The 57,527-nt window shown below is 62.4% G+C and overlaps 1 protein-coding gene across 1 annotated transcript; it reads right to left on the bottom strand.

The window, feature by feature from the left end:
- Nucleotides 1-7,843: 7,843 nt before the first annotated feature.
- LOC102157252 lies at nucleotides 7,844-51,451 on the bottom strand. Its single transcript, XM_038579894.1, has 3 exons — nucleotides 50,975-51,451; nucleotides 49,408-49,523; nucleotides 7,844-8,068 (listed from the first exon to the last, which is right to left on the bottom strand). The coding sequence occupies exons 1-3, from the start codon at nucleotides 51,449-51,451 to the stop codon at nucleotides 7,966-7,968; spliced, it is 696 nt and encodes a 231-aa protein (XP_038435822.1). The 3' UTR covers nucleotides 7,844-7,965.
- Nucleotides 51,452-57,527: the final 6,076 nt, after the last annotated feature.

The following is a 57,527-nucleotide window of genomic DNA, read 5'->3' as shown; positions in this document are numbered from 1 at the left end:
TGACGCCAAGTTAACGCCAGAAGCCCTCCCAGAAATCATCCGCTCAGCAAAGCCTCCTCGGAGCCGAAGTCCGCGGACACGCAGACGTCGGGGAGGAGGAGCTGGGCCGAGGACGCCCCGTCTGCCCCCCGAGACTTCCGGGAACTGCCCTGATAGCCCCTCATCAGACCACATCCTCCAGGCACAGGAGGCATGTCCCCCAAACACTTACTCATCACTGACTGCAGCCAGGGCCCAGCCACCCAGAGCACCTGCCCCCCACCCAACAGGCAGATGCACCTCACCTGAGGGGACCACAGCTCTGTCCCCTGCCCCGGGTCCCTGTTCCTGCCAGTGCCTGGGCCAAGCCCCCCAGGGTCCCAACAGCGGCTCTCCAGAGGCTCCCCAGCACTGAGGACCCTAATCCCATCAGAGGAGTCACACTCCCCCCCTCCTCCTGAGGCTCATCCCCAAACCTCCTCACCCCATCTTCACCCTGTGACTCAACAGCCCCAGGAAGCGACTGGAGGAGGGCGAAGGGAGCTCCAGAAGATGGGAGAGGGAAGGGTTGGCAGAGAGAGGGCCGAGGAGGGCAAGACGGTGACCCCAGTACCTGCCCTACGTATACCCCCTTGGCCCCTACCTCATCCACCGACCTGGGCAGCGGCTGCTGACCTCACGGGGACAAGCAGGTGCAGGGGCTCTAAGCAGGACACCTGCAGAGGGACAGTGGGGAAGGGACGAGACAATAGTCGGATGGGGGGGCCTGCAGACCCCCTGCCCGTAGGGCCCGTCCTGCGACCAGCCCCGCCCCGGGCTCTGCCCAAAGCCCTGCAGCAGACGGAGCCCCCGCCCGCACCTACCCACACGCGCCCACGCCCGGGGGGCAGTGCTCTGGCACCGAACCCCACATCCTCCCTCCTGGGACCAAATACCCTCCAGGTCCCCACCTTCACCTCTGACCAGGACTTCGACCTCAGTGGCCCCGACCCCGGGCCCGTCCCACTTTGCTCTGACTTCCCTGAACAGTACCAGCAGGCACACCGGAGTCACCGGACGGCTCACGAAGACACACGTGCCGGGTCCTGCGCCCCCAACCCCCGGAATTTCCCCTTCAGCAGGTCCAGGGTGGGACCTGAGAATGTGCATTCCCAGCAAGCTCCCAGGAGGGGCTGTGCTGCCGTTTGGGATCACGCTTTGAGAACCACCAGTCTAGACGTGTCTGGATTGCAGAGCGCACAGCACACACCCTCAGGGAGGCTCAGGCCCGCTGAGGGGTCTGCACACAGGCACGGCAGCCACAGCGGGAAATGTGGCTTCCGCCCACTTAGGAGATCTGATAAGGGGCGAGCTACGGGCTGGTGCAGTCACGGAGGACTGCCTGCAGGAGGCAAAGGCCTAACGGACAATCTCAGCTACAGTCTTATCATCACACAAACCAGCACGAAGCCTTCAAGTGCAGGCACCCGCAAGCACTCCCAGCCGCGCCTCCTGAGGCCCCGACTGCCATCCCTCTGGGATGAAACTTTCACGGCACACCTGCACACACATGCAGGGACGTACGCACAGAGGGGTTCCACACCCGGGATCAGAGCTCCGTGCTGGTGTAGACTATGCTCCTCGCTTGACGATGGGCCTGGAGGACTTTCCTTGTCCACAGAGAAAGCTAAGAAGAGTCACTGCTTGCCCTCCCGGAGCTCCTGCCGGATGACGCACACCGTGTGCAACACTTCAGGTATCAACCCCCCTACTTTTCATGACAACCCCTGGTGTCAGTTCAGCTCTGCAGAGGAGCAGGCCGGAGCGCACAGTGTGGCTGCTAACGTGGCCAGGAGTGGCTGAGCCAACGATCCGCCAGCGTCCGACGGCCCGACTGCGGCCAGAGTGACACTGAATTCCCCCACCGAGGCCTCCGCGTGGGGCACACCCTCACCATCTAACCGGACCCCCGGGCCCGCTGCTTCCCGGCTTCCGGTTTTCATTTCAAACCTTTGCTAGAAAAAGACCCCCTGCCTCTAGGGGCGCGTGTGCAAGGACTCCTTAAGGGTAGCTCAGAGGACGGACGCGTTTTAAATTTTGAACTCGCTGTCACGCTGTTCTCCAAAAATGTCTATCTCGACGCCGGGCTGCCGCTTCTCCCCAGGTGGACCCTTACTCTGTTCTTACTAAGAACAATTCGCGTTTGCTGAGCACCTACTATGCATCAGATCCAGTGACGTCTCCATCTTGCACAAGTAGAACTTGGGCCCGGAGAGTCTAGGCCACCCGCCCAAGGTCACAAAGCCAGCGAGGGGCATGTGGATGGGCCTCAGTACTGGGAAGGAAGGGAGGGAGGTGGGGAAGCTGCGGGAGGTGGGGGAGGGAGGGGGAGGGAGTGAGGGCCCTTGATCCCACGTACCCTTCGTGTTTCTGCTCCCTTTTATTGCAAAATTCAAGAGGTGTCTCTACTTAGCGGCCCAGCGTCCACAGCCCCGTCCCATTTCGCCCTCCCTCCGTCTGCAGCTGCGCCTCGGTGCCGCCCACTCCACAGAACCGCTCATATCAAGGTTCCCAGAACCCTCAGTCTTGCCAGACCCAGTGGCCGTGCCTGACACGGCTGACGCCGGCCTCCCTTGGGAAACACTATCTCCGGGGCCCCCAGGCCTCAGTTTCTCCTGCTCGTCCTCCCGCGCCTCCCTCGCCTCCAAACACCTGAGGCCCCAGGGCTCCCCAGACCTTCCTATCATCCGGGTTTCAATGGGACCTCCTTTATCCTCCTCCGTCGCCCGAGGACAAATGTCCCCGTGCACCCCAATCTTTCCCATTTCCCATTGCTTTTGTGCCCACCCGCCATTATCCCGCTATTTGCGTGTGTCCTTGTCTCTTAGGCGTCTCCTCACCATGACATAAGGTCTGCAAGGCAGGGGAGGGACCGTGTCCCTCTGATCCGGCTCCACAGCCCCCTCTGTACTATGTGCAGTGCTTGGTGCGTAGTAGATGCTCAGTAAAAGTTTGTCGAATGAATGAATGGGCAGAGCCAGCTCCATCTGGCTCCAAAGCCTGTCCTCTTACTTCCCTGCACAAACTGCCTCTCATATGAGGAAATGGGGAGGCGCCAGAGGGCACACCCTGCGGGACAGGACCCTCCGGGTAAAGGCAGGGCGTGGGCCAAGGCCGAGCCACGGGCGGCAGCAGAGCAGCCTCAGCTCTCCCTGGGGCGCCAGGCCTGGCACCCCCTGCCCCCCGGGGGCCCACAGCCCCGGCACCTGCCAACCTGTCCCGCTCGGGAGGGAGCCTTGGGGGCAGCCGGCGACCGAGCGTGCCTGGCAGGGGGCCAGGGGGCCTGCCAACAGCTGGCGCCGCTGCCAGGCAGCCAAGTAATCGCGTTAGCCGGCGGAAATTGGTCCAGGGAGTTTTTTTCCTCTGCCTCTCGTTTTCTTTCTCTTCCCTCCCCTCCCCCTTGAAGCTGCGAGGCTGGGAAGATTGATCTTTGCCTGAAACAGAGGAGATAACTCGATATAATGAACTTCATCGTCCCTCTTGCTGTTTGGAGCTTTTAAAAAATTTAAAAGGGCTAGGGACAAGAGAGCTCGTCGTCAGGCCTCTCCCTCCCACAGAAGCCCCGGCCCCGGCCCCGCTTCACACTCTTCACCTGCCTCCTTCCCCCTTCTTTTCCCCTCGGGATGTCTTGATGGAACAAAGGTTAAAAATATCCCCTTTCTCTTGCAGGTTTTAAAAATAATTTTGTTGAGGTCAGGGCCGGATCCGCCAATCGCCCTGCCTTCCACGGTCCCCACCCCGTGGCGGCCCCCACTCCTCAGAGTCACCAGCCAGCCAGGGGGTGACAAGTTGGCTCAGTCCACCTGCTCCGGAAGCGCCACCAAAGGGAGCAGGCCAGGCCTGGCCCACCCGCTGAGGGCTGCCAGCGGCGGCCTTTGTTCCAGCAAACAGCTCTTTAAGGAGCCACCTAATGACACACAAAGGGAGCACAGTTCCAGCTGGGGCCCGGGCGTGGCCCCACCTCACGCGGGAGGCCTCCCCGCATCAGCCCAGCTCCTCCGCAGCAGCCCGGCAGCTCTGGCCTGGAGCCCTGGGCTCCGTGCCCCTGCAGGCATTCACATCTTCAAGCGACATTTCCTGAGCACCTGCTCTGGGCCAGGCACTGGGCTGGGGGCTGGACACCCAGGGGACAACCGAGCCCTTCTGATTCCTGCCTTCAGGGGCCTTAAAGAAAGCCTGGTGGGCAACCAGCGCTCACACGGGGCGAGGGCTTGAGAGGAGAGGCCCGGGGACTCTAACACACACAGGGGCCGCGGGACTTCCCCGAGGAAGCATCCTGGAAGGACAAGTAGGAGACCACCAGGCCGGGGCTGTGCGGGGAGGCCTCGCGGCATCACACGGAGGGTCTGCTCTCAGGAACACACCGCCCAGCTGAGGCCTCCCCCTGGTGCTCTCTGGCTAGAGGGAGGTCAGATCACAGACTCCTTATGCGGCATTCAAGGCCCTTCCTAGCCTGAGCTCTGTCCCCAGAAGCTCCTCAACCCCAGGCCCCCGCTGCAAAGTTCAGCTCGAATCTTACTCATGGGCCCAGCACTCCCGTGGGCTCCCACACTGGCACAAGCACGCTGGCCTGGGGCTGGGTATTACAGCCCCCGCCCCGGGCCATACGGAGCAGCCTCTGTGCCCATAGGCAGTCACTGCCCCCCCAGCACCCCCACCCCCAGAACCAGCACCGCGTGGCTAACGGGAGGGGGACAGAGCCTGGAGAAGGAGCCTGAACCCGGGCGGGGGAAGCAAGAACACCTGAAGGAGACGCTGGCTGGACTGGCGGGCCGTGCCGTGGGCACATCCTCGAGCCCAGCAATGCCTCGTGCACATCTGCTTCCTTGGCCCTCGGGGCTTCCGGCCTGGCTGGGCTCCTGGAAACGGGGGTCTACCCCCGAAGCCTGAGCCCTGAAGGAACCAACCTCCTCCCACCCACTCCACTGTCCCCAGAGGCTGGGAAACTCGGGGAACCTGCTCTGGCCAGACTCAGGGTCTCTATCATCTGGTTTTTGGCCCCGAGGACCCACCCCACTCCCAGCCCCCTTGGGCCGAGGACACATCGGAGCCTAAGGGATCTCACCTGCAAGGGCCCCTCACTAACCCTGCCCTGGGTCCTCAGCGGAGGCCCGGCAGGTCCTGGGGAGACCTGGATACAGACTCCGCTGCAGCCAGGCCCTCTCCCCAAGGCCCACCGCTGCCAGGGGAAGCACAAAGACGCAGGCTGACCTTGGGGCTCTATAACGAAGTCGCTTCCCGCCTTGGCCTCCCGGTGCAGCCCACTGAGGCTTCGGGCTCTAGGGCACCAGGGACGGTTGGAGACATAGGAAGCTCAGTGGAACCAGCCCTGCCCTGCCCTGGTCCCCATGCAGCCCAGGGAGGCCTCGCCCAGACGCCAGGCTTCACGAGACCTCGGCTGTACTCGGAGAGGAGGGGGTCCTAGAGGAAATCGGGGTTCAGACATAGGAGGAGTCTGTAGGCCCAGGGAGCACCCCACCCTGGCTTCCCCACCAGGGGTGGCCCCCATCTCTGCATCCTATGCCCCGGGGGGGCAGTCGGGTGGCCAGGGCCTCAAGGAGCCACCCTCTGCACCGCCCGCCTAGCAGCTCACCTACCCTCCCGGCGTTCCCTGAGGGGACAGTGTGCGACCTTGCACAGGGGAAACCGAGGCTGGATAGAAGCCACAGAGAGCATCGTTCCCAGCATAACAAAGAGAAGAGGCCAAACCACCTGAAAAATCCCAACTTCTATTCAGCCCATCAGAGCTGAGGTCACAAGGCAACCAGATGAACCAAACTGCAAAGGGTGACGGGGCTCCGAGGACAGTCTCACCTTTGACAGAGCCCGGAGGAAAGGCTGCTGCCCAGCAGCAGGTAGGCTGGAAGAGATGCAGGTGTAAGAAGCCTCAGGGGTGGAGTGTGGGCTCTCCAGATAGTCCCGAGAGGTGGTGGTGGAGGGGGGCAGGATGGAAAGATGGAGAAAGACAGGCAGGACCCCAGCCCACCACTGACCTCTCTGGCGGCTGGACTGGAAGGGCAGGGAGGGTGGGGGAGCAGCGCTGTCCTGGCCGCTCTGCTGCCTTGGCCCTCCTGACTAGCCCCCCTCCCCCGCCCCTCCAACCCCCCCAAACTCCCCACCAGGAGGGGTCTCCATAAAGGAGGCAGCCCCTTCTCCCCTCTGGGCTCCTACCCCCTCCCCCCATCACTCCTGTCCATCCCTAACATACCTCTAGCCGCAGCCCACAGGGTAGTGCGAAGGGGCTGTGGGGAGCCCTGGGGTGGGGAGGGGGTGGGGGGCAGAGCGTGAGGGCCCTCTCCCCCCTCTGTCAAAGGAGAAGCACGACCTGATCCCACCCAGCGGAGCCGAGGGGCCCAGTGGGTACAGATTCCTGCGCCCACCGGCAGAGGGGGCTTCCTGGCCCCGGGTTTGTGCCCCGTGTCCTGGGTCTAAAGAGGGTCGGCCCCCTTGCCCCTGCACAGAGTCTCCTCTGAGCCTGGATGGGGGGGCGGGTTCTTTGCTCTCTCCTCTAAGAACCTTTAGACAGTCAAATTATAGTTCGGTACAAAAGCAGAGGCAGAGACATCAAGCTCAGGAGTTATTCTCATCTTAACGAGCAAGTGGGGAGGACAGGAAAATGCAAGAGAGGAGCTGAAGATGTGCTGGGACTGGGCGGGGACGGGATGGGGGGGGTGGCGGGAGCAGAACCAGCAGCCTTCAGGCTCCCAGGGAGAAGAGCAGCAAGGTGGGCAGCTGGTAGGTACTGCGAGGGCCAAGGGGGTGCTGCTGGGGCCAGAGGGGGTGTGGGGGCCAAGGGGGTGCTGCTGGGGCCAGAGTGGGGTCAAGGGGGTGCTGCTGGGGCCAGAGTGGGGTCAAGGGGGTGCTGCTGGGGCCAGAGCGGGGGCCAAGGGGGTGCTGCTGGGGCCAGAGTGGGGTCAAGGGGGTGCTGCTGGGGCCAGAGTGGGGTCAAGGGAGTGCTGCTGGGGCCAGAACAAAGGGGGGAGGGGGGAGGGGGTGGGGAACAAGGGGGTGCTGCTGGGGGCCAGAGCGGGGTGTGGGGGCCAAGGGCAACCAAGGGGGGGCCAAACCAGGGGACCCTGCCAATCAGGCACAAAAACTGGAGGTGTGGGGGAGCTGGGGGAGTGAGCACCGGGAGCCCCAGGAGCAGCCGCTGGCCTGCCCTGCCTTGATTTAGCCAGCGAGCCGGCCAAGTAGCAAGCAATTTCTGAGCACCTACTGTGTACCAGGCCCTGGGGTCCTCAGGGAACGAGACGGACAAGGTCCTGCCCACAAGCATCTTGGAAGAGAACACGCTGGGGGCAGAGCCTGGTCCAACGCCTCCTCCACCCCCCAGGGGAGGCCTCCCCGCGGGTCGCACACCGGGCGCCTCCGGCAGACACGAGCAGTGCCCGGAGGAGAGGAAAGAGGAGGGGCTCTGGCCGAGGTCCCGAAGCTCCATCGCAGGCCGTGTCCGTGGGCAAGTCCCTTCCTCTCTCTGAGCCCCAGTAAGAGTAACGACAGCAGCTGACTTCTGTTAAGCAGTTAGGACCGACGTACGCAGCGTTCGTTATCCTAGAACTCACGCGTGCCCTCATTTACCCAACGCAGCGCCATGCGGTAGGTGCTAGCAGCGTCCTCCGTCTCCCAGAGGAAACCAAGACACAGCCAGGTGGGTGCCTTGCCCAGGGTCGCACAGCTGCAAGTGGGGCAGCCGGGATGCACGGAGCAAAGCCTGCGTCCTTCATCGCGACACTGGCCCAGAAGCGGTGCCTCGGCGCGGTCCCAGGCATCCCATTCCGACCTAGAATCATTGCTACCCGACCTGCCTCTGCCCACAGAACTCCCATCTACTCTGGGGCCCGTCACGTACGCTCTCTGCAGTGACACCTGACGATTCTCAGGATTATGGCTCCAAAAGACGACGCGGCTTGTCCAAGGCCACGTAGCTGGCTGGGGGCAAAATCTGCCCTATGCCACATGCCTCTGGCAGGGCTGGACGGGGGGTACTGTGTGGATGAAGGCCATGTGAGGTCCCCTGATGTTTCCTGAGAAGGCTGTAGGGTACCCGAGCCTGAAACAACAGAAGATTACAAGAACTGGGGACGGGATCAGCCAACTGGTCACCAAGCGCGGCCTGGGTGCCCTCCATAAGGAACAGGCACCAGTGAGGGACCTCCTGCACTTGTCCCATGGCCTCCCATCCATCCTTCTCCCAACCCCATGTGACAGCACCTGCTCCTCTTCCTACCTGTCCAATTCCCACTCAGCTATTTTTAAAGGTCTAGAACCGGTACTGCTACCTCCTGCAAGAAGCCAGCCCTGACTGCCCCAGCAGCCCTTCGAGCAGCCTGGACCCGCAGTCCAGGTGGGGGGCTGGAGCAGACTGGAGGGCGGGACTGCCCCATGCCACCTGGGTAAGGGCACTCAGGTACGGGAGCGTGGTAGGGGTGAGGGGAGCCCTGCCTGGAGGAAACCAAGGCACCTGACCTACAGGAGGCTCAGGCCAGAGCCAGCCACGCCCTCGGGCAGCAAAGCTAACATGAAGGATGACCCCACTCGGGAAGAAATAAACCGAGGCTCAGGTGCCAGGTGAGCTGGGTGCGTAGTGAACGTGCCAGCCACAGGGACGGCAGCCCCTACATCTGCCTCCCACCCCCCTCCAGCTCCCCCTCCCTGTGCTCCCAGCCCACCTCCACCCCCAGGGCAGCCCCTGGCCCAGGCTTTCTCAGAATCAGGGACAGGGGTACAAAAGACATCCAGATCAAAACTCCCACTGCACAGATGGGAAAACTGAGGCCCAGAGAGAGCAGGGCCTTACCCAACGTCACACAGGGAGCCAACTTCAGAACGTGGACTAGAACCCAGGCCCCTCACCTCAGATCACGTGGCCCTTCCCTCAAGGCCGCGCACCCTCCAGGGGCCTCTCCAAATCCCCTCTGCCCTCAAGCTCTGCCGAGTCCTCCAAGAAGAGCTCCTAACCCCTCCCATCGCCAGGCCCAGGCCGGGGCTAGAAGCCCGTCTGCCCCTGCGCTCCTGCCGACAGCAGGGCCATGTCACGGCGGGCACCCGGGGCGCAGAGGCATGTCCTGTAGGACGGAGCGGACGAGGAGCCGGGACGAGCCACGGCAGGTGCCAGCAGGCCCCAGGGATCGTGTCAACGGCCCCGTGAGACCCACCCCGGGGCCTCTGCCCAAGGCCCACCCCTCCGGCTTCCCTCCCCTGGGTTCATCGCGGCCCCGCGCCTCTGCCCAGTGGCCACTCACTGCCTAGAAGAGCGGCGCTCGGCCCGGTCTGCGGGCGTCGGGATGCCCACCAATTCCCAGGCCGGCCTCCCAGGGGCTGATGCTCCAGCCGCTCGGACAAGTGCCTCCGCCAGACCGAGGAGCCGCCGGCCTGCCTGTGAGGAGCGCAGCGGGAGCCCCGGGGTGGGGGGGAGAGGGCAGGAGCCGGGCAGGCCCCCGCCCACGCCCCCCACAGCGGCCCCCATGCCTGAAGTGTCCCCGCTACAGGGAAGCATCGTCACGGGCCTGGGTCACGGGCCATGTCCAGAGTCGGCAGAGGAAGCATGCAGGGGAGGGGAGGGCACCGGGCACCTGCTCCAGCCCGCGTGGTGGTGACGCTGCAGCCCAGGAGTCAAGTGCCCGCCGGGACAGAGGTCACTGAGCCTGAGAGTGGCAGAGCCAGGATCCGAACCCGGGTGGCCCGAGGCCAGGTGCTCCCCATCCACCCAATCCAGACGGGCGCTGTGGCTGCCTCCCTGAGCCCCCGGGGCCTCCCCTGGCAGGATGAGCTACTGGCCTCCACCATCAGCCCTGCAGGGCCCCGGGGAGAGCTTCTGGGCCCAGGTGTGCGCAACCAGGAACTGAAGCCCTCCTCCGGCGCTCCCAGCCGTCCTCGTCCTCGTGAGGCAGGATTTTCCCTGTGTCCCCGCCCCTGGACGTGCCACTCCTCACCGCCACCCCGGGACCACTAGGGTTTAGGAGGAAACGGAGCTGGCTTTAGAATCAGGTGACCCCAATTCTAATCATGTCCCTCAACTGTGCGGGCCTCAGCCTCCCCTTCTGTAAAATGGAGAGAGTGGCACCTAGCTTGCCAAGTCGGCGCAGGGATGCCACTGGCGATGCAGAAGGAGCCTGGCACAGAGCCCGGCTCGGGGCCGCCCCCAGGGTAGCCTACTCTGCCTCTGGGTGCAGCCACCCACCTGGACGTCCCGCAGGAGCCCTCAGGGAGGCCCGGAACCCCGAGCTGGCTGCCGTCAGAGGAGGGAGCAGAGCAAGGATAAGAGGGGAGGAAGGCCCTCCCTGGGGGCCTGAGAATCCCCACCTGGCCCCCTCCCGGGCTGCCCCAGGCCCCTGCCCCGGGCGTGACCGCAGGAAGCACTGCCAGGCCACACACACACACCACCCCGCCACCCCGTGAGCATGGCTCCCCCCAATCCCCCAACCCCCCCACTCCCGGCTCAAGGCCTCTCCTCCTCCTCCCACAGCCTGGCCCGAGGCCCAGAGGAGACAGGCTCAGCGGGTGGCTGGCCAGCGTCCCTGCAGCAGAAGCGACACCCGGCCCCGGGGCCTCTAGCTCCTGACCTCGCTCCTCCAAAGCTCTCCTTTAGGGCCCCTCTGCCCAGGCCACCGCCTTGGGGTCCCTCCTGAGAGCCAGCTCTTCCCCTCCCCCTCCCGCAGCCCCTGCAAGGCCTCCTCCCTGCCTCCTGAAGCTGCTCGGCACCTGGGATCCGGCCGGAAGAGCACCCTCAACCCGCCTCAGGCCTCCGGGCCCTCCAACCACCCCCGCCCTGCACCACCACCCCAGGGGTCCTTGGCCACCACCTTCTCTCTGCGAGCGAGCTAGGGGCGGTGTGGGCGAGTCAAGGGAGGCTGAAACCCCGAGAAGCGGCCGGCTTGGTGCGTGGTGCTGGGAGTGAGGAGGGTAGAGGTCCGAGCACGCAGCAGCCTTGCTCTCTCTAATTTAATCCCCCCGACCACCCCGGGGAGGGCTCTACTATGCCCACGGCACGGCACGGGTGGGGAAAAGTGAGCCTCTCTGAGGTTAAGGCACGGGGCGGCGCGTGGACAGGAACCTGCGTCTGCGGGGCTCTCCGCATCGCTTCCCCGCCCCCGCCCCAGGTGCTGGGGGAACACAAGCATGGAAGGAACCAGGGTTGGGCCCATTTCCCAGATTTCCCCTGCGGCAGCCGTGCTGAGATCCGCCCTCCCTGCCCTCAGGGTCAAAAGCTGGCCCGGCCACACCAGGGCTGGGGGGGAGGGGGCAGCCGTCTGCTGCCTTCCTGTGGGACCGTCTCCCTCTCCCTCTCTCCATTCTCACTAGCAAATGAGTAAGAAGAATAGAATCACAGTTTGGCTACACAAGGCACAGAATTAGCAAGATTAAATATAAATAGCTATTAAAAGTGCCTTATAATTAAATTCATTTTCCAGTTATTTGTTTTACACACACACACCCGCCTACACGTGTGCACACACGCACGCGCTCCCATCCTCGGCTCCACACGGAGTGGGTGTCGGGGCCCCAGCTGCTAAGCAGCCTCCTCCCTGCTGTCGTCCTCTTGCGAGTTCCGGCCCCTGCCTGTCCCTGGCTTCTCTCCCCTCCTCGCAGGCCTCGCTTCCGGCCCGGCCACCCAGCCCTCTGCAGAAGAAGGGAGGCCGCCCTGACTGCTGTTCCCGAGTGCGGAGCCTACTGCGGGCCAGACACTCACAGCGTCACCTCCCTCATTCCGCCCAAAGACATTTGTTCATTCAATAAATATTTGTTGAGGGCCAAGTACTTAACATGCACAGTGTGACCCTCCTTCCTCCACTAAGCTGCACGCCGGCGCCTGGTAAGTGCTAGCAGCGCTTCAGCAAGATCGGAGCCTCTGCCCTTGTGGGACCCCCACCCCCAAAGACAGCCCAGAGCCAGGGGCCGAGCCAAGGGGCGGAAAGTCACAGATGCCACCTGAGTCGGAAGAGAAGGAGGTCAAGACGGACAGGAAAAGCCGGGGGCGGGGGGGGGGGGATCATCACCGTGAGCCCCTTGAGGGCCCGAGAGCGTCCCATCATCTCTCCGTGTCCCTAGAGACCGTACGGGATCGTCAGCTGGACATGACCTGAGCCGCGTGTGAGGTCACACACATCTCCGCCACTTCTCCTGTTGTGCCCTCAGAGGCCCCTTCACCTGCTCCAGCCTCACGTTCCTTCTCTGTAAGATGAGAGTAAACTTGACCCCATCTCCCTGCAGTAGAGCAGCGATCGCACGATCGCACGTAGAGAGGTGTGAACTGGGCCCGGCACACGGCAAGCTCGGTAAGAGTTAGCTGCTTTTACCATTACCGTTATTACTGCATTATCGCCGGTACTGTCATCCACCTCACCCAGGAGCCAATGGACCCGGGGAGGAGAGAACTTCTAGAAAGGGCCTCGTTAGAAACGGGAGGGATGGTAGGACCCACAGGACTCGGGGGAGGGACGGCCCTAGGGGGAACACAATGAAAGTCTCGACACAGGGAAGCAAAGCCTCCAGCTGGAGAGGTTTCTGGAGACGGGGCAGGGCTTCAGGCCTCTCCACCCCAGCCCCCCTCATCTGCTCACCTTCCAGCACCTTCCCACAAGGCCCTCGGAAGACCCCAGCCCCAGAGCCTAGACTGTAACGGAAGGAGCATTTCAAGAGCTTTAGCCTTCAAATCCAGGCATTCAATCGGCCTCCACTGCCTCCCGAGCCCCAGGAGAGGCATGAGATGAAGACTTTATCCTTCTAAGGGCTCACGTGGCTGAGAGGTGGGATATATGTGCCCAAGATGGATAAGGTCCGAGACAAGCACCAACTAAGGGCACCACCCCAAGAGGTGAACTATAAGGTGAACCAACAAATCCCGGCTGCGCATCAAGCACGGTGCTCCATTATCTTACTCGACCCAAAGAGCCACCCTCTCACACGGTGGGACTACTGTGGCCCCATTCCTCAGAGGACGCGAAACCCCGAGAGGTCAACTGCAACTTGCCCTAGGTCACAAGGCAGAGCTGGGGACAGCACCCAGATCCCTCTGAGCCAAGGCCCTTCCTTACCCCATGCCGCCCCCTAAGCCGGGAAGCACCTGCTGTGGGGCACAGGGCCGAGGAGACAGCATTCCTGGACAGCTTTGTCTGAGCACCCTGCTTCCCCGGCCCCTCTCGTTTTCCCCTGTTGCCCTCGCGGTGCGTGCTCACCCCCTGGCCCCCTGCAGAGCCCCGCACTCAGCCAGCCCCAGGAACACAGCAGTGAAGACTTTGTCCTCAAAGGAGGCAGCTGAGCTAATTAGCAGAGACTCCATCCTCTCCTCAGCGAGGACATTATTTCATTATCTGAAGCTCAACACAGCCCCACGGTGTCCAGCCAACACGCTCAGGCAGCTGGCAACAGCAGAGCAAATCAATGGGCAGCAAGAGGCCAGCTCTGGCCCGGCCTCCCCACGGGGCCTGGGGCTCCGTCCCATCTTTCTGACAGATGCCGGGGAAGAGAAAAAAGCCAGTGTTGGATGGGAAAGATTACAGGCTGAGCAGCGAGGCACAAAGGGCCCACCGAGAACTCATGCCTATTGTCGCTTCTGGACGAAATCGGCCATCTCCAGGTAAAGGAGGGAAGGCGGGGGGCGGGGCGGGGGGAGCGGTGATTCTGGTGCAGCCGGGCTGGAGAGCCGAGGCGCGATCCCGGGGTGTCCATGGTGATGGGCAGCCTTCCCTTGTGCCCGCAGGACAGAGACCGGCCCCGCGGCACGGCCACTGCCTACCTGCCCACGCTCAGCGCCGCCAGCTGCCGTAAGCCCATCGGATGAGCTTCTCGCCACCCCCACGCACGCAGGTGGCCTCCTGCCAGCCTCCTCTCGGGTGACCATGTTGGTTCCCCCTCCTTTCTGCCTCCCCAGGCTTGGTGCCTCCTCTTTCAAGGGGCCTTCCTGGCTACTCCATTCTGCTCTGCCTCCAGTCTCCGGAGCTCTTCTGGGCCCCACAAAATCAAGCCCGTGGCCCTGTAGTGTCTGCCGTGCCCAGCTTTCCCTGTGGTGGCTCTGGTTCTTGACCTGCAGGTCCTGATGTGGAAGGAAGAGAGATCTGGCCTCCTCGCTGCCTCGCCATCGTGGAGCGTGGTGTAGGGGCACACGGTAGGAGCTTGAGAAGCGGTGCTGACAGGACCCCCAGGAAATCCTTCCAAAGCCTCCATGCACTGCAGTGGAGGATATTGGGGGAGGGGGTGGTCAGAGAGCAGGGCTGCCGGTCAGCCCTAAAGTGAGAGTCTGTGTGCTCTTGGGTCAGTCCTTGGCATCCTCTTGGCCTCAGTGTCCTGGTCTGTCAAGGCAGGGTTTGAGTTGAAATGACCTCTGAGGTTCTGTTCACCTTGCTGGGGCTGTGCTGAGCCGGACGCAGCTCATGGCCCGATAGGCCGCGGGGGCAGGGAGGGAAGGCAGCAGAGGGCTGGCTGGGGCCGGGCACGCCGGGCGGCACGGGGCCTGGTGCCCACGCGAGCGGAGGATGCCCAGCCGCAGCTCGGCCGCTAGGGGACCAGCAGTGTAGCCGGTGAGCCACGCGGAGAACACGGTCTGGCGGAGGAGGGGCTGGGAGCGCACACACGCCACCTGTGCACACGCGAGTACACACACAGCGATGTTATGTCAGCCAGGAGCGGCCAAGCCTCACAGGCGTCGAGCTTCTCAATCCGAGTGCCTTTCCAGGCGCTGCCACGCTTGCCTCGCCGCCCCCCCACCCGAGGAGGAACAGGGAACCCCTCACAGCCCCGTTGGAGATGGGTTCCTGGATCCTTCTCACTTCCAGAGTGTGAGAAGTCATTGCCCGATCCACGTCTTCCCCAAACTGTGCCAGGTGCTTGTCTTCATGAGAGATGAGACAAAGAAGGCATGTGCTATGGAGGAGCGGGCAACGTGCCCGGAGCGGAGAGAAAGTGGGAGCGAGAGGGATGGGAGGAAGGACGGAGAAAGGGAAGGGGGAACAAAGGGAGGAAAAGAGGATGGGAGGAGGGGAAAGAGGTAAGGAGGGAGGGGGAGGGGAGAGGGAAGGAGGGGAGGGGAAGTGGGGGGAAGGGGAGAGGGAAGGAGGGGGGAGAAGGGAGGAGGAGGGAGGAGAGAGGGAAGGAGGGGGAAAGGGAGGAGGGGAGAGGGAAGGAGGGGAGGGGAGTGGGGGGGGAGGGGAGAGGAAGGAGGGGGGAGAAGGGAGGAGGGGAGAGGGAAGGAGGGGAGGGGAAGTGGGGGGAAGGGGAGAGGGATAGAGGGGGAAGGGAGAGGGAAGGATGGGGAGAGGGGAAGAGGGGGGAGGGGGAGGGGAAGGGAGGGGGGAGGAAAGGGGGGAGGGGAGAGGGGAAGGGAGAGGGGGAGGAAGAGGGGGGAGGGGAGAGGGAAGGAGGGGGAGGGGAGGGGAAGAGGGATGGAGGGGGAGGGAAAGGGGGAAGGAGGGGGATGGAGGAGGGAGAGGGATGGAGGGAAAGAGGGAAGAGGGGAAGAAGGGGGAGGGGGAGGGGAAAGAGGGATGGATGGGGAGGGAAAGGGGAGGGGGAGGGAAGGAGGGGAAAGAGGAGGAGGCGACGGGGAGAGAAATGGAGGGGGAGGGAAAGGGGGAAGGGGAAGGAGGGGGAGGGGAGAGGGAGAGGGATGGAGGGAGAGGGAAAGGAGAGAGGAAGGAGGGGAAGGGAAAGAGGGGGAGGGAGAGGGAAAGGGAGGGGAAGGTGGAAGAGGAGAGGGGGGGGGAGGAGGGAGGGAGGAGGGGGCAGCAAGGGGAGGGGGAGGGGAGGCAGGAAGCGGGGGAGAGGAAGGCAGGTTCCACTGCTCGTGAAGAGCAGATCTTGGCAGGGCCCCGTGCTGGCCCAGCACCGTCCGCTTCTGAATAATTTCTCCAGCAGAAACTCCGTAATTATGGGTAATAACAATCACTCTGATTTGCATGTACGGAGCACCTTTCAGCCCCAGATCTCCAAGTGCTTTGCCAACATTAATTAAATCATTAGGCACACCCGCCTCCCTGGGACAGGGCGACATGCTCCGCCCAGGGCTCCGCGGGCTCCCGGGCACCCCGTGGCTGGCAGTCCCGGCCTGGCGCGTGGGGTGTCCCGGGCGGGGAGCTCTGAGGAGCACGGGCCAGCCGAGTGGCCCCTCGGGCTCTGGGGCCGGCGTCTGGCTGCCCCCTCCAGGGGCCAGGGCCGCCCTCTCTGCGTCGGGAGGTGCAGCCTCCCCGCCCCGGCGAGCACCAGGCCAGCACCAGGCCGTGGGCAGTCAGGTGCCCGGAGGTGGCTCGCCCCGGCTCTGTCCCCGTCAGCGCACACCTCGGGAAACTCAGAGGCTTCCAAGAAACGGTTTCTTCAGCCACAGAAAGGGTCTGGAGAGAATCCCAAGGTGGCCGTGAAGCTCGAGGCAGGCAGTGCGGGTGGCAGGGCTTCGATCCCAGCAGGGCTGTGCACGAGGAGGACATCCCCTCGCCTCTGCTGCCAGGCCCGGGGGACGGGGGCCGGAAGGCCACAAAGGCACAAACCGTCCTCAGTCCCCAGCCAGGACCCCCCTGGACCGTTCTCGGTCCCCTTCAGGAGTGCGGAGATGCCCCAACGAGCTCTCAACAGCAGCCCTATTGCCCAGCCTGGGCCAGGGCCCACCCCGGCCTCAATGCCGGCGGCCCTAGGGACCTGACCAGGCGCAGAACCAGGGCTGAGAGGGGACGCTGGGGGCGGCAGGCTCAGCCCCAAGAGGCTCAGGCCCCAAAGCAAGGCGCAGCCCCTATCCTCGGAGAGTGGCCAAACCCAAGGTCATCCCCTCCCAGCCCGGACAACAACGCAGATGGGCAAACCAAGGCCCGGGGGTGGGGGGGGGTGGGGTGGGGGGGGGGAGGAACTCAGGCTTCACATCGAATCCCAGCACTGCCGTTTACTTGTGCCGTCACCTTGAGCGCATCACTGCCTCCCGGAGCCTCCGTTTCCCGATCCGGGAAGGGACGCAGCGACACCCCCGGCTCGCGGTGCTGCCCACACTGTAGGTGCCAACAAACACAACGGTTCCCGTTAGTTACGCTGCAGTCACACTTCCCATCTAACGCCTTCCCTGAGGTCACATTGAAAAGCCCGTAATTAGACCCTCGGTCTCGCGGCACCAGTATTTACTGAGGTTCTAGTAGGCGCCGGGCCTTCTGCTGCCCACCTTGCTGACTCTCCTCTTCCGTGAGGACCCCGGCCCCAGCTGGCCGGCCTCCTCGCTCCTCCGCGCTCTGGCCTCCTTCCCGATGCCAACTGTCTGCTCCTGCTGTTCCTTCCACCCGGATCGCCCTGCGTCCTCCCCTCTGCAAAGCCAAAGCCACATTTCAATCTGCCAAGGCCTGCTCCAGCCCTGTCACCTCCAGGGAGCCTTCTCCGACCGGCTCGGTGTGGTTAAACACTTACCCGCCGCCCAAGTTCCTTCTCCCGTCCCTAGGGTGGGACCAGGGGCCCCTCCAGGGCCAGGACAGGCCTCCTCCTTGTCCTGTCTCCACAACGTGACCGAACGACAGCCAGTAGGAGGGTCTGGGCTGCTCCAGGCCGGGGTTGGGGAGACAGAGCCCCGGGGACAAGGAGCGTGCGTCCCCGTCCAAGGAGAGGGCCAGGGCAGGCCCCGGGCTAGACCCCGCCCGGCCGGGCCCACTTTCTGCTCCGAAGGCTCCTGATCTCCGCGTGGACATCTCTTCGTGTGCTCGGAGCAGATGGCCCCTGCGTGCAGGCATGGAGCACGGTCTCACTGGGGTCCCTGAGGAACACGGGCCCCAAGGTGCTCCGACACTCTGACACCCTCGCTCACAGTCACACTCACAGGACGCTAACACACAACAGTCATGCACACGCATACACACGCGCTTACACAAAACACACAGAGACGCTCGCTCACGGACACACTGACGCACAGTAACAGCCACGCGCCTCCGAGCACATGTGCACGTCGTGCAGGGAAGGCCCACCCGCGGTGGCAGCCCAGGGTCAGCTCCCCCAGTTGAGGCAGCGAACTCACGGCCATTTCCATCCATCTCTCTCTCTCTCTCTGTCTGGCTTTCACCTACTTCTGCACGTTTTTAAGTCCTAAGAACACTTATGTCCAAAAAAATAAAGAAGAACGCTATGTCACACACTAAGTCGAGACAGGACTGCAAAGGTGCCCCTTTAGGGGACCGTGCCCAGGGAATGGCCCTGCACCCACGTCGGCTCAGGCCGGGCCGCCCCGGGAGCCCTCTCCACTTCTGTGCCTGTTTCCTCATCAATGGGGACGTTGTGTAGACCGAGTCAACGTGGTTTTTGACCTCAAAATGCCACATGGGTATTAGAGTCTCGTGGTGTTTCCCTGCGGGGTGTCCTCAGGGAAGTCTCTATTCCCCCCACAACAAGGGTCCTCGGTGGACCTGCAGCAGCAGAGACGTCACGCCGAGTGCCCAGAGGGAAGGACAGAGGGTACGGAGGCAGCGTAAGGAGGAGTCGCCCTAGAGAAGGAGGAAGAGGAGACGGACGGCCACGGGCCTCTCAGCCGCAAGGGCTGCCTCGCACCACCCGGAACCCGGGGCTCAGCCCGCACCCCGGGCACAGACTCCAGGGCGCCCGCCCCTGGTACGGAGCCCAAGCTCCAGCTCATTAGCCAAGACCTGCTTATTAATCACCGGGGGCCGCCTCCCCTGCCGCGGCTGTGTCAGGCCATAGTAATGCAGGAATAACATTCATTTATTCACCAGCTTCCCACTCAGGAAAAGAGATATGGCATTGTAGGACTGGATTTATCCTGACACCCGGTTTTCAGCAAAGGGAGGCTAATTTAAACATTTATGTCAAAGGCTTGCCCCTCCTTTTCTTTTTCTTTTTTTTTTTTTTTTTTACTGTGGGAAGGTGAAGGATGGGAGGAAAGTCGAAGCCGCACAGGCCTGCACGGTGTGAGGGGCAGAGGCGACGGAGGGAGAGGGATCTCGGCTGGGTCTCCCTCTGGCATCACCCTCAGCCTCCACCTGGCCCCGTCCCTGAAGTGGAATCACCACTGGTGGGTGCACAAGCAGGAGTGCGGACCAGGAGGTCCAGCGCCCCCTCTCCAGCCCCGTTCCCTTGTCCAGGGAGCAGGGGCCCGGGCAGACGAGACGCTGTCCAGGTCCCCTGCGGCCGCTGCAGCTGGGTCCTGCTGGCCTCCCCCGGGCATCTCCTCACCCCCCGTCCATCTGCGGGCTCCAGGGAGACAGAAGCCCGCCTGACCTGGGCTCTGCTGCAGACACAGAGCTCGGAGGGAGCTCGGAGCAGCCTGGGGCTGTGAGGGGAACAGCCTAGCCCTGAGCTCCGGGCGGAGACGCCTGGACTCACACCCCCATTTTCCCATCTATTCTGGGGACTTGGTCGATTGCTTATCCTCCCTGTGCCCCCATTTCCTCATCTGAAAAACGATGACATGAGTGCCTACCCCACAGGGTCCTCGGGAGGACCCGATGGGGACACCATCCATGAGAAGCCCTGGCGCGCCCCCTTGGCACAGAGAAGCTGAGCAGTGATCCCAGCATCACCGTCACCAGGGGTGGACAAGCAGGAACGGGGGGGGAAATATCTGGGTGAAGTCACTGTGACCTGAGTCCCCCCGGGGCTCATCCCTACTTCTGCTCCGGCCCGGACCTGTCCAAGGTGTCCCGGGGTGGCATCTGCTCCGCCCAGCCCACAGCCGTCCCCCAGGCCCCTGCCCGAGGCCGCGGGAGTTCTCCCCCGGAGCCCTGGCAAAGCTCTTTGCAGCGGGGTACATGGGAAAACAGCAGGTGGGGTGCGGCCGGAGCGGGTGGGGGGTGCAGCCTATGAAATACGCTGCCCTCGTGCACACACACTCGCACACACCACCTCCCCCACGGCTTCCTCTCCCCTCTGTGGCCTCCGGCCTGAGTTTACAAGCTCCTGGCTACCCCCAGCCCCCCGGGCCCCAGAGTGTGCTGGCACGAAGGGCCCACTTAGCTCGATGACCAGAGGGCAGCTGAGAGGGGGCATAGCGACCCCTCGGGCCTGCTAACCCCGCACTGCCAGGGCCAACCTGCCCGAGTGGGCCTGGGGTCACGGGTCACGGCCAGGTCACCCGCAGAGCCCCCATCACCTCTTCTGGGGTGCCTAGGGGGCTCGGTCGGGTCATGACCTCAGGGTCCTGGGATTGAGCCTGCCCCTCCCGGCCTCAGGTCCTGCTCAGTGGGGGAGTCTGCTTCTCCCTCTCCCTCTGCACCCCCACCCCAAATAAATAAAATCCTAAAAAAAAAAAAAAAAAGGAACCAATGATACCCTACTGCACAAGACGGTTGTAAAGATTAAGTGGGGCCTATGCAGAAGCAGCAAGGGAGAGGCCCGCAGAGGCCCCCCAGCACCCCCGCAGGCCGATGCCCCACCCCTGATCCTATAGTGCAGGGAGGGCTGAAAGCAGCTTCCATCCCATGTCCTGCGGGAACGGGAGACCCCATAAGGCAGTGAGAGATTGCAGGCAGCGTCCGAGGGAAAGGGACCAGCTTCCGTGGGGGCGTCCGCTTGCTGGAAACCCCGCTCTAACTGGGCGTCCTACTGAAGCATGCTGATTGGTTAACTGCCACGTTAACGGAACTCTTGCATTGCTCCTGTGTCATTTATAAAAGTCATAGCTGAACAAACATGCCGAACCCTCTTCCCCGGCCACACCTTCGGGGACCCCAGCATCGGAGCCACACCCCATCACTGAGAGGACCCGGGTGATGGGGACACCCCAGAAAGTGACCCGCAGGCCCTAGAAGCCCCCTCCCTCCGTCCCCAAGCCTGGGTGACAGTTCTGAGGCAGCTGATTTTCCTCTTTTTTCCAAAGAGAGCTCGGCAGTGACTCACGCCTGTCTCCCCGGGGCACCTGCTTCTGTGTGTCACTCAAGCAGGCCCCTCAGGACGGCGTCACCCCGAGGCGGAGGGCCGGGGCCCGCCGGGGGTGAGGAGAGGAACACCCGACAGCCCAGGCTGGGTACGGGGGAGGCAAGGAGCTGGTGGGAGCCTGGCCCCTGAGGGGGTCCCGGGCCCAGCCCCCAGCCCCGCTGGGTCCGTCTGCCACGGCAAACATTCGGCCAACCGTAGGGGTCACAAACCCGCCACCACGCCGGTCACTCGCCTGCTCCGTGGTTTTTGAAAGATTCGGAGCAGTCGCCAATTTTTTGACAAATATCATGGAAATCTGGATTTCCGGCTCCTCTTGGGAAAAACCTGATCTGGCCACACAGGACCTACAGTGGCAACTATCAGCCAGGAGCCGGGACCCTGGTTCCCCACAGTCCCACCCGGCCCGCTTCACTCATTTCCATCCCCAGCCGGGCTTCTGGGGCGTGAGACTGCCAGGCATCTGGAGCTGGGGCTGCAAGTCTCTCCGTCTCTATCAGGCCCCCTGCGCTCAGCCTGGGGCTGGGGAAACCGAGGCACAGGAGAAAGAGGAAGTGAATACATCTGCAGCAGGGTGAGGGGGGCGGGGATGAGGCGCTCGACCCAAGCTAGGAATACAAGCCAGGAACGTACAAACCACAGAATTTATTGTCAAAGGTTTTATTCACAAGTATCCATTTTTAGTTCATGCCATCCCGTGAGACCGAACGCCTGCTCTGGTGCATGGGGTGGGACCGGGCTCAGGCCCAGCACCGCACTGGGAGGGCCGCGGCCAGACTCACGGGCTGTCCCCACGGCCTCGCTGACGCTGCAGGACCCAGGACGGACGCGCTCTGTTCTCATCTTTGGGGACGCGGTGACCGGTCTACAGGCCTGACGTCGTCTCCGTTCAAACACACGTGATGAGCTACAAGCTTTCCTGTGCTACGACTACTCTCTCTGGTTTGATACCGTTCATCGGGTCCAGGTCGGACACAAGACACGGGAGGGAAATGATCCTCCACTGTAATTAAGGGCTGGAAAGCGAGATTCCGACAGGGCACCGGGGGAGTGGCTGGGGGGGCCCAGGCCGCCTCCCGGCCTCAGGGCCCGGAGCCAACCCCTGCCTAGCTGCCCGCAGCCCCTGTGCCCGGGAACCGCCCCCCTCCCGGCCCAGCGGTGCCCGAGGAAGTGCGCCGGGTGCGCTCACTGCCGCCTCTGCTATGCGCCCAGCCCCGAGGGCTTCCATCACGACGCACGACCTCTTTGTGCCTCGGTTGTCCCGTCTGCAAAGTGAGCATAAGTGATGGAGTGAGGCCGGCCGGGCAGGCTTCTGCCTCCACTTCTCTCACTGCCCCCGAGACCCAGTTCTCAGCTAGGCTCTGCGCCCCAGGCCGGGCCCTTCCCCCCGCTGGCTTCGCGCCCTCCATCTGTGAAATGGGGCTTTGTGTCCTCTGGAGTCTCTCGTGCCAGCCCTGAAGTCACCTGGGCATGTTTGGCAGCGGCCGCAACAGCCCGAAGCTTCCTGGTCCCTGGGGTGGAAGAGGACGGGGAGAGGGCGGAGGCAGCACCGGAGGCCTTGCAAGGTGGGGGGAGGCCGAGGGAGGACAGGCCTCCAGGCCCCTGGTGGTGGCCGTTCAGCCCGGGTGGGAGGGGCCGTGACACATCCAAGCGCATCTTACGCCCAAAGACTCAAGTGCGAGGGCAAGACAGAGTCTCGCTCCAGAGGAGCCTCCTCCAGGAGGCCTCCCCTGACCTCCTCCCTCCCTGCACGGGGACCCCTGTCCCCACAAGCCCGCGGGGTAGGTGAGATGGAGCAGACACCTGTGCCTCCGGAGACGGGACTGTGTGCGCAGAAGGGGCAGGAAGGCCTCGGGGCAGGTCCCCGGTAGTCAAGCCGCCAAGCGCAAGGTCTTTGCCCAAAGGAGCCCCCACCCGAAGCCAGGTGTCCGGCCTACCTGGGGGACGCCCACTTCCTGGGCCCCCTCTTCCACGAGGCCCTCTGACCCCTCACCCCAAGAGCCGCACGGCTTCCTCCCCGGGGCCACGCTCAGGCCAGGCAGGCCTGCGCCTACACCTCCTCCCCAGCCCCACGGGCCTCCTGCGCCTTCTGCACACACAGCTGCCACCCCCGGCTGGGAGCCCCCGAGGGAGACCCTCTCGCCGGCCGGCACCCCAGCAGCAGCTTCCAGGACGGCGCCCGGCGCCCAGAGGTGCTGAGCCTGCTCTAAGGGGGGAGTGGGGGACCCAGGGCGCCAAGCACCAGAGAACCGCCCCGAAGGGAGGTGCCAGGGCACCCCCCCCCCCCCGCAGGCGGCACCACCCCACCCCACCCTCCCCCTTGGCACAAGCTACAGAATTAAGCACAAGTTATAATTAAGACGGGATGTTTGAAGAGAAACATAATCTCCGTTTCCGTGGGATCCGCGGGCACAACAGTAATTAACGTCTCATTAACATTCGCCTAATTAAGCAGTTTATGAAAGTGTATAGATTTGCATACCGCCACACCAAGCTGCGCAGGCGGCAAAATTAACCCCTCAGGCCCGGGCGCCAGGAGGCAGCAGGCGGGGCGGCCTGGGGGCACACGCAGGGGGGCGACACCCCGCAGCAGAGGCTGGCAGGGGCTGGCCTCCCCCCACCCCCAGCCCTGCCCATGCCCTCCCCACTCCAGCCCTGTCCATGCCCCCTCACCCCCAGCCCTGCCAGTGGACAGATCATTCCTCCCCTGACACCTTCCCAGGGCCCCACCTCCCCCAGCCCCCACCCCCTCCTCGCCCCTGCCCACACCCCCTCACCCTCACCCCTGCCAGTGGACAGCTCACTCCTCCCTTCTGGCACCTTCCCAGGGCCCCAACTCCCCCCACCCCTGCCCACACCCTCCCCACCGCCCACCCCTGCCAGTGGACAGCTCACTCCTCCCCTCGTATATCTGCCCACTCACTGGGCCAAGGTCAGAGTTTCTCAAAAAGGCCCTTTCATAAGGCAAAGGTCCCACCCAGCACCAGTGGGGCCTGCCCCACGGACCAACCTCTGAGCGTCGACTCCTCCCCACCCCTGACTAGATCCCACTCCCACCCCACGCCCCAGCGTCCACACTCTCCCGCTCCAAGCCAGGAACGGACCTTCCACCTAAAGAAACCTTTCCAGCTTCAGGTACTTTTGCCGTCATCGTCTCTGGGCCCTCCCAGGCACCCGAGGGCTGCGTCAGCCTTGTTCCCGTTCTAACCAGGAAGGGGAGGCTCCGCGAGGCCCACGCCGTGCCCCCATCACACGCTGCTCAGCGGCAGCACCCCAGGCTCCGTGACCCCAGAGCCCCCTCTGCTCGCCCGGACGGCAAGGTTCCGGAGGCACGAACCCTCCACCGCAGCAGCACCACAGGGCCCCGGCCACGGGAGAGGCGGGCTGCTCGTCGGACCTCTCCTGGACGCTGGTGAACCACCCTCCCGGGGCCGCCTCCAAGCCCAGCCCAGTCGCCACCGCTGGAAACGGCCACCTGTGCCAGGAGCACTGCGGCCACCTCCGTTCTCCAACCTCCAACGGAGAAAAAGAAAAGGGCCTTTTAGGACGGTGTCAGGAATCAAGCAAAGCATTTCCATCTAAAGCACTTTGAAGCCTTGAGCAATGCACGCACTTTAGCTGCTCGTTAATTATCCTGCTCCTTGATCCCTGCTCCCCCTGCAGTCCTGCCCACCACTTGCGCACCTATCGACTCCCTGCCCGTTCCAAGAGCAAATTAGGACAACTTTCCTCACTGACGATGTAGCAATATATATCAAAAGCCTGAAAAATGCTCATTCCCAATAAACCGTAAAAAAGCATAAGCCATAAAGGTGAGAAATTTGACTTTGTTACAACTTAAATCATCTGTGTGACAAAAGACATCACAAAGGGGAAAGACAAGCCATCGACGGACCAGAAGAGTACACCTGCAGTACAAGCAGCTGACAAAAATATTTGCTTCCAAGCTACATAAAGAACTCGGCAAATCAATAAAAAGACAAATCGCCCCCTTTTTCTAAAAGGCAAAGAACAGCAACAGGCACTTGGCAGATGAGGAGACCCGGAGGGCCAACAACCATGACAAGACCCGCCTCAGCACGAAAGAGTTTCCAGAACCGCCAAGTGAAACTACACAATCTGTGCCCCGCGGTGGGTGGGGACCAAAAAGGCAGTGCTGAGAGCTTGTGGGGCTGCGGGGCAGCAGGACCCCTCGGGCATCGCCGGGGGCCGAGGACGCCGCTACAGGCATCCGGAGAAATCATCGGGCCTCACCTTGTAGAGCTGAGGATGCACACACCCTGCCACCGAGCAATGCCAGTCCAGGGAAACCCTCCCACAAGCGCACAAGAACACACAATGCCCACAGCCTTGTCGGTGAGAGCGACACGGGGAGATGCTCTGAAGGTCCCCCAGGAGGAGACGGCCAACGGGGGGGACGGCTCACGGCGGCAGACTGGGCACATGCATTCACCCTCACTGCTTTCCAAAACCCCGTTACACCCATAAAGGATCTCTTCTGTACGTAAACCCACAAGGACAGGGGATCCCCTGGGGGCTCGGCGGTTTAGCACCGCCTTCAGCCCGGGGTGTGATCCAGGGGTCCCAGGATCGAGTCCTGTATCGGGCTCCCTGTGCAGACCCTGCTTCTCCCTCTGCCTGTGTCTCTGCCTCTCTCTTTGTGTGTCTCTCATGAATAAATGAATAAAATCTTAAAAAAAAAAAAAAAACCCACAAGGACAAAGAATGGAAGAGAAAACAGCAACATGACTTTGGAAGTCGGCAAAGCAAATGGGTGGATGGTGATTGATTTGGCATAGCTGAGACCGCGGCATCCCAGGTCCCCGTCCTGTTACCTGGCTCAGGAGCTGGTGGCCCCAGGTAAGTAGCAGGTAAACCCCAGGAGCTTCCATCCTTGGCTCCGCCCAGGGAAGGCTGGAAACAGCAGGCCAGGTGGAGGGAGGGGCCCCACAGAACAGAAGGGGCAGGTGAAAGTGCAGATGCTGATTCCAGGCGGCCGGGGCGGGCCAGCCACTGGGAAGCGCGGCTGCGGGGCCACCCACACGCGGGGATGCCAATCAGCCTCTGGTGCCCACTTCTAAAAAGGAGCCACCATCTGACCATCCCCAAACATCGCCAGACCAGCTCAGGGACTTCCGACCATTTTGTTCAAGGCTGCAGAACAGGGCTGGCACACCGCAGGCACTCCATAAATTTCTGCCGAGTGAATTAACTGAGGAGAGCTCTAACAGGAAAGACAGAGTCCCAAACAAGCCAGCCAACAAGGAAACAGGCAGTGCAGACAGAAGGAAGCCTGAACAGAAAAAAAGAGAGAGAGCTATTACTATCTTCGCAGAAATAAAATATAGTATCCCTGAAACAAGAACAGGGTACAGCATGTTTTAAAGAGAACATTCAGCAAATAAAAAGGAATCTCTGAAATTAAAAATTTATGTACCACTCTATGAGAAGGGTGGAATGGTGACACAGGGGAGACCTCCCCGAAACAGCGACAGGAAGATACACAGAGGTGACGAAGGAGGGGAGAGACGAGGAAGTGAGGGGTCCCTCCAGGAAGCGAGACACCTGGCTACCTGGGGTTCCAGAGAGAACAGAGACAGGGGAGGTCAGGAAACCACAGGCTTTCCCGGAGCTGGAAGCCGGAGATACAGCGGGTCCTACGGGCTGCCAGAAAGACAAAGCCCAGGTGGCCTGCACAGAATCGATGCCCCAGCAGCGGTGCAGCCCCCACACCAGCCCTGTAAGCACCAGCAAAGCATCGGCTTTAAAGGGAGGGCGTCCTCAAAAAAAATAAAATAAAATAAAATAAAAATAAAGGGAGGGCGTCCAGCAAAGTTCTGGGGTGCAGAGCTCCAGCTGGAGTTCTATCCCCAGCCCAACTATCACTGGGTGGGGGGAGGGGCGGCACCAGAGTCTCCAGACAGGCGGCTCTCCCAACACCCCTCCCATGCACCTTTTCTGCGAGGTGTTGGAGGGTGGGTTCTGCCAAAGTGAGAGTGGGATCAGGAAGCAAGAGGTCCAGGCCCCGAGAGCTGAGTAACGGACCCCCGGACCCCCGAGCAATGGAGGTGGGCCACCCGCTGTGCCTGCGGCCCGGCCACCCTTCAGGTGCACTGGGTAGGAGAGGTCAGAGGCCTCAGGGGGGATCCTCCAAGGCAAAGCTGACAGAGGACCGCATGTGTTTACTAACATCGAGCACTTTATATTCATTAAACTGAGGGAGAGCATAAAAAACAAGCGCTAAGCCCCCTCCCGTACCCCAAGAAAAATACAATTATCAATGTCAGGGAAAACAGCGAATCAAGAAAGGAAAAGTAGAGGCCTCTGGGTGGCTCAGAACTTGAGCATCTGCCTTCAGCCCAGGGCGTGATCCTGGGGTCCCAGGATCGAGTCCCACATTGGGCTCCCTGCATGGAGCCTGCTCCTCCGTCTGCCTGTGTCTCTGCCTCTCTCTCTCTCTCTCTCTCTCTCTCTCTCATAAATAAATAAAATCTTAAAAGAAAGAAAGAAGGAAAAAAAGAAAGAAAGGAAGGAAAAGTATCAGATATTGTACGTGGCTCGGCTAGGAGGCTCAGCCAATCAAAAACATGGCGGTGGGGGGAGGGGAGGTGGTCAAAGGGACCTAAATCCTCAGCCTCCACGGGAAAAGTCATCCAGTGACACCTGAAACTGGAGAAATCCAAGATCAGCTGTATAAGCCGGTTATTTAGGACGAGGGAAGTAACGCACACAAGCAATCCACGAAAAGAATTGAAAGGGTTTGCTCAGAGGGGTGGCAGGAGGCCAGCGAAGGGCAGGGGACTGTAAGGCGTGTCACAAAGCAGTAAAACTGCCTCCTCCCACCTGAGCGGGGCCGCGTCCCCCCCGAACCTCCCCCTGCCCCATCCTCACCTGTGAACCTTCAGTGTCCTGAGCTCCCCCACCCACCTGCGGCCCAGGCTCCTGGTGGCCCCCACCTCTGCCCCTGCTAGGTCTCAACCCCTGGCACCCGGGCCCCAAAGGGGGACAAAGCAGGTCCCCGAGTCCTTTCAACGGGGAGACCCTCCTCCTCCTCCCCCTCCTCCTCCCCCGCTCCCTGGGTGGGGGTCTGCTTCCTGAGGTCAGGGGCGTGCCCAAGCCAGCAGACTAGCAAAGAGCTGCTGAGCATCTCCTCGGTCCCAGGTACCAGGGACAGGCCCGGGAACAAGGCGGCCGCGCAGGAAGCAAAGCAGGAAACACAAATTGAAGGAAGGGCCACGAGGGAGGAGAACCAGGTCTGTGGAAGGAGACCTCCGGTTCCTTCAGAAACAGTGACGCTGAGGGACCGGCTGGGATGGTGGCAGCGGCACCATGTCTGGGCTTGGAGAGGACAGGAAGGGAACGGGCGGCAAGGAGGGGTGACAGGGAGTCTGCACCCCAGCCTCCCCGCTTTTGCTCCCTACCCACGGCCCCGGCCACGCGCGGTGCCAGGCTTGTCAGAGGGCAGCAGGAGAGAGAAACCACGGCCCGATCCTTTAACAGAAACCCATGACCACCTCTCCAGGGGATCGCCACCCTCCATTCAGTCCGCACTCAGGTCAGATGCGGCCCTGCAGCCACGAGGGGCGAGGGGTGCAGGGTGTGGGTGCAGGACGCCCTCAGGCGTCTTCGTGCCCCGTCCTTCCTCCTGAGCGTGGCTCTCACTCAGGCCTCTCCCGCTCAAGACCCTTGGGCGGCTCCCACTGCTCTCAGGAACAATCTACGGGTCCTGCCTGTGTGGGCCCGGCCAGGCTTCCGGAGGCACGTTGCCGGGTCAGGAGCCGAGGACCACTCAGCGGCGTCCCGATGGGCACAGAGGAGGCCGTCCCAGAGGGAGGCCTCTCCCAGCTGCCACCCGGCCGGCAAGAGCCTCCAGGGGAACCTGCTGCAGCTGGCCTGGGAGGAGCGGGACTCTGCTAAGGGCTCACAGACAGGAAGGGAACCCCCCTGGCCTCTTCCACCCCCAGGCTCCTGCTAAGGGGCCTCCCTCCCCCAGCCCAGTTCACCTGCTGCACGTCCCCCTGAGGTCAGTCCCTCAACCAGCCTCCCATGACCTCACAGTCTCCCCCGTGACTTGGGCCTTTTCCTTTCCTCCTCCCCCCACTTCCCGCACATAATGGGGACTCTGGGAGATCTGCTGGCCAACGGAGAGGGGTACAGTCCTCCCCCCACCCAACTATACCCCAAAATTGGGCTGAACGATGTCAAAACCAGCTAGGGACAAGCATGGAGGCGGAGGGACTGCCGTGGTGACAGGGTGAGTAAGGGAGCCAGCTCCTCATAACCCCCACTGTGGGCAGCGCCCTTGGCCGCCCGAGCTGGGCAGCTCCATCCACTGGCCTTGTGCCCCCCACCCCACCCCCATCAAATATAACCCCGGGTGCTCTCAGCTGGAGAGGAGTCCGTGGCACCTTTCGCCAGGCTCACCCCCAGAGAGGCAGGCCCTGAAACCAATGCCTTCCTCCCAGGGAGAGAACCCACTAAGTGCTGAGTGCTACGTGAATCTTCATGATGCCCGGAGGATCTGCTCACTGCCGCACTTATCGATGGGGAAACTGAGGCTCCGAGGGGCTAAGGGACTCAGTCGGGTAATACACTAGGAAAGGCAGATTCAGACCCAAGCCTGACTCCACACCCAGAGGCCCTTCCCAGGAAGGACACGTCCTCCGCACTCGGCAGGCCCTCGACTTGGCCCGGCGGGCGCAGGGCTTAGCTATCCAGGGCACTCCCAGCCCGGCCCAGAGGGGGCACCCAGACACCCACCACCTTCCCAGCCCAGCCCAGTCAGAGGGATGGACCCCAAAGGACCCCAAAGGAGTGGACTGGTCCCCATCCTCAGGTCCCCGAAGGGATAAACTGCAGCCCTTCCCTGCACTCGGTCACCCAGGAAGCTGACTCCTACCCCAGGCCCTCCCCTCTCCGCCCACAGATACCTGGGTGGGTGAGCCAGGGTCAGAGAGAGGGGAGGACAAGCAGAGGTGGGGCGACAACATCGCAGGCCTGAGGGGATGGGCAAGCCCCCTTCTAGAGCGGGGTTGAGCCAGATTCCCTGATGTTTGCAGACCCCGTACCTCCAGAGGTCCCTGATGCTAACATCCCACGCTTCTGGAAATCTCATGCTTCCGACATGGCACAGCATCCTGTTTACGGCCTCCACACACACCCCAGCAGGAGGCGGGTTTTAACCCACTTTTCTCCTAGAGGACAGGGATCTCAAGGGCCCCAGGGATGAGCGGCGGGCTAGGGTCTCACTGACGCCCCGACTACGGCCGCTGCGCACACGTCCTCATGCTCACAGTGTCCCAGGTGGGCACAAGCGGGTTTGGGGGGCGGGGGCTGTAATAACAGATTCCTCTGATCCAGCTCTGAGAGCCGTTACTTCCCAGTCCCAGGATTCTCCACGGAGAGCTCTGACAGGGCAGGAAAAATCCCCCACTCGGGCCCTGCCTCCAAGACCCTGGCTCTCCAAGCTCGACAGACAAGAGCTCCCAGTTATCCCCCGACACCCCCAAGCAGCAGCTAGTGAGGCTGACCTCTGGGCCCTGAAAGCCTGCAGTGGGGCCCAAGAGGTGCAGCGGGCTGGCACTGACCCCAGAAGCCGCTGCCCGCCCCGCCTCCTCGGGAACGGGGTGTGACTGGGCCCATTCCACAGATGCGGTACGACGGGGACGAAGACTGCAGGCGTAGGTCCACATCCCGGTACGGGGCGGCTGCCCTCAGCCCGGCTCTGGCTCTAAGCAGCGGTGGGGGCCCGGGCAGGCCACCTGTCACCTCGACCTTGAGTCTCTCTGTTCAGTGCACGGGGTCATGCCCCGCCAGCCAGGTTTCCAGGTCTGGTGTTAACAACCCTCAGAGGGGCCGCCCTCCGACTCAGGGGCCACAGGGAGATGGGGAGCCCACCTCCCCTGTGAACCCCACCTCCAAATGCCTTTCAAGCAGCCTCCTCCATGTGGAAAGAGGAACCCCGGGGCCCTCCCCTGGGTCGGGGTGACCACAGGTGCTCTGGGCCGGAGCGGGCCCACCTTCCCTGACCTGTGCTCCCTGCCCCCCCAGGAGTGACCTGGCTGGACTCCCACGCCCCCGAGGTCAGGCAGGAAGACGGGGGGTAAGAGGACACCGCTTGGTGTCGACCCAGATTCAGATGTCACGCGCCAACTGCATAAGCAAATAGAAAATATCATTCAGGGCAGCGCGGGGCGCTCAGCGGTTCAGCACCGCCTTCCATCAGGCCGTGACCCCGGGGTCCCGGGATCGAGTCCCGCCTCGGGCTCCCTGCACGGAGCCTGCGTCTCCCTCTGCCTGGGTCTCTGCCTCTCTCCGTGTGTCTCATGAATAAATAAATAAAATCTTTTTAAAAAATAAACATGAATTAAGAAAATATATATATCATTTAGGTTTTCCTTCACCACTGAAGCAGTGGGGGGGGGGCAAGCCTTTGAACTTCCCTCTGCCTCAGTTTCCCCTCCCATCCGCGGAGGCCATAAGCACGCCCCTAAAGGGAGGGGGACGTGTGTGAGCCGAGGAAACAGGAGGCCAGGAGGGGACCTCTTCCCAGGCCTCCCTCCTCCCAGCCCGACGCCTCGGCTTCCACTTTCGATGCCCCGGATCCACAGACGAGGAGGGGGTGACATCTGGAGTTTAAAGCGGAATTCGCCTCTCATTAAAATGAAGTTTGTCACCTCTGTCATAAACTGTCCCTCTCAGCTGCAGAAAAAGGTCCATTAACACTTTTTTTATTTCCCTGCTCCAAATGAGGTGAGAGTGGGTAGGTCTGAAAATCCCCGTGGGTGGTAAAAAAGCCAGAAAAGCCCTCTCCCCCACCACCTCCAGCTGCCCCCCCCCGCCCCCCCGCAGAAGCCAAAACCTCATTGTAATTACCTGTCTGGGAGCAGCGGGGAGAGGGCCTTGGGGTGTCGAGGTGCTAATTAGAGGCACCAGCTTGGCCCTGGGGGTCGCCCCCCCCAGCGGGCTTCCATCTCTCCCTCCCCCCCTCCCAGCCTTCACAGCTCAGCCTCACCTGGTTGTCACGGGCCCGGTCCCCGCGGTAGTGGCTCTCCCTCGAGGCCTCGGTCTCCACCCCTGAGCTACGGAGCCCGGCCCATGTGACTGTGGGCCCCACGGAGCCCCGATACTCTGTTCCAGGGAGGCTCCGGCACAGACAGAGCAGGCCGGCGGGGGCGGGGGTTCGCCTGGAGCCCCAAGTACTCTCAATTCTGAGGTTATAACGATGACGGACATTTAATGAGCACCTGCTGTGTGCAGGGCTTGACCCAATGGGCTCGTTCAATCTTGCCGCCAGAGCCCCGTGGGGCGTCCCTCCCAAAGTCCTTAACAGATGGGGAGGCGAGCCCCAGCCAAGTCAGTGGGAGCTAAGAGGTGAAACCCACACAAAGGCAGCAGACTGAGCCCCCTCCCACCCACCCTCCCCGGAAGCCCAGGCACCCCAGCCCCTGACTCCGGCCCCACCCAGGAAGGAACAGTGATTCCCCAGCTCTCGGCACCTTCCAGCACAAGAGGCCCTGGGAGATGGGAAATATCATCACGCGGCGATGCGAAGGGGCAAAGGCACTCGCTGGGGGGCGCGCAGCCCAAGAGAATGAGGAGTTTAAGGAAAGGGCTCTTGGGACGCCCGGTGGCTCAGCGGTTGAGCCTCTGCCTTCGGCTCAGGGTGTGACCCTGGGGTCTGGGATCGAGTCCCACATCCGGCTCCTTATGGGGAGCCTGCTTCTCCCTCCGCCTGTGTCTCTGCCTCTCTCTCTCTCTCTCTCTCTCTCATGAATAAGTAAATAAAATCTTTAAAATACATATATATAGGAAAAGGGCTCTTGACTCCACTCCTCACTCCTGGAAACTCACTCGGGGTGGCCAGCCCCCCTTTCCGAGGCCCTGCCCGGAGCAGAGCTCCCCAACATCCTCACCCTGAGACCCTACCTGGGAGCCGCTGTGCCCCCTGTGCTCAAAATCCCCCTCCCCAACCCGCGCCCACACTCACACTGCCCAGTTTCCTCAGTTTCCTCGGTGGTCAAGCCCCACCCACCCCTCCCTTACTTCTCGAGAGCGCTGCTCAGGCTCCTCCAGCCCCCGCAAGCGTATCCCTCCTCGGCGCCAGAGGGACCACGGAGTCACGGGTGGGTGCACGACCCGTCCTGAACTCTGACCGCCGGAGCAGCAGGTACACGGCCCCAGACGGGGAGCCCCCCCGCCCCCGGGCCACTGCCCCGCAAGCACCTTCCAAGGGGCTGGTGTGGGTTTGGGTTCTTTCGGGGAGCAGGTAGGGGGATGGGTGAAGTAGGTGAGGGGATTAAGAGCACGACGGTCACGATGAGCACCGAGTAACGCACAGAAGCACCGCAGCGTCAAATCCCTAGATTGTACAGCTGACGCCGACGAACACTGGCCGGTAAACAGCAGGTTAGGTTCCACTCACACCCCCGACGGCAGAGGCCGGCTCCAGCCCCCGACACCGCGCACCCCACGCACGGCGCAGCGCCCCCCGGCTCGGGCCACTCGCGTCAGTAAGGCCAGCAGGTGATGGGGCGGACCGCTCGCCGGCAGCCGATGAGGACCAGCTTGCTGACGCCAGGCTGCGCCCTGGCCCTGGCCACAGAGACACGGACTGGCGCGCCCGGACTCCAGCCTCACGCTGCACCACCCAGCCCCAGGTGTGCACACAGCAAAGCGGCCCAGGGGGTGCGGAGTCAGCGCCCAGCGCCAGGCTGAGCCCCAGAGAGGCCGAGGGCGCCAGGTGAGGTCACTCAGAAGCCGGGGCCACGCCGGCACCAGAACAGTCATACGCAGCCTGCCCATCCGTGACTCTAATCTGAATCCCCTTCCCTGGACCTGGGGCTCAGGTGGCGGAGCAGGGCTCAGGTCATGGGCCCGCGTACCTCCTAGAACTCAGGCTGCAGTGCCTCGGGCCTAGAAGGCCAGGCCCCAAACCTGCCCCTCTCTCCATTTCCTCCCCAGGGATCTCCCCCTCAGTCTCCCTGGCCATGCCCACCAAGCTCCGGCTTGCACACTTCTGATGACAGCAAGTCCACTACCACCCGAAGCAGCCTGTGCATTTGTAACTCCAATTGGAATCCCCCTCCCTGGACTGGGCTCTGCTCTGGGGCAGCTGGGCCTCATTGCAGGCCAGGCTTTGGGGGCAGGGTTCTGGCCCCTCGGAGACCCCTGGACAGCAAGTGCTGCCCCCAGCCTGCCATTTCCAGCTTGCAGGTCGCAGTCCTCGTCCTTGCAGTGGCTCTCCAGCACCCCAACCGGTGTCTGTGCCTCTCTAGCCTAGAACAACAAACATTCTGTGGGTGGGTGGTCCCACTCCGTCACTGGAGAGTTAGGGAAGGCCTGTAGCTCTGAACCGTCTCCCTGCCAGCTTGGCTTATCTCTGAGGTCGGCCTGGGGCCAGAGGCCCGAGCCCGGAGGGTCTCCCCCAGGCCCCGGCCAGGAGCGGGCACCCCGGTGTGCCCCAGATGCCCATCCCACCCCCATCCGTCCATCGGCATCCCCACCGTGCCCTCACTATACCCGGCTGTCCCCGAGCCCCAGGCCTGGTGAGCTACAGCCCATCCCTCCCTCCCAATGTCCCTGCCACTGCCACCGCGGGCACATATTACCGCGTGCACATCTGTCAGCCTGCGCCGCCGCCACCGCCGTTTCCAGGGAGACAGACTCCCGTTTATGACATTATCAGAAAGTCCGGCCCCTCCCTCCCCCTCCCACCTCCCGCCACCGCCTCCCTTTATGAGGACGGAGATTTGGGCTGTAAATACCACCACATGTTTCCCTGCACATTCTAACGGGGCCTGAGTCCATCGCTGCCGCCGCCGCCGCCGCCAAACCACAAACCCGCAGCCACGGCAGGTTAGCGGATGCATTAAGGCCTCACTCTGGCTGCCCTGGCCAGCCCCTGCCACACCAGGGCCACGAGGGAGGCCCGGCACCCCCTCGACCATGCACCCCGCCCCCCGCCGCCCCTCGAGCCCTGAGAGGGGATCTGCTCCCAGCAGAGGCGGGCGAGGGGAGGGGTCGCCTGCCCAGGGGTTTGATGGGAACGAGGGAAGGGAGCTGACCCTGGCTGACCACAGCTGCGGGCCCCAACATCACGGCCGCCTTCCTATCAGCCACCAAGGCCTCCTCCCAACCGCCCTGCAGGCAGCCAGCGTGAAGAGATACAAACAGAGGTCACCCAGCTGGTCTGTGAGGGAGCAGGGATTCGAACCCCAAACCACAGACTATAAAGCTCCTCACCACAGCCCTGGCTTCCCCAAGGCCTGAGGGTTAAGCCCTGACATGTTCTAAAGGTTTTCGCGTGTTTCTACGTAATCACGTAAGCCTCACGATGGCCCCAGAGGCCACCACTGATGCACCCAATGCACAGACAGGACACTGAGGCACAGCCAAGGCCACGCAGCTCGCAGGTGGAGGAGCCGGGATCCGAGGCTGGGCGGGCTGGCCCCAGAGCCCGCGTCGTAAGGGCTCTGCTTGCAGCGTCCTTCCAGCCCGGCCCGCTGAGGCAGCCCCACCGCCCGGGGAGACTCCCAGGGCCCGCCCCGCAGAAGTCCCTCCCCGCCGAGATAAGAGTAGAGGCCCGACACGCGTGGGCGCTCCCTGCAGCCTTCCCGACCCCCCACGCCCACCAGCACCCCCGCCCCTCCCAGGGTTCGGGGAGCACCGAGTGCAGGGCAGGCAGGCGGTGCACTGTCCCCGCTGGGACTGCTGCCCTCACAGCGGGGTGACCCCGCTCCAGGGGCCTTCCTGCCCCCACACCCTGCAGGAGGGCACGCACCCCGCTCCCCCTGGGCCAGGACACTGAGGACACTCGGCTCACCCCCCCTCCAGCCCAGGAGACTCAGAACAGGAACCTACCCTCCCGCGGTTCTGGAGGCCCCAACTCCAAAACTGGTTTCCGTGGCCCCAAATCAAGGCGTCAGCGGCTGGTTCCGTCCCGAGGCACGGTCCTTGCTTCTTCCAGCTTCCAGCGACTCTCAAGACCCCCCGGCCTGTGGCCACATCACACCAGTCCCTGCCTCGGGGGTCACACGGCCTTCTCTTACCTATGGTCAGCTCCCTCCGCCTCCCCTTCTAAGGACACAAGTGACTGCAGACGATCAAGACTAATTTTCCCTGGGATGCCCCGGTGGCTCAGCGGTTTAGCGCCGCCTTCAGCCCAGTGCGTGACCCCGGGGTCCCGGGATCGAGTCCCGCGTCGGGCTCCCTGCATGGAGCCTGCTTCTCCCTCTGCCTGTGTCTCTGCCTCCCTCTCTCTGTGTCTCATGAATCAATCAATCTTTTAAAAAAAAAAAAAAAAGACTAATCTTCCCATCTCAAGATGTTAGACTTAGTCACGTCTGCAGAGACTTGTTCCATCCAAGGTAACTTGCCCAGGTTTGGGGGACTAGGACCTGGACATGTCTGGGAGACACCGTGACCTACGTCAACACCCCTCCTAGAAGACCTAGAGGTGCATCCCGCCCCCATGATCACAGCTCAGTGCCTCATTTTACCCCAAGCCTGATCCTGCCGGCTTCTCAGCTCAGGTAGTAGAGTCCGCAGCTACCCAGCCCCCACAACCTGAGGTCAGCACTTAGCGCCTCTCTTTCTCTCACCCCCACATGGACCCCCCCGCCCCCCACCAGCAAGTCTTGTTGGGTTTACCTTCAAAATCTATCCAGAATCTGAGCACCCCTCAGCACCCCGACGGCCGCCACCCCAGGGCAAGGCCGCAGCCCGCCCTCCTGGATTACGGCAACCGCCTCCCCCTCGGGTACCTGCCTCCCACAGTAGCCGGAGGGACCCTGAAAACCCACAGACGTCACTCTGTCCAAACCCTGCAGGGACTCCGGTGTCCCTGAGAACGAAAGCAAAGTCCTTACAGAGGTCTGCAAGCTCTGATCCCGCCTGCTCTCCCATAAGGATTCCCAGCCCTCTCTCCCCTTCCCCTTCCCTTTCCCCTTCCCGCTATGGCCACAGCCTCCCCCCTGCTCTGCACACAGGCCAGCACGCTCCCACCCGGGGCCTTGCTCCCTCCGCCTCAAACGCTCTCTCCAGGTATCCTCAAGGCTCCCTTACCTCCATCAGGTCGTCACCTAAAAGTCACCTTCTCGGTGGGGCACCCCCACCCCTCACAGTTCCCTTCCCCTCTTCACTGTTTTCCTATTTGACATCATCACCAACGTGATACGTGTGCCGCTGATGCATCTCATTGAACGTAAGCTCCCTGGTGACCAGCCTCCCAGGGCCAGTCCCCCGCGGCTAGTAGGCACACAACACATATCCACCCGTTCATTCACCCCACAGATAACGAAGAAGCCGGGCACTGAGGACGTACTGGGTCCCTCGGAGGACCAGGCACAGCCCCTGACAGGTCCAGGGTGTTAAGCACAGGGGCAGGGAAACCCAGAGCGTCATGGGAGCTCAGAGCAGAGCGGGATCAACTCAGTCTGCGGGGAGGGGAGGTGTTGGGGAGGGCCGTGCTTGGGGGGGCTTTGCAGGATGAGTAGGAGTTTCCCGAGTGGATGAGGAGATAGTTTATGCCTGGCAAGAGGAACAGCAGGTACAGAAACAGAGAACTAAGTAATAAGACCTGTTTGGGGACAAGGGAGAGGACAGGAAAGGAGGCTCCGCGGGGGGTGGAGCAAGGGCCAGGGTCAAAGGGTCTGGGAGAGCAGGGCCAGCGGGGCTGAGCAGGGGTGGGCCACTGAAGCAAGGCTGTGGCAGGTGAGGACGTCGGGAGGCCCCCCTACCTCCCACAACCAATCCCAAGGGGACAGGAGAGCAGAGACAGCCTTGGGGACCGCTCTGGGGCCCCCGAAGTTCATACGCTAAACCCTTAACCCCCAACATGACTGTGTCTGGAGAAAGGAGATAATCAAAGATAGAGGAGGCCGTGGGAGCAAGTCCCCGTCTGAGAAGATCAGCATCGTACAAAGACAGGACGGCAGAAACACGTCTTCGTCTCCGTCCTTCTCCGTCCCGCGGGCACACAGAAGCAGCCCCCGCCAGCCAGAAAGAGGGCTCCTCGGAAGCCGACCGCCGGCACCCTGTGCACCCCCGTGTCCGACCTCCAGCCTCCGGAGCCGCGAGACCCCAAGGGCCGATGCGACGCCTCCCGGGCCGTGGTATTTCGCTACAGCGGCCAGGCAGGCTAAGACACGGTGAAGTCAAGGGGAGCTTCCTGGAGGAGGCAGTCAGGGGATGTGCTATGGCTGAGACAGGCCAGACCCCGGCCAGCTGGAACCGCGGCCACACACGGGCCTCAGCCACGGCTTAGCCTCCCCCGGCCACACAGGGGCGGCTGCAGGACGGATGGAACCTTGCATCTTCCACGAAGCATCGCCAGACTCTCAGAGACGGGGGTGGGAGGTTGGAATTTTTTTTTTTTTAAGATTTTATTTATTTATTCATGAGAGACACAAAGAGAGAGGCAGAAACACAGGCAGAGGGAGAAGCAGGCTCCCTGCGGGGACTCGGGGGAGGTGGGACTCAATCCCAGGACCCTGGGGTCACCCCCTGAGCCGAAGGCAGACGCTCCGCCGCTGAGCCCCCCTGGGCGTCCCTGGAGGTTGGAATTTCATGGCTCCTGAGCACAGGCTCCCAGCTTCCCTTCCCGCCACCAAGAACGGGAACTCAGCGTCGTCGTCGTCGTCGTGAGCGGCCCAAGCAGCCAGAAGGCAGCGTGCAGGGGTGCCCCCCACCCCCGGTTCCCACCCTGCCTGCACGTGGACGCCTGGGCCGAGCTCTGAAGGACAGAGATGATTCGGATACACAGACAGAGAAGGGCTATAAATACATATACATTTTTATAAGACATTTAATTAAAGTGGATTAAAATTAATTTGCTTTAAGAAAATTAGAAGTGCCCTGGAGGATTTCAGAAGCGGGGCCAGAGTCCCCGAATCCAAAGGCTCCAAAGAAATGCCTGGCAAGAGGGCAAGGGGGGCACCCGCTCCCTGAATGTGGGTGGCATCGTCAGGACGAGGTGGCTCGCGTTCACACGGCACCCTGTGCACCACAGGGTGTGTCCACGGGGATGGCGGGCGTGCTCACACCCGCTCTCCGGGGGGACTCTGAAGCCCAGAAAGGGCAGCGGCATGCACAAAGTCACTCAGCAAGCCCCACGGGGCTTGGCGGGCCGCTCGGGGACCCCTGGGCATTTCACTCCAGCTCAGCACACCCCAAGTCCTGGAGCCCGCGCCCCAGGCCCCCCGACGGGGACGGAAAGGCGAGGAAAGCAGAGGGGGGTGGGGACGGGAGGCAGAAAAGGAAAGGACCCGGAATCAACACGCATTCCAGAATTTTAAGCAGTTTTTGGAGGAAAATGAGGCGCAGGTTCAGCTGTAGCAATTTGCTCCAGGGGAAAATTATGTTCCCGTGCTCTATTATACAGAACAGAAGGAACATTTGGTGGGTTGAATACTTGTTAATTTATTTCTCTGTTTGTTAATGGGCCTGACACACCGCGCATGCTCGCGGGCGCGCACGTGCGTGTCCCCCCCACACACACACACACACGCACACGCACACGCGGGGCATCAGCGGGAGACGGTGCGGGCTCCCCGGGTCCGTCCCCCCGGGCCGAGCTGAGCGTCTCCTCCCAGCGGGTCGGCACCGAGCCTGCGGCCTGGACGGGGCGAGCAGGGCCGGGGAAGATTCGCCAGGCACGGAGGGGGGTGCTCCGGAGTGTGCACCCCTGGCGGCCCGGCACTGGTTCCCCACTCGGGATGGGGTGCCCCCACCCGTGCTGCGGCTCCGGCCAGGCCCTCGGCCCCGTCTCCCCACCCAGCCCCGTCTCACCGCCCGGCAGCCACCCCGGCCTGACCCCGGCTCTCCTGCGCCACGGCCACGGCCCCGCGGTCCCTGCCACCGGCGCTACTTCGCTGTCCCACGTGGCCGCGGGCCAAGAGCACGAATGGCTCCCGGCGGGCTCCTGCTTAGCTCTGTCCAGGCCTCCCCAGGCCCCGACACCCCCCGGAGGTGCCTCTGACACCCTCCGACACCCCAGGCCGTCCGGCCCTCCCCCCTGCACCCCCCCCCCCCCGCCCCCTGTCCACCTGTTCCCCGCCCAGAATGCTGTTCTCAGACTTGAGGTCTCGCCTTCAGTGTCACCTCTTCTTCGAAAGACCCGCCTGGACGCCTCCTGCTCCAAAGCCCCCCAGCCCCCCAGCCACTCCCTAGCTCAGGCCCTGCCCCCCCCCAGTTTCATCGCAGTCTGAGCTCCTCCGACGTATCTGTGGCCCCCGCTCACCGTCACTCCCACGAGAGCAGAGCCCCCCCCGCCCCGAGGGCAGAGGCGGCGCGTGTGCCGGTCCAGGACTTGGGGCAGCACCCCGCGCTCGGGAGGTGTCCCCTTAATGTGCAGGAGCGGGACAGTGAGGACCGAATGGGCAGGTGGGCTCTGAGGCAGCGGCTGGTGAGGGGGGCCGGGGCACCCCCTGCCCAGTGCCTCCCGCCCCCGCCTCGAGCTGCGAGGGAGCAGGTGCACACGAGCCCTGCAGAACCGCACCCAAGACCCCAGGCCCTTCCTCTAAACAACTTCAGGAGCCAGTTCCAGGGACCCCAAGGCCCAGAGGTGGGCCCCACGGCCTGCACCACTCACCTGGCCTGTTCCTGCGGCCGCCTGACAGGGTGGTGCAGGGCGGCTTCCTAGGGCCACCGCGGGGCAGGGCGGGGGGCGGGGGGTGAGCCTGTGCTCTCGGAAATGGGGGACGGGGGTGAGGAAGCCGGGGAAGACCTAAGACTCCGGCGCGGCCTGGGTGCCTGGGTGCTCCTGTCCCTGCGCGGGCCGCACCACAGCCCGGGGTGGGAAGTGCAACCCAGGTCTCCGTGGCCTGCACCTCAGAGGGGATGTTCCAGAGCGTGGACTGGCTTCGATCCCACCCCGCCCCCCCCCCCCCGCCAGGTTGGGCACAAAGGGAGGAGGCTGGGAGAGCTGGCTGGGGAGAACAGCGCTGCCCACCACCCGGTGCCCAAGGCCAGGCCTCTGGGGAGGAAGCACTTGCCCGAGCTCTGACAGGTAAACTGAGGCAAGTCTGTGAAGAGACTATTTAGCCCCTCGCATCCGCTCAAAGGCCCTGGGGTAGGCGCTCGAAGGCCTCACCAGCTGCCCACTCCCCCCGCCTCAACTGGCTCCTGGGGCCGTGGGGCTGGGAGGTCGTCCCTGCAGGTGCACAGGCCTGGGGGTAAGGCCGCCCTAGCAGGACCGCTCAGGACCAGCTTAGGAGCGGCCAAGGTGCCTTCCGCTTACAGCTGGCGCACATCAAGAATTATTTCTCTTGCGAGCAAACAATTTGTTACAATCTCCACCGCGAGCTCTTCCCGGCTGGGCGCCCTCCCATACATCCTGGATTAATCCCCAAGTCACTCCATTCATTTAGGACATGCCTGAGTGCGCCTCCTCTTTTATTAGGGAAATTTTTTATTGTTTTGAAGCACTCATAGGCTTTAATTCGAGGCTGAGATTTTAAAGCCTCCCTCGGTGACGGTGACGGTGACGGTGACGGTGACGAGGAGGCCAGAGCAGGCCTGCGGCTGGAAGGCTCCCTGTGGGGCCCAGCGGAGGCCACCGGCTCCATGGAGGACGCGCGTCTCCTGTCCAGGGAGCCGGGGCTGCAGACCCCAGAGCTGGTGACACCTGGACACACCCTCAACTCTGAGCCTCCCCGAGAGACAACTCCCCACCCCCCTCCCACACCAGGGCTCCAGGACTGGGGCCTCTCTGGGCCTTGACCTAGATGCCCTCCTGTGCCTCTCAGAAGCTCACAACCTGCCCTGTGCTGCTGCGTGCTCTTCGCTCACACCACCCCCCCCCCACCAGGTGTGTCTCTATAGTCCTGCCTGCCCCACCTGCTTCCCGAATCCTCCTGAACGTTAAGGTCTGGCCTCCTCCAGGAAGCCCTCCCTGACTTCCCCAGCTCTTGTCTCCCTTTCCTCGGGCGCTCTAACTTTGCTACCTAAAAGCAGGGACTGTGTCACCTACTCACTCTGCGGCCACCAAGTCCAGGCGAAGCCCACCGGGTACTCCCGGAAGAATGGGCTCATCGAGTGATCCCCGGGGAAGGGCACAGAGGATCCCCACTGATGGAGGACACACCCCGTGAGAAGGGCATCGTTCCGCCTGTTACGTGAAAGCGAAGAGAAGTGAACCAGCCCCACCAAAAGGTGTCCACACAAAGCCCACAGATCCACATTCCACACCGGTGGCCCGCCGGTCCTCTGTGCCCCTCGCCACCTCGGCTGCACCGTCGTCTGTGCCACCCAGGGGGAACCTGAGGTCCAGAGAGGCATGTCACCTGCTCGGGGACACACAGGCAGTACGTGGCGGGGCTAGAACTGAGCCAGCTGCCGGCTGGTCCGAGGGCAGGACCGGGACAGCCCCCGTGAGGTCTGCAGCATCCACCCCAGTCTCCCCGGGGACCCGCCCCGTCCCCCCCCAGAGCATCACTCTCTCCCAATTACTACCCAGACCCAGGGCTCCGGGGACCCCCTATGGGGCCAGCTGCCCCTTCCCGGGGGCCTGGCTCTCACAGTCCTGGGTATGTGCAGACAGCCTCGCCGCAGCGGCTCTCAGAAAGTAGGACACGCGGGGGAGGGGGACGGCAGGTGTGGGCTGAAAACAGTCCGGCCGCCCTCCGCGCCGCCCGGACGGCAGAGCCGTGGAGGCAGGTCTCCTCAAATGACCTTGGAGACTCCTGGGGCAGACCCTCTGGGCTGGGGGGAGGCCCGGCCAGCCTGCCGAGGGGAGGCCTCGCCCAATGTCGCCCGCAGCTCCTTTCTGCTCAGTGTCCTGGAAGGTTGGCCCCCGGACACCCGGGAAGGCCAGCCCCGTTGAGCGAGGACGCCTCTGTGTGTCGAGGGGCCACCTCACTTTGCTGAGCCTCCGCTCCCTCATCTGCAACGGGGTTCGGGCGACGGCTGCTCGGAGCGAACATCCGAGGCGCTCAGGTAAGCCAGGCGGCCTGAGGCTGGCAGGATCTGAGGATGCTCCCCTCCTGGGACTCCCACCACACACTCAGCCCCGCCCAGGACGCCAGCAGGGCAGGTTGGGTGGGGTGCCAGGCTGAAAGGCCAGGGGACACGCCCACCCAGCAGCACACAGCCAGGATGTCACCCGGAAAGCCCGGATCGGGGCAGCAGCCTTGGCACAGGCCCCAGGGAACCCGTGGTCCCAGAAGCCAGGAGGACTCTACCCCCATGTGGTGGCCCCTGCGCACAAGGTTGGGGCCACATGGACCATTCCGGACCCGAGCCTCCTCCCAGCTCCACCTGGCTGGGGAGCAAGGCACGGGATCGGGGGAGGAAGCCGAAGGGGTCCCAGTGGAGGGCACTGGGGCTTGGGGTTGAGGGGCTTCAAGAAGAGACAGGTGCCCGGTCTCTGCCTCCCCACGCCAACCCCCACCCCACTGCAGAGCAGAAAGAGCTACAGCCTCACCCCATGCACCGCCCCCCCGCCCCCAGGGCCACTGCTCCCAGCATCTTCCGCATCTTTGGCATCTTCGGCATCCAGACCCTCTCCTGGCTGAGCTCAGGCTCCACCCGCCTCTCCAAACCCAGCTCAAGCCCTTCTCTTACTCAGAAGAGCCTCTTGATTGAAAAGGCCTCCAAGGCATCTCGCAAATAAGAATCCTTTAATTGGGAAGTTGTTCACTTCTCAAAGAGGAATTTTAATTTGGCTTCCCCACCATCTTCTCTCCCCGAAACCTGTGGACCGAACACAAAGGCTAACGAAAGTACCAAGAACCCCGGTGCCCCTTCCAGGACTGCAGGGCACGCCAGGGGCCACCCCCTCCACCCGCTCAGACCCCCAGACCCTCAGAATGACTGTCAGAAGGCCCGGAAGCTCTCCCTTGGGGCCCACCTGCCCCACATCCCTCTCACCACCCCGTACTCCGAGCACAGGGTGGCAGACAGCTAAAGGGTCAGCAGGATGACGGGGCCCGCTGGGGGCAACGTCTGCTGAGTGCCCAGAGCCCAGCACTCTCCGCAGAGCCCCTCAGACCCCCGCTACCACCCTTCATCACACTGTCCCTGTAGCTGATGACTCAGAAGGACGTTTACCGAGTATTTACTACGTGCCAGACCCTCACGTGCACCCGGCTGCTGCTTCCACACAAGGCGGATGCTATTCTTATTCCCAATTTGCCGACGAAAAGACTAAGGCCCAGAAAGCTTAAGTAAACAGCCTGAACTCACATCTTTTGCAGGAGGCAGAGCTTGGACCCGGTCGAAGGCCCTCGACCTTTGCCCGCCTGCCCCACCCATGGCCTGGGAGCTCCTCGAGGGCCAGGAGGGTGACCACCTCGTCTCTGTGTCCCTGTGACAGCACCGGGCCTAGCGAGGAGCTGCACTTAATTAAAAGCCTACAGAGTCAACGAATGAAAATGAACAAAAGCAAAGCACCTCCCTATCCATCCTCTCCTTCAAGCCTCACCAGAGGCTGGTGACAAAGCCGGACAGGTAAGATGGGTCCCCTTTCAGTCAGGTAGACTGAGGCCCAGCGAGGAAAGCAACTGGCCCAGGTCACCCAGCCAGGGGGTGCAGAGGCCGGGGACTTCCTCCCAGCCCCGACCATGTATACCTGCCTTCCAGCCGGAGTGCACAGGGACAGACTTGCCGGAGGCACACACAGGAGCCAAGTGTCTGGGTCCCCATCCTGAGCTGAATTAAACCTCAAGGAGCCCTGGTCCTGGTCCTGATGTGGGAAACTCCCCCTCTGTGTCCCTGGCAGCTTGGGGCAGCCTTGACCTCCCCTGGCACACCTCACCCCGTGGCCAGAGATGCTCACCATGGCCACGGCTGCCTGGCCCACTGCGGTCACGCCGTGGAAATCCCAGGCCACCTGCACACCCTTATGAGTTGAATCATGTGTCCCCCCCCCACCTGCCCCCATTTACACACTGAACTTCTAAACCCCAGTGTCTCAGGATGTGAGCCTATCTGGAAACTGAGTCATTGCAGATGTAATTAGTTAATTAGGGTGAGCCTACAGCAGAGTAGGGTGGACCCTTAATCTCAGATGGCTTTGCGCCCTTTAAAAAGAAAAGGAGATGCGGACAAGACCCAAGACCCACACAGAAGGAAGATGCTAGGGCGAGACACAGGACGGGTCCTTCCCGCACGGCCCTGCAGACACCATGCTTTCTGACTTCCAGCCTCCCAGACCCGGAGACGACACATTTCTGTGCAGGCCCCACCCGTGTGTGGGACTTTGTGCACCGGACCTAGCAACCTGCGGCACAGACCTACCTAGGCTCTCATGCTGACCCAGGCCCGCCGCAGCAGTGGGGCTCTGGACGGGCCCTGCCTTCCTACACCATGGCGGGTTCCCGTCCTCCCCAGGACACTGCTCTGTACACAGCGGGTGCCCGATAAGTGCCTGTTAGAACCGACAGGATGCCAGCTTCCACCTTCCACCCAGCCGTGATAAGGATGAGACCAGGAACGTGCCCTGAAATGCCCATGGTGACGGCTTGGTCCGCAGAGCGCCAGGCGTGGAGCCGCGAACACAGCAGGAGCTGCTCCCGGCAGGTGGAGGTGGCGGGAGGTGAGCCCTCCATCAAGCCACAGACATCGCCTGAGTCCCCACGGTTTGCCAAGTCCGCCCCACCCCCGGGGCCCTGGGAGTAGGAAAGGAGAGCTTCTTTTTTTTTTTTTTAATTAATTAATTAATTAAATTTTTTTTTTTTTTTGAGAACTTCTGAGTCCCAAACAGCTCCTGCCCTGTGTGGCGCCGAGACCCACCCACAGAGGCTTGGGGGAGGCAGGTTCACAAGGAGGGGCTATGTCCACAGCAGAGATGCCTCCAGGGCCCCGGGCTGGCCTGGACAGAGTGAGGTCCCCATCCCTGCAAGACTGCAAGGATCGGTCAGAGGCCATGCTCCCGGGGCACCTGCACGCCCCCCTGAGTCTGGCTTGGGCCGGCACATCCCAACCTGGCTGGCCCTCAGAAGTGACCGTGAGGCTTATTAACTATCCAGGTTCCCGGGTTCCCAGGTTCCCCCAGCGACTCTGTATCAGAAGGCCCTGATGGGCCCCCAGGGAGGTCCCTTTAATGACACCCCTGGGTGGTCCTGATGCAGAGCCAGGCTGGGGGCCCTGGCCCAGAGAGCTCCAGGTGTGCAGCAGGATTCCATTTGGGAAGAACTCTGGTAATGGAGCATGGGGCAGGGGCAGTCCTCAGGCAGGACTGAGGCAGGAGAGGATGAGCAGAGCAAAGATCAAGACAAGGGAAGGACGATGACAGCCAAATGACAGGGTAGTGCACGAGGTGAAGGCACCAACGGCCATTCAAAGGGGCCCAAGTGGGCAGGAGAGCTGGGGTGGCGTTCTGGAAGGCGGGGGACTTGGCTGGTGGTGACAGGCTTGGGTCCAGTGTGAGCACCCCAGTCCCTGCCCGCAGCGGCCAGAAGAGTGTCACAAACGAGGGTGCCAACCTTTAGGCCATTTGGGAGGAGTCGCTGGGAGGGGAGCTGGTGGCAGTTTCTCCAGGCGGGTCATTCTGGAGAGCTTGTCCGCAGGCCTGGAGTAAGGGGCACCCCTGGCAGGGGCTGGACCCACCCTAAGCCCTGAGGCCCCCGTTTGAGACCTGGTCCAGCCTCAGGAGCTTTCCGACACCCCCAGAGCACCACCGACTCCCTCCGTCACACGCCCAGCCCAGCCCAGCCCAGCCGCAGCCTTACGGGCCCACGTGTGCGGCCGCCCGGGTGCCCGCATCTCGAGCGAACCGCCTCGGAGCACGACTCTTCGTCACCCCTCAAACCCATCCTTGGCCCTCGTTGCTTAGCTCGGTCAAAGGCTGCCCCACCCGCCCTGCTCCCTGGCCCCGATCCCTCCCAGCCGCAGCCCATCCTCAGGCTGCCCCAACCAGCCACTCCGCCCCCCAGGCCTCCCCAGCCTCTCCCCTGCAAGCCAGTGAGCGGTAGCCTCAGCCAAGCTCTGGCCGTCCATACTAACTCGAGGCCCTATAAGCCCTATTTCCAGCCCTCCTCCCCACAGGCTGCTTGCAGCCCAGGGCTGGCCGCTCTCCCGGGCCTCTGCTCAGGGGTACCTCAGCAGACGCGCCTCTTCTGAGCACCCTGCAGAGGACGGCTGCCCCTCGCCCGCTCCCGGGTTCTGCTCTATTTTCCCCCATGACACTTATTACTCCCTTATGGAAAGTATTGGCTTATTACAGTTTTTTTTTTTTTTAATTTTGTCTACTCTGGAGTCCTGGGGATGGGCCCGGAGGTCAGAGAAGCCTCCTGAAAGCGACACCCCAGGCCCAGCCTCCCTCCCTGGCCCCCCAGGGTCAGGGGCCATCCCCCACTTCCCACTGAGGGTTAGTTAGGCTCGGGGGACCTGAGGGAGGCTCTCGGATTCCGGCATCATTAAACGTTCAGAAGGTGTGTGCGTCCTTCCTGCAGGACGGAGACCAGGCAGGGCTACCAGAGACAGAGGGGCTTGATTTCAATGCCCTGATCAGACCAGTGGGCGGGAAGTCCAGGGCCGCAGCATCTGGGCCCCTTGACCTTGCGCGTCCTGCCCGCGCCCCCCCGCTGCCGCCCCAATCACAGGGGCATGGAGGAGACGACGGGGGCATGGGCACGAGAGGCAGGAGGCAGCAAGCCAAACCCTGGCCTCCTCCGATGCTCAGAGCTCTGCTGGGTCCGGTGCCAGCCCCTCGGCACACGTCAGAGGCGCCCTCCCGGCCGCGGCCCTGCTCAAGTCCCCCGAACCCCCCCCCGCCTCTGCACCTTTGCTGAGCCCGGGCCCCCCCCCACCCCTCCACCTTTCTGCCCAACCCAACTTCACGTACATCATCCTGTCCCAGCAGGTGCTCTGTAATGACACACGACCGGAAACAATCAAAATACGTAGCGGAATAGTCACACCCGCGACGGCCGCGCACAGGCTGGAACATTATGCTGCCCTCAAAAATCACATTACAGACGAGCGTTTCATGATGGGAAAACGCTCCCGGTGCGGTATTAAGGACAAAAAAGCAAGATAGGACATAGTAAGTACAATCTGATCCAAATTATGTCATAAATACATATTTGGTAAAAGACTGACACGCAAAACACCCAAATGCTCGTGTTTTCTATAGAAAACACATGCTCTTGTTTTTTTTTTTTTTTTTAATAACCGGAAAAATAGAACATTTTAAAAGAATCCATTAGCCTTCAGGGCTCAGCCCCGGCAGGCCCTCTGCTAAGCCCCCCAGCTCTGCTGAGGCAGCAGCCTGCACCCCACTTTACCTCCCGCGTCCACCCCTGCCCGGTACGGTCCCCCCCCGGGCAGCGGACAGCGTGCTGTGCTGTGGCCCCTGACGAGCCTGCGGGTAGGGCCCAGCCTCCCGCCTCCCGCCTCCGCCGCCCTGCCCGCAGCCCTCCTACCGCCCTTGGCAGCCTTGCAGATAACCCTGGCCACATCCCCGCTCCCGGGCTCCCGGCAGTAATTACAGGTTAAGGCAGAGGGGCTAATTAGCTGCTCAACCCACCCAGAACTGACTGATTAGCAGGAATATTCTGATAGAGATAACCGGACTTCAAAGCAAGGCCCGGAGTCCAGAAGGGAACCCAGCCATCTGCTCCCCGCCACGCCCCACCAGCTTCCCGGGTGGCAGGACAGGGTAGGTCGAGCCTCGGCTGCACCAGAACCGCCACCTAATCCTTCAGGAGAAGGGGCTTGAGGCCCACTGCCCCGCGGAGCCTCCGGGGGGGCTTCCCCTGAAAATGGGACGACGCTCCGTCCAACATGCCCCAGCCTTCCCTGGGGCTCCTTCCAGTTAGCAAAGTCCCTCTGCGGCCTTCGCCTGGTCCCAGAAGCCTGTCAAGAACAGTGGGTTGGCTCAGATAAGGAGAAGTCACTCGTCCAAGGTCATGAGCCTGCCAGGAGACAAGTCAGGAGCACGCCAGGTCCCCCTCCTTGCCCATCCACCGCTTCTTCGGTACTCGCCCCGCGTGGGACACGGGAGAGGGCCCGTCCCCCCCGCATTCTGGGAGTCCTGCTCCGCATGCTACAGTCCAACAGGCCGCCCTTCCGCTCACACCCAGCCAAGGTCACCTGGCTGCCCGTCCTCGGCACACGGACACACCTGTGAGCCCCACCCCGCCCGACGGCGTCGGATCTGCGGGAGACTCGGCGGGAGCTCTGCTACGCTGCGCACGTTGGAGTCCGTGCCAACGTCTCCTGACAGCTTCTTGGCCCCTGACTGTCTCCGTCGACATGTCCCCTCTCCCCTTCAGTCATGCACACATCTGGCCACGACGTGACAGTAGCAAGGACAGAGCCCCCCAGCTCATCACCAGTGACCTCCCACACCGCACGGGAACCCGACAGCCGGCGCATGAACGTCCCCAGCCTCTGACCTGCTGTCAGAGCGTCGCCGTAGCAAGGGCCAGCGGAAGGCGGCACTGCCACATTGACCCTCCCAGCCCTCTCTTCACAAGGGGTGGGAGGGGGGCCACCCCCAGAAAGACTGGCTCTTCCGTGGCCTCCCTGCAGCCTCTCCCCCGGGGCCGCACCTGCCGCCAAGGCCCATGCTACCCCCACTCGGCCCTGCGACCCGCAGCGGCCTCTTACCTCCGGTCAGGCAGGCGTTTGGGGAACACAAGTGGGCTGGGGTCAGCCTGGATTTGACTCAGTCGCCCTCTCTGCCCTGCTGGCATGGGAGCCTCAGGGCCTGTGGGCACAGGAGGCTGTAGGAAAAAGAGGAGATGAGCCGTCAGCCAGAGCCAGGCCACGGGGGCAGATCGAGGGGCAGCGGGAGGCCAGGCGCACAGATGGGTCTGACTGCACCTGCCGGGCGGTCAGCAGCCCCCACACACATACACACACTCACATGCCACCAGCTGGGGCAGGTGGGACCTGGGAATGGGGGGTCTCTGGCCCCAAGTTGAAGGTCTGCCTCCTCACCCACTGGCTCTATGACCTTGGGATGATCAAGTCTCTGAGCCTCACTTCCCCTCCTCATAAAATGGGGATCCTGGTGCTCCTGCCTGGTCCAGGAGGAGATAAACAGAGAAGGCCACGCGGCCTGGCGCGCAGCAGCACCCAGCCAGCACCTGCCCGGAGGCAGGCCTGAGGCCCGCCCTAGAGACGGTGCGGCCAGAGCAGCAGGGGGCAGGGGCCCTCTCCTGGGGCCTGAGCTCTTGGTGCTGGTTCCCGGTTCCCAAGGACCCACCCACCCACCACCCCCTCCTCCCCACCTCTCCTGGTTCTTTTCTTCACCAAACGTTCTCCAAGGGCAACTTCCCATGAGTGGGGGGAGGGCACTAGCGGCTCCATCTCCTTGGCAAGGTCCTGCCAACAGGCCTGGGGCTGGAAGGCCAAGGAGGCAGGCCACGGAGCCGCTCTCCTGCATGCCAGCTGTGCGGCCCGGGCTGAGCTCCCTGCCCGGCACTGGTATCCCCCACCTCTCAGATGAGGCCCCGAATCCCTTTCTGAGCCGTTGTCAAGAGGCGCCCATCTCATCAGCGCTCTCCAAGTGTGGGACACCTGCCACCTGTGGGTGCAGGCTCAAGGGGAGCCTAGGCGGTGCGCGGACAAAGGCTTGTATTCTCATGGGTATGTGTTTATCCTCCAGTGTATTAAAACAACAACTAGGACTTCACAGATGTGTGGCTTGGAGAGTGCGGGAAACCCACCTTCAAATGCGACTCAACACAAAGACAGGGATTAGGAAAACGGGGGACAAGTGGCCTCCAGCACTGGCTCAAGCCCAAAGGTGGAGGGAAAGGCGGAGAGCCCGTGTCTCAGGGGGCCTGACTCCTAGCAGCCCCCCTCGCCCCTGGAGGGCCAGGATGGCTCCTCCCTTCCCTCCGGGTTCCCCACACGGCACCGTCCATCACAGGCCCACGTCCCCAGGAGGACTCGCGAGGCCTTCCGGATGGGACGCGCGGATGGATGGGGTGCAGAGGTGGTTGCCATCACGTGGGCAGGAGACAGCAAAGGCCTCCGGTCCTTCCCAAAATCAATATCCCACCCAGTCTAAGCTGTGAAGGGTGCCATTTCCCATCTACAAGGCAGGTTAAGACGGAGGCCTCCTTGGAGGCAAGAGTCGTCTTGCTTCAGGGCTGCCCACTTCTCTAAGAATGAGGCCGAGGAAGGGGCCCCGAGCAGGTTTCTGGGCCCACCTGGCTGTCCTGACCTGATAACTGAGCCATGCGGCAGGTGGCCTCTGCTGTAGGGGACCAGCCCCGAACGCTGCCCCTGCTGCCCGCAAGCCCCAGCGGTGCCCTCCAAAGGCCGCTGTTCCTAAAGGACAAGACAGGACACAGCGGTGCCAGCCTAGGACGGTGGGTAAGCGGAGCCTGGGCTCTCTCGGGCCAGGGTCCTCCAGGCCAGGCCCAGCCAGGCAGGGGTGCCCTCGGCGGCCGCCCAAGCTGGCACCAGGTGGACTGGCACAAGCCAGCCAGGCCCAGGCCAATCTGGACAGCCCTGCTCCTGGCGGGCCTCCAGACCACCTGGCTGCCAGCCCTGAGCCCGGTTCCACCTGAGCTTGGCATGGCAAGCCATCCCACGGTGCCGCCCGAAGCCCCCGGCTGCCGTGTTCCAAGATAATGAATGGGCCTCCCGCTCCCTTCTCCCCAAACCTCCCCGAAGCTCCCACTCTCCTCCGTGGCATCACAAGGAGTTGCTATGGAAATGGGACCACAGGCAGAGCATGACAATGATTTGGGGCAGGGAGACGCAGTGGGAGCCAAGCGCTCCCCCGGACCCAGGGCCTGCTTGCCTGCCGAGTTCCGCAAACGACAGAAATCCCGGCTGCAAGGCCCCCGGGCCAAGGGGGGGAAGGAGACCACCACAGAGGCGCGGGGCTCCCCCTGCCCTCCCAGCTCCTTGCGTGTTCAGTGGAGCCCGGGGGCCTGCGGGAACCGGAGGTCTGGGTGTTCAACAGAGCTGCTCCGTGCCCTGGGGCACGTAAGACCTCCACGGAAACCGCCACTCCGGGGTGCCACCAAAGGGGCAGCACCCGGCAGGTGCCGAGCAAACACTGTCATCAAAGACAACGGCACTGGGGAGGGGGGAGGGGGAGAGAGAGACACAGGGGTACAGGCCTGCGCCTGCTCCGGTCAGCTTGGTCACAGAGCCGCAGAGCTTGAGGGACCCACGCCCACTGGACAGATGGGGAGACTGAGGACCAGGGTCACCCAGCAAGTCAGCCAAAAGGTCAAGCCCAGAACCCACACCTCTTCTTCCCCAGACCTGAATCCTCTATCCAACATCCATCTGTTCATTCATTCATTCATTCATTCATTCATTCATTCTAGTCTTGGTAAGGGCCTATTCTGTGCTTGGTGATTGGGATAAAGAGACGTAAAGGACACTGCTCCCACCTACCACCAGGAGCTCAGAGAGGAGTCGGGGCATCATGGGCAGAAAGAAGGTGATGGGAGAACCAGGCTTCAAAGCGTCTCCCTGGCTTGTCTCCCAGCGGCTCCCTCAGCCCAGCCCCGCCGGACAGCCCACACGGAGGCCTCCAGGGTGAGGCAACACCGAACCCACCCGGGGCCCCGAGTGCCAGACGTAAGTAGGCTGCTCCCCATGAGCACCCCCAGTCCCTAGGAATAAGGAGTCCGGAGGACAGCGCCCTGCCACACAGAAGGAGCTCCCAGAATGGCCCCGGCCTGCCCCCCCACCCCCCCCAGGCTAGGCAGCTTCCCCCGCTTGTTCCTGCTTTCCTGGGAGCCTCCCTCGAGCCAGACCTTGCACTGGGCTGGGGCCCTGCACAGGGCCGAAAGCAAGTGAGCCCGGGCCATCAGTCATCGCCCTCGTGAACGAAGTCCCCATCCATGTCCACGACACAAAGATTCCCTCCTGTGGTGTCTGGGTTCCTTGGAGGTGGGCTGGTAGCAAGAGGGCACGAGGGGACACGTTCCAGAGCTTGGCTGCATCCCACACCGGCCGCATCTCTCGGGAGCTGGTGCAGACTCCCAGGACCTATTTTACCCAGAGGGAAGCCAAGATCGTGAGGGGTGGCCCCAGGTTGCTCAGCCCCGAGAAGGCACCAGTGAGGACCAAGAGCGGCAGGATGTGAGCGGCCCTGAAAGGGAGAACTGGGCCAGGGCCTGCCTCACCAGCCCCTAAGACTCAGGGTGAGGCTAGGGGGGCTGGGCACATTCCCTGCGGCTTCTCAACCCACTGAGGACGCCAGGGCTGTCCCGCCACCCCCGCTGTGCAATGCGGAACCCACCTGGGGATAGAAAAGCAGAAAGGAGGAGGAGAGCACATGAGAGACAGAGGCCCTGAAGAGACACCGCGTGACCACGACCCCAAAGCCAGACAGACCGACGGAAAGGCAGTGATAGAAAAGGACGGACGGACCATCCCTTCCTCCCCAGAACCAGTACTGCAGCTGCCAGGGGAAGCCCGCAAAGCAGAGCTCTGCAAAGATTTTTCAGCAATAAAAATCCTTATTCGAAATGAAATCTTATGCAGTGGAGGAAGCCTTTCTATGCCAGACCTTAAATCCAGAAGCCATAAAGTGAAAATTTGATAAATCCGAGTCCATAAACACCTAAGACATCTGTAGAGCAAAAGACACTACGCGCAAGTTAAAAGGCAAGCGAGACACTGGAAGGAAACATCACTAATATACAAAGAGCCGCTACAAATCAATAAGAAAAAAAAAAAGACAAAAGAAGAGAAAATTGGCAGTGAATTAGAAATTCACAGAGGAAGAACTCAATTGGCCAATAAATGTATGAAAAGATGTTCTATCTCACTAGCAATCAGGGAAACGCAGATGAAAGCGACGCGATACCATTTTTTGCCCATTAGATTGGGAAAAATTAAAATGATTGATAACAACCAGTGCTGGCAAGGATGCAGGGAAGTGAGCGCTCACAGACCATCAGAGGGAGGGGGGAATTGGCTCAACCTTTGGGAGGGTAATTTGGCACTATCGGATAACGCTTTAAACCCACACGCTCTACAAACTAGTTATCCCACTTCTAGGAGCTTCTCCTACAGAAACTATAGCAGAGACAGTCACGTATAAATAATCAAGGATGCTTACAGCGGTATCGCTGGTAAGAGGAAAAAAGAAATTGGAAGTGACCTCAGTGCTCACCAGTAAGGGAATGTTCATCTAAAATACAGCACATCTAAAAAATAAAAAAATAAAAAATAAAATAAAATAAAAATACAGCACATCTATGCTCGGGAATACTCCGCCGCCCGTCGACAGAGAGAGGCAGATCTATATATAACAATACAAAAAAAATCAAGCTGTACGATGCTATTTCAGAACGAGCCCATTTTTATAAAAGCCATTTGTTGGTATATGCCCCAAAAGGCTGGAGGACAACACCCAGATGTTACAGGGAACACCTCCCAGGAGGAGGAGGAGGAGCTTTCACGGGCTCTTATCCACAAACGTGTTGTTGGATTTTCTTTTGTAATCAGGAAAACAAAATCAATAAAGAGTTAATGGGTTTTTCCTTCAAATCCTGCCTGACCCTTAATATAAAATGCAGATCTAAGCAGTCCTGCTGCTGCGGCTGAAAGGGAAGGGGCCCATCCAGCTCCACCTCTGCCTCCGGAGCCCCCAGGTACCCTCCTGGACGCCGGGGCTCTTGGACCAGGCTGGGAACGGAGGCTGGAAACGAGGAGCCCGTACCCCCGCCCCCCAATCCAAGGCTGACAAAGCAGAAGGTTAGCCAAGGTCACACAGGCAATCCAGACTGTCTGGGGCGAATGCCAGGGCGCCTGGCTTCTCAGCAGGGCTGCGGCCCTCCGGGGCTGGCACGGGAGGTTTCCCTGGGTGCCCTGGGAGCCTAGGCCGAGGCTCAGGGGAAGCCCGGGGGGGAGGGTGACACCTAAGGGTCTTTGCACAAAACTCCAGGGACGGAGTCTTTGAGGCTCAGCCCCAGGCTCTTACAGGGTTCACTGTACAAAGAAAAAGGATGGGTGAGCCCGCGGCTGCAGGCAGAGGGGCCTGCTGTGTGCGGGTGTGCAGTGCTCACTGGCAGCCAGTCCAAGGTCTGTGGAGATGAGCTGGGGGGGGCGTGCGTGCAGTCGTGTCTGCATTTAGAGTCAGTGGGATTGTGTGTGTGTGTGTGTGTGTGTGTGTGTATTAGGGCACACGAGCAGTCAGCAGAGCTGCACACAGGCCGGAAGCAGTTGCAAAAAGCAGAGACCCATCCGCAGCCGGCCCTCAGCCTCACGCCGGACCCAGTGCCTCCCGGGCTCCCCTTCCCCAGCAGACACAGGCCTCCAAGCCTTTGCGCTCGTTGCTTCCTTTGCAGGGCTGCCTCCCCTCCCTGACCATTCCCCAGGGTCCTCCAAGCGGCCTCGCCCAACAGGCTGGGGTGCGGGCACCTCTGTCCTGCCCTGACCACCCCCCGCCAAGCTGTCAGTGCTGACGGACGTGACTTCCCAGGGCCCCCGGGGCAGGTCTTGCTCTCTTCTGCACCCGGAGCCCAGCCTAGGCCTGGCACAGACAAGGCGTCGGGCTAACGTGTGTGGAGAGAACGAGTGGGCAAGCATGGCCTGGGGACTGCCTAGCTTCCTGTCCTAGGTCAGCATGAAGGATGACATTATCCAAGTCACATGGGGAATGATTAAAGCGGAAGTTTCTAACTGGGGTCCCCAGGGAGAGGGGACTTGGGAGTCTGTGAGCCTTGAAACTGCACTAGATGTGAATGCATGCAAGTGGTGGGGAGGGAAAAACCTCCTTGGGGCAGAGAGGGCAGGGCTGCCCTGGGAGGGGGTGAGCTCCTCACGGAAGGGTGAGGGTGTGAGCAGGGGCTGGACCAGCGAGGCCCCAGGGAGCGAATGGCAACCCCGAGGCTCCCTGGACTCACCGGGCCTGGCTTCCCCCATCTTACAGCCCAGGCTATACAGGGCATCCTTGCCCGTTCACTCTGCGAGTGTTTTCGGAAGTGCCAAGGTCATGCTGGGGTGGGGGGAGGCTCCAGACCACAGAGCTGAGTGCACAGTCCTGCAGCCCTCCCCCCTGGTGGTGGCCTGTCCTCTCCCCTCCTTGGGTGGGGAACAGGCTTCCCTGATTGCCCCATACGACTAACTGGGGCCCTTCTGGGATGTCCCAGTCACCATCTCCCACGTGACAGTGACCCCAAAAAGGACAGGGCTTCATCATGGGCCTGGCCTGGAGCCGAAGGAGCCCAGAGACCAGCCGGAAATACTGAGCAGGGCTGGCAGCCAGTCCAAGGTCACCCAAGCTCCGAGGGAGTTGGTGGCACATGTGGGCCAGGATCCCAGGCTTCCTGCCTCCAGCTGGGCTCACTCTGGGCATAAATGCACCCCGGCCCCCTCAGGGAACTCAGTGCACACCTCAGCACCCCCATGATCCTGCCAGAAAGAAGCAGCTGGCACTGGGGCCCCAACCGATTCAAACGCAGGCGTAAAGTGCCCCCCCCCCAGCCTGTTTCCTCCTCTCTAAAACGAGGTACGGGTGCACCCGGGTGGCCCAGCGGGTGGGCACCTGCCTTCGGCTCAGGGCGTGACCCCGGGGTCCCGGGATCAAGTTCTGCATCAGGCTCCCTGCACGGAGCCTGCTTCTCCCTCTGCCTGTGTCTCTCTCTCTCTCTGTGTGTCTCTCATGAATTAATAAAATCTTATAAAAATAAATAAATAAAAATAAATAAGACGAGGTACAAAAACCCGCCCTCCTGCCCCTGTTGTGAGGGTTATGCCTGCATGGATGTACAGTCTGCGCGGAACAGAACAGGGGCTCCTCCTCACCACCCGCATCTGGGCCTCAGTTTCCCTAGCTCCAAGCGGGAAGGTTGCCCCATGTTATTCCCTGGGTCCCGGGGCCCCGGGGCCTCCAATGCTGGACAGGAAGCCCGCACAGGTGTCCAGCCCACACTGGCGTCAGCAGGGACACCAGCCCTTCGGGAGCTCCCCGCTGGTTGGTGGATGACCGCTCCGGCCTTGGAGCTCCGGCTACCCAGAGCCGAGCATGAAAGCACCCTGGCGGGCTCCCAGGCTGTGCCTTCCCGCTGCGGGCCTCTCGCCTTCGCTGCTGGATCTCGCCCAGCCTGCCCCACTCATTACCTGCCTGTCCCCTCCAGGCACTAGGTTTGCACCCTCTTCCAGGAGCCACAGAGGCCCAAATGGAAGACCCAATGTGAGCTGGGCAGCGATCCGAGAGGGCTTCCTGGAGGAGACAGGGCAAAGGGCCTTGAATACCCAGATGAGGAATCCAGACCTGGAGGAACCACTGGCAGCTTCAGCCGTCCCTCTCCTACCCCAGCGCGGCCATGGGTGCCCGAGCCCATCCGGGCTGGCCCCGGTGCTGTGTGTCCAGCCGAGGGCTTGAGCGGGGAGGGGACTGGGCACCGCTCCCCCTGCCCCTTGGCTGGGCGGTGACTCCATCCCAGAGGAATCCGCCCTGGCCTGGCTGCAAACAGCTTTGCTGCTGGTGAGTGCCTGCTGGCCTGGGAGGAGGGGAGGGCTCCCCACAGATCGGAGCCTGCGCGGCCTCATTCATATTCCGCTGGCTGCTGGCTTCAATATGCTGAGAGACGGGCAGAGGCGGCCCTCCGAGATGCCCGGGATGATTCCTCTCCGATTCCAATTCATTTTCTATCATTAATGCTTTTGAAAAGCCCCACATGCTCTGCAAACAGGGAAGGAGCAGGGCAGGGGTGTGGAGGGCACCAGGCGGCCTGCGACCCAGTGTCAAATGCCCCCACCTCACCTGCCTGCAGAGATGGGGCAAAGCCATCCGA

Source organism: Canis lupus, chromosome 30 (genome assembly GCF_011100685.1).
Source record: "Canis lupus familiaris isolate Mischka breed German Shepherd chromosome 30, alternate assembly UU_Cfam_GSD_1.0, whole genome shotgun sequence".
Classification (NCBI taxonomy): domain Eukaryota; kingdom Metazoa; phylum Chordata; class Mammalia; order Carnivora; family Canidae; genus Canis; species Canis lupus.
The sequence above is the reverse complement of the archived record's forward strand: the minus strand, read 5'-3'. Positions and strand labels throughout refer to the sequence as shown.

Excerpts from the sequence above, each read along its gene's own strand:
- LOC102157252 (XM_038579894.1), bottom strand. The coding sequence starts at position 51,451 with ATGCCACGGAGGAGAGTGGGAGCTTCGGGGAGGTTTGGGGAGAAGGGA. Across the intron at positions 49,524-50,974 it reads CCGCATGGCTCAGTTATCAG|CCTCCTGTGCCCACAGGCCC; the intron begins GTCAGGACAGCC and ends TTTTTCCTACAG. Across the intron at positions 8,069-49,407 it reads AAACGCCTGCCTGACCGGAG|GCTCGGGTACCCTACAGCCT; the intron begins GTAAGAGGCCGC and ends CTGTTGTTTCAG.